This window comes from Paramormyrops kingsleyae, chromosome 7 (genome assembly GCF_048594095.1).
Source record: "Paramormyrops kingsleyae isolate MSU_618 chromosome 7, PKINGS_0.4, whole genome shotgun sequence".
NCBI classification, from domain to species: Eukaryota; Metazoa; Chordata; class Actinopteri; order Osteoglossiformes; family Mormyridae; genus Paramormyrops; species Paramormyrops kingsleyae.
The window spans coordinates 21,524,657-21,585,604 of record NC_132803.1 but is presented as its reverse complement, the minus strand read 5'-3'; the positions used below and the strand labels follow the sequence as shown (position 1 = coordinate 21,585,604).

Sequence of the window (60,948 nt, the reverse complement as noted above, 5' to 3'; positions counted from 1 at the left end):
ACCTGGGGACCGAACCCAGGATATATATACATATATGTGTGTGTGTGTGTGTGTGTGTGTGTGTGTATACACACATACACACACTAGGATTGGGATTGACACCCCCCATCCCCCCCCAGCAGAGAAGCTGATATTTAGCCACATGCTTTCGCACAGTCATCATTTGCACGGCAAACAATTCTTAGATTAATTAAAAAATAATAACAATACTTAATGCCACCAGAGTGCGCCAGAACGCTATTAATATTTTAATATTACACCGCTGTAATTCCAGGCAGCGCTGTTTCAGTGCTGAAAATTTTGAAAAAACTTCAAACTCATGGCTTATGCAACACTTGTGATGATGCAATACGATACATTTATTCATTATTATTTAGAATTTAATTAGCAAAGATCACATCTGAATCTTTTATTTGCTGAGGCATTTATATACTTATTTAAGGGACTTTGTAGTGTCCTCTGAGATTCTACATCCTTTGATGATGAATATTATTTTGCTCTCACTGTTGAGGAAAATGCACAGTAAATGTATTATAAATACCAAGAAAATTCAAGTAAAACATGCACAAAAGAATGCAAGAATAAACTGAAATATTAATATTCAATTAATTAACTACTGACAGCTAAAGCACAAAGCCCAACATCATCACCTGAGTTCTTCATTGGTCCTGCTGGTTTACGCTAAGCTCAGGGTCTCACAGTCCTATTCTTTCTGTTTTGTTCTGATTTTTACCCATGTTGGGCGGTGCTAGGTCACTTACCCGGATCTTGTCCTGTTCTTTCTTTCAGTTCCCTGTTTGGCCAGCTGGGGTCACTGACAAACCTGTTCTGTGCTCCCCTAGTTTGCATCTTTATCAATCCCTTTTGTTTCCACCGGCTCCCCAGGCGCTGCCTGACTGAATGGGCTGAGCAAGCGCCTGAGAATAGTGCCACCTTACCATCGTGAGTTGGAGTCTGGCCAGAAACATCAAATTTGTACACTTTCACATTGCAGGAACTTTTTTCAGGAACCAGAACCATTTTCGGGACTTTTGTCGTGTTCACACTGCAGGAACTTGGTCCTTAGAGGCAGTTTCAGAACCTGTTTTTTAGTCCTGACTCCAGACTAGGTACATTTTGCACCCCAGTTACATTTTATGCATAAATTAATACATTGTTTTGCTTGCATCTCTATATTTCTTCCTAGGAAAATGTGATCGATAACCAACACACTGTAGCGCTTGGCAGACCCAGACATTGCAGTGGCAGTGGTCGAGATGGTTTTAAAGAGGAGTGCACTCTTTTATTTTAGGCTGTAAAAGGACTAACACAGACACCAACGACCACTGGACACCCATAATGGGGAACCACTGAGAGGTCTGATGCCAGACGATAAGACACACGCATGGTGGGTAGTTAAACAATTGGTAGAGACACGCAATGATCGGGCAGGATTCAATCATAACAAAAATATGGGCACACAAAAGGGATATCATACTGGGCCCCCCAGCCCAGACCAATCCAGTTATTTCCCAAATTTTCTAGGCCCCCTGTCACTCAGGGGCCCTTGGAATCATCCTAACTTTCACCCGCCTTACAGCACCCCTGCTCTAGAAATACGTCTAATCTGATTTGTGAAGGTATGATTCAATAGACTAGAAAAAGCTGAATTCATACACCAATAAAATCCCATTAGGTGCAAGTAAGTTAAATAAATAATCATTTGTTTTTCAATTCAGTTTCTATACAGGACAGAAAACCATCCTCAGTACCTCAGACACTGAATGGCCATTCTTGTTCATCTCATCCATTTTATGATTTATGATAATGTTATGTGTATGTTATGTTACATTTATTGTTTAATGTCTGATGTCATGACTCTTCAGACTTATGTTCCCTTTATACGTATGTCCTCTGTTCACATTCTACCTACCTGCTGCGGAGGTTTAGGTCTTTTGGAGTGCAGGGGCCGCTCCTGAGGACCTTTTATGACTCTGTAGTGACATCAGCCATCTTTTATGGTGTGGTCTGCTGGGGCAGCAGCATCTCTGCTGGGGACAGGAAGAGACTGAACAGGCTGATCCGGAGAGTCAGCTCTGTTCTAGGATGCCCTCTGGACCAAGTAGAGGTTGTGAGTGACAGGAGAATGGTGGCTAAGCTCCCATCCCTGTTGGATAACATCTCCCACCCCATGCAGGAGACTCTGGCAGCAGCTCCTTCAGTGGCAGGCTCTAGCATCCAGGATGTGGGAAGGAGAGACTCAGAAGGTCTTTCCTTCCATCCGCTGTCAGACTCTATAACAAAGTCCTTGCAGCTGACCACACACATATAGACTAACAAAACACACTCATCCAGTACACCATAGTGTTTCCTTTCATTTGAGTGCAATTCCACAATGTTGTACAAATATTTATATTTATATATTTCCACTCTGTACATAAATATATATACATATAGTTTTTATCCTACTGTTTTTAATTTTTGCTGCTATATTCTTGTACTGTCCACTTTCTGCCATGACAATGCAAATTTCCCACTTGTGGAACTAATAAAGGGTTATCTTATCTTATCTTATCTTGTCTTGTCTTGTCTTGTCTTGTCTTGTCTTGTCTTGTCTTGTCTTACCTTACCTTATCTTACCTTATCTTACCTTATCTTATCTTATCTTACCGTATCTTATCTTATCTGGAGCCTGGCCGTAACGCATGCCACTGAAGATTGTACTGAGTATAATTCTGTACGTGACAAATAAAACTTTGGACTTGGACTTTGTTTCACTGTTTCTGCTTCCTCTTTTGCTCTTGCATCTGCGTTCAGAATTTCTATAAATGGACAATGGGGATGTTTCTGCCTCTTTTTTGCTCTTGCAATACTATTTCCATATGCGTCCTGAAGTTCTGTTAATGGACAATGGGGACCAACAGTGTGATACTGCTGGATGCGCCTGTAATTGGATGTTTGTCACCATGGTGACTCAGGCATTTCTGCTGTTAGAGAATAATGTATCAGCGCTGTCTGAAAATGATCAGATTCCCAGTGCCCTCATAACCTCTATGAATAATAAATATACTATTCTTGGATGTAAAGTACACCTGGAGATCAGCTGATCTCAAAGAATATTTTGTTTCCAAAGAAATACAGATAACTTTGGACATAGTAGAGGATAGACAACACAGTAAAAATTATACCTAACAGGAACACTGTACTGTACCTGAGCCGGTGAGTCCTGGTTTTAGCAAACTCAAAAAATACAGGCTGCCAAGCACAGTATCAATGACCCCCCACCCCTGTGGTGTCCCTGTCCTGGTTCTGTTATTGTGGGATGTGCTGTTGGTAGTGCTCCCTGTCTAAGCTGTATTTATGTCACATTAAGAGGATTACCTGGAACAGCAGTTAGAGATATTGACCCAACCATTTAACCCTGCCTGATGGGCCAATCAGCAACATTTGACTTTGCTGTTAGGAACTGTGTGAATTAAATATGCAGAGATATTTAAAAAAACACATTTAACTTATTTGTTTAATATTATTATTCTGTATTCTCTCAAACTACCTGTGTTGTGATTTTTGGTATTAACAGAGGACTCGTAATAATTGCAGGCTGTTTGCCATTTACTCCTTGTTTTTTATTCCATTACTCAATTTCAGTAAGAATTCCCGTTCACGAATAACCTTAATGTCCCAAAGTGTATTAGCTGTACAAACCCATTTCCAAAAAGGATGGGATGCTGTCTAAAAAATAAAGACAGAATCCAATCATATAAGCGCATATTTAATTGAAAACAGAACAAAGATAATACATCAAATGTTGAAACTGTGAAATAGTATTGTTGTATGAGAAATATATGTTCAATTTGGATTTGGATAGGGGCATATTTATCGCTGTGTGGCATCAAAATTTCCCTGGGGGGCTCTTTTTATACCCAATCATCTTTCTGAGCTGTTGCCAATTAACCTAATTAGTTATACGATATTCAGTCAGGTGTTTTGTTTTATCATTATGCAACTTTTCCAGACTTTGATTGACTGGGTCCCAACAAGGCTGAAAATAATTTGACATTGGGAACATTATTTAATTGATGATCCTGTACTTTCCTCCTCCAAATAACAGTGCAGCCCATGGCATAATTGTTATTCTTTGGTAGTAGTTTCTTTATCAGTTATCAGGTCTCTTGTATTATGATCTGCTATGATATTAGACTGAAATCCTCTTTGCACACATGCAGGGTAGTTTGCTGGCTAATGGATGATTCTGCCAGAGGATACTGCATCCAGCCCAGACTTACACAAGGGCTGACCGGGGCTGTAGCTGTAGGGGGCCCCAAATTATTTTTCTGGTTGCTACAGCAGCACTTTATGCTGCAGGTTTGCCCCCACAATGACTTTAACCCAGGGTTCCCACCCCCCTAAATTTGGCCCCAGTGCCCAGTAATGGTGTCTGGACTAGGAGTTTGGTTTTAAAAGGGGACACTGTAGGCGCAAACCAACAAGAGGTGAAAAGTAGGGACACATCAAGCAGAATTGCTGAGGCTTCAGGGTCTCTGTTTTCCATAAGAATAAAAACTCCTCAAGCGGAAAGTTCACCTCACTGCCAACAGCCGTGTCACTGCTCATGACAAAGGAGTGACTCATTAATCATCGTCTTGCGGATCAGCTTCAGTGGGTCAGGGGAAAGTTGTTCTTATTTCGACACTGATCACATATTCACAGATCAGCGCCTACCAAATCAGTGGTCACAGGAAATGCAAATCTACTCCACTTAAATCTCTGCCATTTTCTTTATTTCAGATGTTTTGAAATACAGAATGATTTCTCTTTTCAATTACTTGAAAATTACCAACCAACATTTCAAAATGAAAACTACTGTAAACTGCATGTATGAGTTTATTTAGGGACATTATTATTATTATTATTATTATAATGTCATAAAATTGTAAAAGCAAATGCAGTAGGAATATATAGAAACACTGTTCTAAATAATAAATGACATAAAGTTAAACATAAATGGTTTTGAAAACACATTAGGAAAAATGCACTAAATGGATTTTGCTGCACATGAGCAGCTGTGATGTGTTCAGCTTAGTCTGTAACCACTGAGAGTTTGAACAGCCTCATTATGTTACGCTCCAGGTCAGTGAGGTAGGAGAAATTAACATTGTAGTCTGCTCACAGACAGACAGACAGACAGACAGACAGACAGACAGACAGACAGACAGACAGACAGACAGACAGACAGACAGACAGACAGACAGACAGACAGACAGACAGACAGACAGACAGACAGACAGACAGACAGACAGACAGACAGACAGACAGACAGACAGACAGACATTTGTAGCAACAGAATGAGACAGTAGTTAGTGATGAGGGATAAAATTGTATTTCACTCCTTGTTTCAATGAATTGCTCCCAAGGTGAACCTTCAAAGGCGATCACTTAACAAGGGTAAGGCAGAAGGTTAGCTTCCTGTTACCTGTATAATGAAGTCCAGCCGGTTGTGAAAGTTCAGGCTTTGTATTTCTCCTCACAATGAGAGCCTGGATTAGGCAGGGGCATACTGGCAGAAAACAATGGGACCAATTGTACCTTTCAGGGCACAATTACTTGTGACTGAGGCTGTACGTCAAGGGTCTGTCAATTTTACCCTGTCCGTAGGTTAATGTACCTTTTAAGGTACAGATATGGACTCTGAGGAACATTTTAGTACCATTTGGGGTATATTAATTTTGTTTGTACCTTAAGGAACAGTACTGTAGCAGAAGTGTCCCTGATGGTGCAGACAGTTTCAGGGCTTAGCTACCCAGGAATGGACACACCGACACTTCAGAGAGCAGCCTGAGAATGTTCAGAGACAATGACAATCCAATAGAACATTTTGAAAAATCAAGACATGTGGAATAGCTGGTCAGGACAGAATTTCCCAACACCATTACTGTCAATTTCTCTCTGTCGACTACATGGACAGGCATGATGAATCAGTGGACAGCACTGAGCCCTGCAAGATCATGGGTTCAGTTAGTTCAGGTACATTCTTCCTGTCTTTGTGTTGGTATTCGGGCTGGGAAATTCCTTTTAAAAAGGCATTCGAATTTTTATAATGTAACAGACTCTTCATTCGAAGATATAAATTATACAATTATACTACAAACCCAGCCTGTGATTGCATAGTAGCCTTCTGTGTGCAACCTACCCTGCAAGGTAAAACCTGCAATGCTAGTCTGCTCGTGTAAGTGGTGAAAATGACGAGGACACAATAATGTATTATAACATGTCTCATTTATTTAGCTACCCATAGGACAGAAACACGAGCAACAACAGAAGAAGTTGTCTATATTCTGGCGTGAAATTAAACTGTCAAACGATTCACATTAGAACGCTGGCATAGATTTTTGTGCATAAAATACCTTAAAAAAACATTAAACCATCAATGCTGTCTTCATTTTAGGCTATGTCTAGCTATCCCTGGGCAGTATAAAAAATTTTGTACCATCATACTGTCCATGTATTATACTGTGGTATATGCCATATGGTATTTTGATGATATTTTCCAAAACAATGCTATTTATTTACTGAACGGGAAGGAGGTCCCCACAATAAAAACTACTGCCAAAATCCAAGCAGTTTCCAGATTGCACTTTTCAGGTATTCGGAAGTTACTGTACACTCTTCTTCTGATTCTCATTTTATTTCACTAGTTTCCTTACTGACTTGTTTCAGCCATTTTGGCTAGCTCAATTAATTTACAGAAGTCTGCCCCTAGTGGCAGATCTTATATTCTACGTTAAGCAACAAGGGTCTTTAGACAAAGCAAAAATGAGGAAGCGTGAATTTGATAACTTAATGGTAGCCTACATAAATCTTAAAACATGTAAACGTGGATTTCTGCTGTCAAAAATGTAAATAGTTTTAAATGCAAATTGTACTTGAATAATTAAGTTCAGCCTCCCAGTAGGTATTCTCTGGATATTACAAAGACATGCAGTTTAAATGGCATGGCATGTATAAATCGGTATTCTTATCAGCCTGTGATAGACCAGCATCCTGCGAATGGGGTCTCAGACCTGCAGGGGTAAGACCATGTACTGGGTAAATGTTTATGGAGAATGGATGGATGGATGGATGGATGGATAAAAGATCTGTAGCAACCATAATCATATGTGTATACAGTATATATATTTACATACATACACATGCATATATATTATATTATATTATATATATGATTATGGTGCATGTGTGTAGAAGGCATAACACGCAGATACATTTACATTTACTGCCTTTGGCAGACGCCCTTAGCCAGAGCGACTTACATAAGTGCTCAGATACAGGTCAGGAGCTTCAGTTCATCATCACACTAAACACTAAAATGGGGGAGAAAAGTGATTTAAGTGACTTTGAACGTTGCAGGAGTGTTGATGCCAGACAGACTGGTATGAGTATTTCAGAAACTACTGATCTACTGGGATTTTCACACACAATCATCTCTACGGTTTACAGAGAATGGATCAAAAAATAAAAAAAACATCCAGGGACCAGCCGCTCTCTGGGAGAAAATACGTTGCTGAAGGTCAGAGAAGAATGGCCAGACTGGTTCAAGCTGGAAATATCTCAAAATAATTATTTAAATGCATCACTGGACTTCACTGTGGCTCCCCAGCAAACGTGCAGATAAATCACAGCTGGTTTCTGAAATCTTGCCGACACATATAATGTTGGTAAATTCCTACTCATACGCAATTAGTAGAACAGGAGGATTCTTCCGCCGGAATTGCCAAGGGGTTAAATGTCGGTGGACTAAAATCACTTCCCCTTTAATTAAAGATTGCCCCCTTCTCTGAAGCGCAGTCTCTGCATTACCGTGGTTTGTACCATCTCGGTGCTGTGACTATTGTGGTAGCTATATCACTCTATGCCCGGGACCGTACTGTGCATATGCACAGCGCGCCGGAAACATTATCACACATGCTTTAAAAAGCCAGTGAGAACCAGTGTGGTTGCAACATTATTCTCTGCAGAGGCATCTGTTTATATTTCGTAACTCTAAAATAATATTTGCATTTCACTTTCGTTGCTACGAGATAAGGATTTTTTTGTTTCTTTGGGCGTCTATAGTGTATTAATCTTAAATGCGACTTTTGCCAGAGATATAGTGGAGTGCATGCCTTCTTTAGCTGGGTGCCAGGGAATGCTGTCTCCACGACCCGCTGAAGTGTCTGTCTGACGTGATGCTTTTCGTGTTTTTCGCCGGTTCGCAGTAAGTCGAGTTAAGACGACTTTAAATTCGTATTGCTGGCCGCATTTAGGTCAGCGCCTTGAATGAATTGGGTTACAGCAGTAAAAGATGCTGTGCGAGGGCAGCTTGTCGAGGCGTGACTCGTTAGCAACGAGGGCACGATGATGTGCCAGTCATCTGCATCTCCGAGTGCGTCGTGTGTTCAGGACCCCATACAATGAGCAGTTTACGAAGACTAGTGCATCTGGTGCTTTTCTGCCCCTTGTCCAAAGGCGTACAGGTAAGGACCTTTATATTTCCTCCGAATGTAGTCCTTATGTCTATCGTTTTCACATAACTACAACACACCAAGCTATTAGTCATTTAATGTAGTTTAAAAAAAACATTAAATAGCATTGTAACTGCGGATTTTTATGATGACAGACGAAAGTCTGTCACCTTGAGTTTACCCATCTAAACAGATTGGTTTGAGTTGTTCTTTTATCTCTACAGATATGAAATCCCACATAATGAATTAAGTTGTCGTGACTCACTTCACTGTTGCGTCCTTTGCATATGGCAAAATGAATATAATATAATATTTAAATCTATAAACAATAAAATAAGATTTTACTCAGTTGACCCACTGTAAGCTCAGCTATTCCACGGGCACTCATTGTTGGCACTAAACAGAACAGTACGTGCAGCAGAGATGTCTTTTGATCTGTTCTAGTGTCCGATCCTTATGATCAAGGTGCAAGCTGGCAATCTGGATTGCAGTTTTATGGTTTTCGGTAACTGTGATGTTTGAATCACATCAGAAGTTTCAACTCATGTTTGATGCTATACCATGTGCAATGTGAGGAGCCTCATTTTAATGATTTTGTGGTGCTGTTTGGTTAATTTGAATGCCATATTTGAATATGTTTTGCACATGAGCAATTTCATTGTTCATTCTACTTTGATCATGCTAGTTCTAGCAGACAGAATCAGATGCAGTCATCTTTTTTTTATGTGTATCATATTTATTAGGAATGATCTTTGTCCCTGCTTGAAAGGAACCCCGTTTCTAAGCTTTGACAATGTCAACGTTCAGGAAAATCTTTTACCTTCGGAGTTTCAATTTAAAGTTTGAAAAATAACACACATGCACATCAGAACCATCAAGTTTTTGTTTACATTAAAGTAGGGCTGCCAAAACCAGCACGTTAATCCCTGCAATTAGTCAAAAATCCTTAATGTGTTAAACATAATGCAGTTTAATAATAATACATGCTTTATTGATCCCCGTGGTGAAGTTGTCTTTATGCCTCCCTCAACTTGCTCTTTGTAGAGTAAGTTGTCTGCAACGGGCAGCCACCCGTAGCGGCGCCCAGGGAGCTGGGGGTTAAGGGCCTTGCTCAAGGACTTGCAGATGTGCTGAAGCTGTGTTTAAACCGGCGACCTTCTGATTACAGGCACACAGGCTTAGCCCACTGAGCCAATCTTTTGTCCATCAATTGCACATCTTTTTTCCTTCCACAAATACAATGTATGCAGGCATGCATAACTGATAACCTTAAAGTCATGTTTGTGATAAAAATGGGCAAGCAGAAACCTACTTACCTTGATTCAATGGATGCAATATCTTGCCTTAAATGGATCTTTGGATAAAGTTGACTGTAGTTACTAAAGTGATGAACTGTCTTATCACTGCAGCACCACAAGCTTCAGATAACACTGAATGCAAAGCACACATTTGCTACTGATGTCAGCCTGAAGACTGGTCAAACTGGAAAATCCATACTTGAGGAAGACAAGCGAGGAGGATCCATCCGTAAAGCGACTTCGGCTAATGTAACAAATGCCATCACTAATTGGAGAGTAGTAGACTGGTGTCCTATTAACATTGTTGTACCATGGGGAACTCAAATGATTCACATGGCCAGCAAAGACCCATCAACGAACTCTCTGCCGTTAAGATGTACAGAATCAATGACTTGTACAGTGTTGAAAAGACATAAAGCTGAACAGTTAGCACAAGAATCCGCTGTTGCATTGACTGGAGGTCCCTGGACATTAATAAGCAAACACAGCTACCGGAGTCTAAGGGCTCGATTTCATCAACACTAGAACATTCACTAGAACATCATGCATCGCATAGAAAGCAATGTTTGATGTTCCCACTGGTGCACTGTGTTGCAGGTGCATTTTGAAAACACACTGCTGCACGCATTTCTCTGTGCTGCTTTATAAATCCCCCAACTGATGTCAACAAGCTTGGATGCCTCAGCAACGGGCTAACTGAAAAGTAGCCTTGGTGTGCTGGGTGTGACTCAGTAATATGCAACAGGCCCCAAACATGTACAAGCAATGGCTTGAAAGGGAACAGTTTGATTATCCTCATGTTATTTTTCATATTAGAACTGTGCATGTGTTCATATGGTGTAACTGCTTCCAGTCGCAATCGAGAAGCTGGGGATGTACTCAGCAAAGGTCTGCTTCTGTCGACGCCATTTAAGAGAATCACATCAGCCTCTGACATTTTTCAGCTTGTGTTAATGTTTTACTTAAAGTAGCATTTATTAAATGTGCAGTTGATCATGAGTATAAATGCGAATCGATCAGCAGGAGAACTTTACAGTGACATTAAGCACCAAATGGTTGTATCTGCTTCTTGAAGACATTTGAGCTTTGGGTAAGGATTATAAGAAACATGAGGCCATGCTTTATAAATCCCCCAACTGACGGTTTCCAAATCCATATAGAAATTTCTATTTTTACCTCATGTGTTTTTTCTTAGTGATATCCACAGGAGTTCAGTAGTACCTGGTCCAATTAGTATCTGAGATCCTGAGACAGATGATACTGAATTTACTGTAATGCTGATATTCATCATAATCATGTACTCTTATGGGTCTTAATGTAAATATGTGCTAATAAGATAACAGGTCAGAAATATGCCTGATAAAAAGTTTTATATGTTTTATGGGATCAGCACCCGTTGATATTATTCTGAGTAGATATTGTCTACTTCTAGTGTTTTATATACATCTTTGGCCTACCATTACTACTATCAGTACAGTGGCTGCTTATAAATGTTCACTTTCTTCAAAATTAATTACAAGAAAGGTCATGGGACTGTGATTTCTTCAGGATCACATTACGCAGTGCTAGCCGGGAGTCAGGTATCACAAGGTTACCTCTGGGTGGGAAAATGAATGGCTTGTATCAGAGTGTTGGGATCAGTCCACGCTGTCCTGTTTGTCGTTTTCCTGTTTTTTGCCGTCATGTGCCATTTCCTAGAGTCTTTAGTGTTTGTAAATTGTTTACGACCCTCACCTATTCCTTACTGTGCCTTTAATTAATTGTAATGGTTCCCACCTGTACCTGGTTTAGCCCATGTTCTTTATCAAAGTTTTCACACCTCTGAGACTAGGGTTCGAGTCTCCCCCATGGCCCCATGTGCGTGGAATTTGCATGTGTTCACCATGTCGTCATGGGGTTTCCTCTGGGTTCTCCGGTTTCCCCCCACAGTGCCAAAACATGCTGAGGTTAATTTGAGTTACCAAACTGCCCGTAGGTATGCATGTGTATAGTGAATTGTACAGTGAATTGTAGAGTGAATGGTAAGGGTGCCCAGTGATGGGTTGGTGCCCATAGACTCTTGATGCTAAACAGGACAAGCGGTTACAGAAAAATACATGGATGGGCTTCTGAAATATTTGAACTGGATATACAGTCTTATCAGCTGCTAATCAGCTCTATTGAGGATGTCTCAGCATGTAACCCAGAGGAGCATCCCAGCTTCTGCATTACTAAATGTACAGGATATTTCATCAGTTTCACCTTAAGCTCAGAGCTGATATGGAGCCACACAAATAAAGAACATATCCATATGAAAACCTTAGCCTGCACCCCACTTTAATGCTGATTGTGAGCTGAACCGCTGGGCAGAGGACAGCACACCTCCTTTGCATCTAATCACATGAAGTAGCTTCCACAAACATTCTCTATATTATTTCACAGTATGATAATATGAGCAATAAAAATAATATCTGTCCTTTTTTTGAAATGTGCTTATCCAAGTAGCACTGCTGATAAATGAAATTTGAGAATGGTGTCTGATATTAGATTATTAAAATATAAATAATAAACATAAATAAATCCTATATTTGCATAAGTACAGGTACACTGGAATGCTTTTCTTCGCCAAACCCATCTTGCTCTCCATAGCTTGGGGGTCACAGCACAGGGTCAGCTAACATGCAGCGCCCCTGGAGCTGGGGGTCAGGGCTTGGCTTGAGGGCCCATGGACATGTAACTGTTCTGCCAGGGCGGGGCTCGAACCTGCGGTCTAACTATCACAGGCACAGAGACTTTACTTTGCTAAGAAACAATGGAAAATTTTTACTCCCATACTTTGGCAAGGGCAGAAGTGTATATTTTGTATTGTGTTTTAATCAAACTCAACCAGCGTTTTTTCTCTCACGATGCCTCTGTAGCTCAATCTGAACTCTGGCCTCCTGCGTTTTGACTATCCTCTGCAGGGTCGTCTCCCAGTCAAGGTGAAGTACCTGTTCCTGGCCTGGCTGGCCATCCTGGTGGGCAGCTGGGTGGTCTACATGCACTACTCCACTTACTCCGAGCTCTGCCGTGGACACATCTGCCACGCGGTCATCGTGAGTGTCCGCCATCTCCCGCTGCTTTTCCTCATGCTGCCCAAGTTGCAAAGCAACATGTGGCCTTAATGGCTGTTTCCAAAAGAACTAAGGTGTGCGTGTTACATAAATACAGGACTTCAGAGGTAATGCAGCCATTTCTGCTATAATGTGGCAGATTCCTGCAAAGCCACATTATACAAAACGCACAACTAATGAATGTTACATTTATGTAGTGTGGAGCCCCTGAAGTGACCTGTGCTAAAAATAGAATGCTCTTACTTTCGCGTGAAAACAAGTCGCACGAATGCTAAAGTAAGAGCATTTTATTTTTTTGCACAGATCCCTTCAGAGGCTCCATAATGCAACGCTTTTCACACACACAAAGAGTGACTGGGTCCATGCAAAACTTAATCAAACCATTATGTTTAAAACCCTTTATTAGGTAATGTTAAAAAATCTTTTACATCCTGTACCTGAAAATGACATTTTCTTGTAACCTTGTTCACTCTTACTTAGAGAAATGGAGTAGAATTTGTGAATGAATGCAGGTGTGTATCTCTCCCTCTCAGATGATAAAATATGTATCTAGATACATGGTCCATGATGAAATGACGTAAAGCAAACTTTGGGGAAACGGGGGATACCTGTAATAATTCACTGTATATTTCACTGCAAAAACATCTGAGATTCAAGGTCAGCGATATTAATGGTAAGATCTAACCAGCCAGATGATCTCAGCAAACCATGACTGCACTCCTGCATTGTCCTGGTCCACCCTGTATTTGCAGCAACCATCCAGTACACCTGTGTATTCTTTAACTTTAACCCTCGTATAGCTAATCAATATCTCATTGACTTTTTGACTTTTTAAAATTAAGTTTGAGCTGGTGGTGAAATTTAATAATCCCATGGAATGGTTGGCGTGCCCCCTGAGGAGAGCTTCGGGACCTGAAGCAGTGTGCATCTAACCATCCAACTACATTTCAGTAACTTTTTGTAGAGCATAAGCATTTCTTACTAGTTTTTATTGTTACTCTTAATTTGCATATATTCTAATACTAAGCTTTTTTTTGTTCCAAGCAGAAGTGCACTTACTACCCAGATAAACAGCTTTAAGCATTTCTTTTGACTGCCCGAGACCTTTGCACAGTACTGTAGATAATAGCATATCTCATAAAACCTACCAGCTGCACATATTGTAAGTTGACATTCATTATATTATATTTAGAACAATTATTTGATTTGGTTTATTACTTTCACCACATTTGCCTCAATTTATCTATGCATAAGACTAATCTATTAAAATACACCATACTCAGTAAAATCAGTTGTGAATGGGATCAGCTCAAGTTTCATTTTCAAATTTTATTGTCACGTGTGTTCTGAGGAGTACAGCAAAATTGTTCTAGCATTCAGGTTACCCTACATTAATGTTATGGATTAGGATGGAATCGGATGGAGAGGAAGACAGGCCTTAAAACTCCACCTAAGATATGGGTGCAGGAAACAGGACGGCTATGTCTGTTCATTAGACCTCCAGCTATGACAATGCATTTGTCAGCTGGAAATAAAATCCTCAGAGGATGGTTATTTTTGTCTTTTTTTTTGTAGTAGGACAGCTGCAGAACATGGCTTTCATATACTCAGGCTAATGCTACAAGATATCACTAAAGTAAAACAATACTTACAGTCAATGTGGAAAAAGAGATCTTACTTCATAGTAATGATATAATATATAATAATTAAATAATGTATTGTGCTAAAGGAAAAAAGTTCTGAAATATATTCTGTTCTCCATGGGGTCTAGTTAAAAATAGTATGTTGTACATTCATGCTGAAACTGTGTAATTTTTGGCTGATACTTCATACATTTTAGGTTCTCTAAGATTAATTATTAAATCTGGTAGACTGTACTCAGATAAGCTATACTGTGGAAAGGTACTGCACAGTGGCTGCAGCCTCACAGCTTTAGATGTGGGGCTTTGAATGCTTTGACTATGTGCAATTTGCCTGCTATCCCAGTGTTTCTTCAGACACTTTAATTTGCATTCAGTGTGTCAGTGTGGCCCAATCAATAATCAATAATGCATAATCAATAATGCATCTGACATCAGGGTTAAATAGAAGGCATACATTTTCTGCACTGGGCTGGTTCCCAGATTGATTGATACCTCATTGTTATTCAGCCTGTGTTCTGGACTGGTGGCTCTGTACATTGAAAGGCACACACTGGATTTTTATGGAATATGACCACATTACTGAGTTTTTTGTGGCGTCCAAATAACTGTAGGGTGTATACCCAGAGCCTAATAAATTCTTCTATTCTAAATGACTTTTTCTGTTTTCTAAAATGCCATAGGTACCAGACATACTTTTCCTTGTGTGTTTTGGGTGTGCTGTTCTCATATAACACGGCATTCCCTCCAGCGTGATCTCCTGCCCTGTGCCCTATACTGCCTGGAATGGGTTCCCAGCCCCAGTGACCCAGATCAGCATGAATGACGGGAACATGGGTAGCTATTGTAATACACAGTGTACTCACAACCAGCTCCTGAATGGGGGAGGACGCTTATTTAATTGGGTTTAAATGATAGTCATTACGCTCTTCATTACCCAGTGTACAGTTTTGTTGTAGATATAAAATGACAATAAAGATATTCTGTTGTACATGGTTTAATTGAATACATTGAAAAACTAGATTTGGGGGTTTCCCAGAACTAATCCCATTTATAATGCTTTTAGGTTTTGGGCTTCTTACTGAGGATATTGGGGTTGATCTGGCTCTGCTTCCTTTGTTCATTCTCTTTGCTCCAGTGTGATCATTACAAGAGGGGCATTATCTCTGGATCATCCTGCAAGCCTCTGTGTGAAAAGCGCACTCTGAAACTGCAGCACTGCTTGTCCTCCTCGCCTACTCATCAGGTATCCCATGGAAGCACTGCTTTAATCACAGGCTTTACAAAATGCCTCATAGACATTTAAAAGTAAAAATAATTAAAATAGGCATACTAGAAATAACAATAAGCACAGAAAGATGTAATAATAATAATAATAATAATAATAAATAAGACACAGGACATTAACCACCCACATTCTTGGTAGGGAACTTTACCCCCTACCACACCAGGAACTCTAGTCCCTATCTGATAGGGGACTTTACCCCCTACCACACAAGGAACTCTAGTCCCTATCTGATAGGGGACTTTACTCCCTACCACACCAGGAACTCTAGTCCCTATCTGATAGGGGACTTTACCCCCTACCACACAAGGAACTCTAGTCCCTATCTGATAGGGGACTTTACCCCCTACCACACAAGGAACTCTAGTCCCTATCTGATAGGGAACTTTACTCCCTACCACACCAGGAAATCTAGTCCCTATCTGATAGGGGACTTTACCCCCTACCACACAAGGAACTCTAGTCCCTATCTGATAGGGGACTTTACTCCCTACCACATCAGGAACTCTAGTCCCTATCTGATAGGGGACTTTACTCCCTACCACATCAGGAACTCTAGTCCCTATCTGATAGGGGACTTTACCCCCTACCACACCAGGAACTCTAGTCCCTATCTGATAGGGGACTTTACTCCCTACCACATCAGGAACTATAGTCCCTATCTGATAGGGAACTCTAGTCCCTATCTGATAGGGGACTTTACCCCCTACCACACAAGGAACTCTAGTCCCTATCTGATAGGGGACTTTACCCCCTACCACACCAGGAACTCTAGTCCCTATCTGATAGGGGACTTTGCCCCCTACCACACCAGGAACTCTAGCTACTAGTTTTATATCACTAAAGATAATGTCTCCTGGCACAATTTGACATGCCTCTCATGGCTCCTCATGGCTTAATTCAGTTGTACACCATCACATATGGGAAATCTGTTGCATTAACCCTGATGAGTCAAGGATGTTAAATCTACAGTTTGCTTTCCAATCAGCAATTAAGCGAACATGAAAATCACTTCAACAAAAGCACGAGACAAGAATTTCATTATTCTCTTAGTCTGTGGCAACATCATTTGCTGGAATCATATTGTCTTGCAGGTGTACAATGGAGTTTGGAAGGAGAAGTCAGTGGTTATAAAGTGTGGACTTGAAGATGGCTCGAGGCGGGATGGGAGTCCAGACTCCATGCTTCGACAGGAGATGGCCCTCTTCAACAAGCCAAGCAGGGGCACCTCCATGGATGAGTTTCGGGAAATGCTGCAAAATTTCCTCAAGGTTCTCTCTCTTATCATTTCCACAGGAAATGTAAAAACAAATGTCATTGATTTTATTCCTGATCATTCAAAGTTAAACATGCTAAATTTTCGGTAATTTAAAAGTCAAAGGTTTTGCTTTCTGATGCAAGACTGCTATTTAGTTTGGTCAAATTTAGTGCTAACAGTGTAAATACAGGTTTGACTTCTCAATCTTTTCATCAATATTGCAGGGAAATCTCGGGGACCATTCCTCACTTGGAACCTTGGTAAGTCATATCATGGACCTAGCTGATGTCAATCAGGATGGAAAGGTCTCTCTGGCAGAGGCAAAGTCTGTGTGGGCACTGCTGCAAGTCAATGAATTCCTTCTGATGATGGCTTTGCAAGAGAAGGAGCACACCCCAAACCTGCTTGGCTTCTGCGGAGATCTGTATGTCACAGAACAGGTGGGCCACAGTGCCCTCTACAAGTTGGAGATTCCTCCTTACCTGCAGCCACTGGTTCCCACAGTCCTAAGTACTACTATAAACCAATGGCTAGCCCCAGCCTGGCCCCGGCGAGCTCGAATTACAATCGGGCTCCTGGAGTTTGTAGAGGAGATCTTCCATGGCTCTTATGGCAGCTTCTTCATGTGTAACGCGAGTCCGTGGCAGGTGGGCTATAATGGGAAGTATGATTGTAAGATGGCAGACCTGCGTCACGTGGCATCTGAGGTGGCAGTACGGAACTTCCTGAAGGGTCGCCACTGCGAGTCAAACACGGACTGCACCTATGGCAAGGACTGCACTGCCACCTGCGACAAGCTGGTCAAGCAGTGCAACACTGAGGTGGTGCAGCCTAACCTGGCCAAGGTGTGCAGGTTGCTACAGGACTACCTGCTGTTTGGTTCTCCTTCAGATCTGCGTGTGGACCTAGAGAAGCAGCTACGCACCTGTGTGACACTCAGCGGCCTCGCCAGTCAGATGGAGGTCCACCATTCGCTTGTCCTTAACAACCTCAAGACCCTCTTGTGGAAGAAGATCTCTGATACCAAATACTCCTGAGGCTGAAAAAAATAACTACTGGTAAAAGACGACTTATGATGTGGATATATTTGACACCTGCATATTAGCAGCTTTCCTTTATTGAGGAAGCAGGGATTTACTATTAAGATATGGGGCATTGTTTGACTATTAAATTACCAAGTAATACTTCTACGCCAAACTTAAGAGAAATAACTTGCGCTTGAATTCCACATAACATATGGATATGTTTATGTCCTGCATGTTGCAGAGGATGAAAAAAACTGTCAGATCATTTACAAGTTATCATTATTCATAGATAGTTGGTACAACTTTTTCTCAGGTCTGTGAATGACTTGTCGAGATGTAACACAGGCTGTAATTAGCAAAACAAGGCCACTAGAACCTCAAAATAACCAAGGGCAAAGCATTATTTGGTGGATAGGGTGGTGGTGTGGTCTACTGCAAATAGTTGGGGGGAAAAAAACAAAAACATTTGTATGCTATTATGTGCCTTTTGTGCACAATCTAATTTTGATGAGTTAAATGCACTTGATGACAACACTTAAGTAACCAGAAGTCTGAGCTATTGTTTTATGCTACTATAAATAGTGTTTGGTCAAAGTTTCGTAATTATTAGTGTCTGTTAAGCTTTTTAAAGAACTCAAGGTAAAACATCTCTTTTTATAGGAACATTTTTATTCTCAGTCCCTGTATTAATGCAATGTGTGGAAGGAAAATTCATATTGCCACTTGTGATATGAGAAGGTATCACTGCAACTGTTTATGTCTTGTAAAAGACTACCTGTTGGTTTTATTTCTCAATATTTTATTGTGAAATGCATAAGAAAAATATGTAATTGAAATCCAACAAGTCTGCAGTGTTAGTGGATTTATTCAATGTAGGTCATCTGTGAGAATGACTTGTTTCCACATATAAACACTAACAGTTTTTAAATCTAAGCCACAAATTCAACTTTAAACACCATCTCAAAGGAAGAACACTGCAAACTGTATACTGGTTCACCTAGTTTTAGGAGCAAGTTTTAAAAATGGTCCAGCATCTTGAACACCAAATCGCAAAATCATTTCTGATCCTCTGTGTTCAACTGCACCATGGTACAATAGCAAATATGCAAATAGATTTAACACAAAATAGGACCTATCTTTTTAAAGACTGCCAAAAACTAAATAAGTAAGTATAGGATGTGGATTGGTCACACATTGGCCGATACCCGATCCGTCAAATAGGTCTGGATCGGCACCGATACCGATCCGAAATTCTGATACAATCTTTGTTATAATCAGGGCTGCATATAACTGGTATGCATTCACCTTTAAAAGCGATACGTGCGGCAATCCATTGCTGTGACGTATTTTATGTGCATTTACGTTGATATAACAAGAAATTATCGTGCATTTTAACCTGTATATGCTAATTCATACTTCATTTGCGGTATAGTTAAAATGCACGGTAATTTCTTGTCATAGCAGCTATTTATATAGCCTATGTTTATAAATAAAAACTCATTTTAAAGCAGGCTGAAAAATCCCACGATCCCGACCCAAAATACGGGAAATTTAGAGCAGCTTCCCATTGCCATTCCTATGTTAACAGCAAGAAAACGGACTACAAAACTGCTGTTATTTATTTTTAACGGAGCATAAGCTCTTGCAGCACTTGCGACATCGGAGCCACGGTCCTGAATCTTGAGCTTCAGAGTTTTGGCTTCTTTATCTATTTAAGCAATGGGTTTTCTCCACTGTTTTCAGACCTTTTTTAGCTACTATTAGTGAATGAGACACTTCATGACACACCACTGACTTCCAAACATAAATACGTTCTATTCCGATCTTTTTTGAAAATGTAAAATATACTACAGCCTATTATTAAGCCCAATTATTAATAAAATATCATTATTGTTACTATTATTATTATTGGATACGCCAGGCAACAGGAAGCCGGTGCCATTCACCCTTTTGCAGATCTTGTCTTTGTTTTGGGACATTAAAAGCCTTTGAGACTGATGTGAGACTAAATGCTGGGGAATTATTTTCTCCTTACTATGAAGTCTGGCATCTTAAACACACGTCGGGAAATAGCTTGCAGGCTGTAGGCTACTCCGCAGCCGTCAATGTTTAAGCGAACTGCCGAAACCATAATGTTTATTTTTAGGAAGAATAATTATTTTGTTTAATTACGATTTAAATACAGCCTTTCCAGTCCACCCATTTTTTTCCTTTGGATTTACATAAATCTCATTAACCTTTAGTGCACTCAGTTGACGGAAATCCGTCATAGCGACCGAAAACTTTAATCCATGTGTCCCAGATTTTAGAGCGTTTAATACACAATGATGCTCGATTTGTGGCCGCCGTTATTCTACCTGTCGCTGAATGCTATTGCGCAAGAGCGAATCTCACCAGTGTGGTGTATTGGTGCAGTCTATTGGAAAGCGGTAGCATTATACAGGTAGAAAGGAAGGAAAACGTCTCACTCCGTTTAAAAATACGTCAACAATCGACAATAAGATTTGGCGACTATTTTTATTGTCGATTTTTGTCAACAATGTTGAATAATCATTGCACCCCTAGTACGGAGAAATTTTAATATGTTTTGTCCTTGTAGGTACTAAATGCACTCATTATTAAAGCCATAAAGTTGTCAGCCTGCCACCTTAGAATCTCTATTGAATAAGTGTTTGAGAACATGTTTAGGCTGAAATCTAGGCTTATTCTACGTGGACTGACGATGCCAGTGTGTTTGTGCACATTGGGCTTGTTGGGACCAGTGTTACTATCGTAAACTAAAACTGGAAGGAAAATGGACACTACATAAGAAAATTTGTGAAATAAAAACTATTTACCAAAAAAAAAGTCGGATTTTAAATCAGCAAAAAGTTGTGCCACACCAGCTTATTTATTCCAATTTCTCATCTTTTAAAAGATATTGTGGTTGCTAAGCCAACCGAATTTAATAAACATGATATGCCGAATTTATACAGATTACCAAGTTTTGGGCATCACAATAAGCACCTCATTAATATTTTAAGCATACTACCAAATTGCTTATTGAATTGTTGGCGAAAATAATATCTGTATAGTGCCGAAAATCTGTCATCCATTATGTGAAGCCCTGTAATAATTTTATTACAAATTAAATGGTCTATTTCCTGGAAGAAAATATAGATTGGTCGATTTAATCTATAAAATAGTCGATAAAGCCACTGAAAAGTTGTTTGTGGCAGCCCTACAAATTTGCATTGCAATGCAAATTTCACAGATGTGTGCAACTGACAGATTCAATAGGAACACTAGCAAAATGACTTAACTGAAATGCAAACATGAGTGATAATTGTACAATTAAGCGGTAGTAATCTAAAAGCATAGGGTACTGCATAATATTGAAATTGTGTTCCCAAATGAAGTTCAAGGCACTGTTAGCTTTACAGGATATTTGTACGTTAAATGTCTTAGTCTTGTATTTACATTTCCATATACAGTCGAACCCATTTATCTCGTCCTCGGTTAACTCGCCAACCCTATTAAGTCAACGTTTTTGAAGTGGAACCGCCAAATTCCCTTTGTCTTAGCATTTTCTCATTGGTTATGTCGATTCTTTTTTGTCGCCGAACCCTAATATCTCGAGCACAAAAGAGGGCCAAAATCGCCACTTAACATCGGTTATCTCGATCCCCGTGACTATTCACCGGCTTTTAAAAATGTATCACAAGTGCTAAACAGCGCGTATTCAAATCGCATTCGCATGGTAATTTGCTGAACGCAGCAGCGGTGAAATGCGATCCAGGTAAAACTTTTTTTAGACAGCATAAATAATATGGAAGCATTTGTTTTCAAGCAGACTGTTAAAGGCAAAAGCAACAAAGCATTTTAGACTTTGTAAAGAAACCATAGTAACCACGTGTATGATACTTTTCAGAGCTATCAGAGCGAAATGACTTGTGAATTTAATTTTGACACTGGTTAGCTTTTTGTAAAAACGAACTACAGTACACCCCGCAGGTTTTTTGTGAGCGCTCTTTGTGTTTGCAATGTTGGAGAATATAATTAAAGGTTTGTATCGAGAAACGACGGTGGTTTTTATTGTATACTGGTAAATCTCTGCTGTTAGTTGGTGCACATATGCCTTTTGTTAGCCAACATGTATGTACATATTTATAGCATGTCGATCGCGTCAAACAAATCGTGGCAATGCCAACACCAACATAAATAAATTTCAAGCACATGTTAATATATTGCTGCCATATTGGTTTTCGGTTATCTCGACGCTTTTTGCCAACCCCCAGGCCGGCGACATAACCGGGTTCGACTGTAACAAGTTAAGAGACAAGGCTAATGCAAATACAACACTACACTGTTTTAATGCAACAATAAATACCAAACTTATAACTTAGTTTACATGGGGGGGGGGGGGGGGGGGGGTACTTATTTCCTTGGAAAATGTACACAAGATCTAAAGGCATTGGTCAACATTGTTAGAACAATACATACACAAACCTGTCCCCCAGTGCTGTCGCATGCTTCTGTAAGAGGCCGCAAAGCCTTCATCGATTGTGTGCAAAAATGACGCTGGAAACAGCTTTGATTTACACTTTATTATAACACAGGTCAGAATTACAGAATGATTATATAATACACATTCATCTAGAACAGAAAAATAACCCAAGTTAACCAGCATCCTACCAAAGATTCTGAAGTGCTCATCACCCCATATTTAAACTACACAAGAAACATGGCTGTTAGTACTATCTTCAAAGCGGACATCAGTTCACATCATACAGATAAGTTACTTGGGGTGAATGAACCGTTAGTCTAATCATCCATGAATTTAGTTTTACAGTGTTCTTAAATGGGATTTAACTACAGCATGATTGGAAGGGTCTTCGATTCAAATACCCCTCCCAATAAGAAAATACTGGTGGATTTACAGGGAGTTCTTACCTCAAGTCCTAGAAAAAGACAGCAGACTTCAGACATCAAGCCTCATCCCTGCACCAGATAAATAATTTCAGATTAATAGAGGCCTCCAATGAACATTTAATACATCGATTCAATTATGCCACCCATTGGGGAAAAACGGCATTGTGCAAGAGTGCAGCATTTTGCGCTCAAGGATAACATTCAAAAACTTATTTGCACACAGCCTGACCGTCATGTCTTAAGCAGAAATCCAGTGACTAGCTGTATGGCTGCAAGTCATTCTGAGCACCCATAAAATCCTGAGCGCTGTCTGTAGTGGCAGCCCCTCGCTCTGCGCCACCTACTGACACAGACATGACACCTAGTCACACTGCACAGCCTCTAGGGGGCAGTCTAACTGTAGGGTGTGGAAAAAAGCAACAAACTCACCATAGCACTTTAGCAAGGGGGAGGGGTCCAAAAACCAGACTCATGGCTGACTGAACATGACATCTAGTGGAAAAGCCAATGCATGAACAGGACACACTGAAACAGTCAACATGAAGACTCGCAGGGCGCCTGGAAACAGACAGTAAAAGGTTACAGCCCTGATTTTAATAGATTCCATAACATAACATGCATCTACCACAGGTACAACCCCACCTCACTGAAAAAGTGATGTTCTGCAGCCCAACCAAAATTCACTCCGAGTTTTTGTTTACACATCTTATAGTGTAAAGATTTATCCTTATGAGCAGGTAATTAAGTTAAAATTTAGTAGTCCTGCTTAATCTTTATGTACCCAGCTACACAAAAATACATCAGGAGGGAAAAAAAAAAAACAATTGAAGAAACAGAAACTGCAGAAATAAAGCAGAGACAACATCTGTTACTAGAGGTGAACCAATCAAATATTCAGATTGGTATTGGCACAGATCCAGACTATTTGACTGATCAGGTTTTGGCCATATGTGACATTCACATCTGATACTTTAGTTTTTCTTCGGCAGTCTGTATGAAGATACCTCGCATTTAAGTCAATTTGTACAATCAATCGCACAACAGTTATGTGGCATTGAAGTTGAACACTAACGCTGGAACCCGCCTGCTGGCATCATGCACATACCATTGGCAGTAGGGGGAGTGCAAGATCAGCGGAAGAGGGGGACAATCTGAAAGTATTTTCAGCTTTTAACAAATAGTAACAGTGAAATGTAGTCTTTGCAAAATCAAAGTTCTGAGAGAGGGAAGAAGTGTTTAGTGGAAAATCCCATGTGATTGTGAGAGACATGAATAATACGAAAAACAGCAATGGATGATTTGGGACTTGCTAGCTTGGACTGATTTGTGCAGTCGCTACAGCTTGTGATACACGAGGGGCTCCGATTGCACTGAAGTGTAAGTGATGCTGTTTGCCAGTGGGAGAAAAATTGTGGGGCATTTTAAGCATTCGGCACTTGCATATCCTCACTTGGAAGATATTCGGATTGAACTCCAAATGCCTCAGAAATGCTTAAAAAGATGTACGAATGAGGCGACGTTTCCAGATGCCGAAAGATTTTTTGGCATACATTTTTTTATCTGTATTTATTAGTTTAAAAAAACATATGGAGAACACAGAGTTTATATTTATTATATTAAAATATTAAAGAAAAAAAACTCTAATTGTAATCTGTATAGGTATTGGCAGTCGTGTATTGGATCAGAACTGAAAATGTGGATTGGCCCAAAACCATAATACTGTAATTTGGAAACGGAATCGTTTGGATATGTACAATGGGGGGGAAACGACCACAATTAAAACAAGGGCACAGAACTAATGGTGCGTTCGATTATTTCTCTCCAAGTCGGAACTCGGATGAAAACGTCACGATACGTCACGAAAAACATCACTTCCCGTCGGAAACACGCCCCTTTTATGACGTTAAAGTCGGAGAAGATTTTGTGGTCCGAGTTGCTCCTGTGACGTAATTTCAACATGGCGACTTGGTTTGTTTGTAGTTTCTTTACCGTTCGAAAAATGAATACCGCTATGAATGTACTAAAATATTTTATAAAGCTTTTAATGTGGTTCATGTGGTTTGACTAATTCGTGTTTCTTGTTTGTCTCTCGGAAAAATCTCCATTTTCTTCATTTGGAAAACTCCAAATCTGCTAAAATATAAAGCAACAACACACAGCAACGTGTTCATGGAGGCAGCCATGTTTGTTCCGAGATGTGGGTAGCTCGAACGGGAGATTGTCGGACGTGATGTCACTCAACTCGGAATTTCCGAGTTCCGAGAGAAAAACGAACGCACCATTATTCAAATGGCTGTCACTATGCATGAAAGATGACTTAAATTTCAATAAATGACAAACAGGACATTCTCATGTTGATTCACTAAGGTAATTTCACAAAACAGGATACGCTGCAAAAAATACCAATGAAATACAATTCCAAAACCCCACCTAAATCTCAAATTAGCAGTAATTTGACCTTTAATAAGAGTATACTTCCATTGGCTGCCATCATGCAGAGATAATCATGTGCAATCCACATGAGAATACTGTAAAAATGTATTTCCAGTTACTACTTGATCTCTAAGAAAATGTGGGAGAATTGTTCCTTAATCCCCTTGTAATTAAAGTTTCCCTTATGGGCAACACGGACGCAAGTCAATGCCGCTACTCAAAGATCTATTACTAAAGCATACGAACATGGTATAGTTACAACAGCATCATTCACTCCTCCCAAAAGGACAAGTCACTCATTTGGTACCTTTGTCCTATGTTAGCTTTCTGTTCCTATCTCTTATGTTAAATGCGTCGGTGCTGACCCGTGTCTTAAATAAGCCATATAAATACCCTCAAAACAATTTATCATCCAATTAGTTTCTTATCTCTTGGTTACCTTGTTAGGCTTCCTTATCCATTAAAAGATTGGTTTTAATATTTTTGGTGTGGCTTTCTGGACCTCTCTTTTGACAGCATACTTCTCGTTTTCAATTTAAAAAAATTGTAAAATAAACCTCAAGAGAATTCTTAAACTGAATTGGTCTCATCTTGCTTTACATGTCTGGGCATGCCTTGCTGGTGGGAAAAAAAATTGTTTACAGAGAAGTTCTTGACAAAGTCAAAAAGCCTTGATACAGTACACAAACTTATGTGGTGCTTTCATGATTTTTAAACTTACAAAATGAGTCGGTACCGACCCTAACACGACAGCATGGTTAATACGAACACAAAACAGAAGAAACTTAATAATACAAAAAGGAGGATTTGCAAGGTCAAACAATCACTAAAGCAAATGAAACCAATAGAAATCAAGTGATACTTTCAAAAAAAAAAAAAAAAAAAAAAACCTGTGCAAGAACATGCATGTGAGTGTGTGTTTAGATGCACGTCGGGCAAAAAGAGACACTTTCAGTGTGTTCTTTACAAAGATATTTTCTGCAGTGGAAGCACGATGTGTTTGTCTTTCTGTCCTTATTGCTAGGGCAGACCTGACACCTCTTCCTTTTAGAATCTGGTGGCCTCAGTGAGGCTGTGGCTTCGGCTGTGCTGGTTGACTCTGAGGCAGGGCTGGCTGAGGAGGATACTGCCGCTGACACTCTTCGTCTTGCTGACGGCGCGCTGGGTGAGCTCTGCAGCTGTCTGACCAGGGCTGCGGCAGCCGGGTCTCGGGGGACCCGTTCCCTTCGCTGTATGTGCGCCTTGACCAGACAATTTCCTAGCTCCTCAAGAAACAGTCTCCGCTTGTGTTTTTTGGTTGAGTTCCACCCTAGGTGGATGTGGGTCCACAACACAAATGCATTGTATGCAGACACATCCAGGATATTATAAAACACAACCATTGGCCATCTCCTGGTCATTCGCTGGCAAGTGTAGGTGGCAGTCAGCTTGTCCAGGTTGTCCACTCCTCCTTTGTTTTTATTATAGTCCAGGATAATTATGGGCTTTTTGTCACTTCCTGATGACACAGCTGTGCCTTTGTGAAAAGTGGACATAAGTATCACATTCTGGTTTTTTTTTGGACAATATGAAACAATAGTGGTGGTGTCTGTAAAAGCAAATTTTGAAGAAAGTGGAGCCCTGTCCTTCACCTGCAAAATTTCAATGGGCAGCTCAGGTTTATTTTTTCTTATTGTGCCCACCATGGTAAGTTTCCTCCTGAGAAGCTCTTGTCCAAGGTCATAGCTGGTAAAAAAATTGGCACACGTGATATTATGACCCCGCAGTCCAAAAGTCATATCGAGGACTACACGTTTTCCTTGGTTCTTCTCAGGGATGCCACTCGCAGGTTTGCCTGTGTAAATCTGTAGATTCCATGCAAAGCTGGTTTTTGCATCACAGACTGCCCAGATTTTTATACCATATTTGCCTGGTTTACTGGGCATGTATTGCCGGAAGGGGCATCTTCCACGGAAAGGGACAAAACGTTCATCTACTGTTACCTCTGGCCCAGGGTTGAACATCAGTGAAAGGCGCTTCACCCATCCCTCCCAGACATCCCTTATGGGAGCAAGCTTGTCAGATTTTGCTTTAGTGTCTCTGTTGTGAAATCTGAGGACTCTCGTTATCATTTGAAAGGTCTGAAGTGACATTGTTGCCCTGAAAATATTTCTGCCTGTCGACGTGTCCCAGAGACTTTCAGTGGCCTCATTGCTGGACCTGTACACTCCAAGAAGAAGAAGAACACCAAAATAAGCATCCAGGTGTTCCTCATCAATGTCATGCCACATGTCGCCATAGACTTTTTTCCCTTCCAGGTTTGTCATAGCCATGATTACTTTTTTTAGCGACAATGGCATAAACAGATCAAAACAAGTCTTGATGTCACTTACTCTCGTCAAAGCAAACCTTGTGATCCCGGGGATCTTCTTGATTTTTTCAGCAGCTGTCCTGCCATGTACATCAGGAGGTACTGAGCTCCAACAGATGTTGCCAATTTCGGATTTGACTGCGGGAGCAGCTTCGGCACCGGTGATGACCTCCTCAGACTGATCAGGCGCATCTGTGTCTTCTGATTGATACTCCACAACGTCTTCCTCCTCAGAAACCTGCTCATCCATATCACTGTACTGCTCTGTGTCCTCTGCCACATTTTCAGCCAAGACATGATCCATTTTCATAGGCTGCAAACTGGAGATGGGTACTCTGTAAGTCACCAGCTCTAAACTGAATTGGTCTTGTGTTGCCTTACATGTCTGGGCACACCTTGCCTTTGGGTGTTTGTTTTGCTTGCTTGCCCAGGGAGAGACAGTGTGCTTATGATTTCAGTTTGGGCACTAATTGTCGATTTATAATCTTATTTTATAACTGAGACATGACCCAAACACCATAGCAGTTATAATATTAACCAGAGTATTTATAATTTAGTGAAAAAAAAATGTTTAAACAGGGCTTGTCCTTTAAGGTGCGCAATTGCGCGTGCACGCCATCACGCGCCTAAAATGGTGAAGAGCTGCACAAAGAAATGCGCGCCTATCAATAAAAAGACATGATGTTTTTATATTTCATCTTGACTTGCTGCCACGTACGCTTTCCACTACTATTGCATTTGAAATCAGATCAGTTATTGTTAATATTGTATAGGTTTACTTTATGAGTAACATTACAGTAATGGAACTTCAGGAAGCATTACATTACTTAGCAGCATATAATAGGTGACTTCTGAATTGTGGCGCATCTGTTAGCCTCTAATTATTAACAGTATTTCGATTCTTTTCAGAAAACACTTCATTGTCTAATACTCGGTCGTGAGATATTTTAGACCACATTTTATGACCGTGAAAATGTATGCATGCATTTTCTCCGTCGTCAATACGTTGCCAATAAGCCTGCCTGCTTTTGTTGGCTGCAGTGGTATTGGACTTTCTTTACAGCGTTGATTTAAACTCCTCATAACTTTGCGTAATTAGCATGCAGTCTTCCGCCGTGAAACATATAGATATCGCGCTATGAGTCAAACGGCGCCTTGTGTTGCCGAACATGCTCTACATATGTGAATGTGCACAAACTCTAATGCAGTTAACACCGATTTAACTAACCAACTTAACTGGCGTCGTAGAACTGCATTTATTATGTCCGTAGATAGATCGATTAGAATGTACACACACACACACACACACACACACACACCACGCATATGACCTGTACAAAATGCATGCATGAGAAATCATGGTAATGTATTCATGTACATGTATGTCAGGGTTACCCAATGCCACATTTGATTTGCTCAGTTGTGTATGATGTGTATTGTGGCCCATATAATCTTAATATTATGGTGCTTTTCCCTTCTGAGCCTTCTGCAGCAAGTGTTATGCAAATTGAGGACAATCTCCAAAGTATTGATGCAAAAGAGACTGAATTCTGAATTGCAAATTTTATTCACCAGTAAAAAATGATTCACTTTAAATGGGTTTCTACAAAATATGTTAAAGCATTAAAACTAGGACAAAATTCTCAACTAACACTAGAACTACAAAAAACAGAAATATGCACAAATACAAGTACTTTCAGTACATTGCACAAAAGTCCGACCACATTTTAGGCGCACAAAAAAGGTACAATTGTGCACCTAGCACTTTTAGGGTGCACAAATTTGTGTGCGCCTGCATTTTTCAAAGGACAAGCCCTGTTTAAAGAGGTTCCTGACAAAGTAAAAAAAGCCTTGATGCAGAACACAAATTTATGTGGAGCGTTTATGCATTTCAAAAACTTAAAAACGGGTCGATGCCAACCCTAACACCACCTACTTATGGGTCAAAGCCTCGGCAGATTTCAGCGTCCTGGCTGGTAAAACTCCGTCTACAATCACAAGCAGAAAATATATTTACTACCATTTACAAGGGTTGAAAACATTTGGATCGAGGATTTACATGCATCACGTAACTTGGATGTCGAGCTAACAGTCATGCGGAGTCCCCATTCATTTAGGAACTGAGCGTAGACATAGCTCTGGTTTACTTTCCGCCAACTAATGAAGCAAATGCGACATCGAAAACCGCACTGCAACGCCTCTAGTGGCGGATTTCGTATTTGAGTGCAAAAAACAATAATCCAGTTTATCAATCTTTAGCCATCCATCTTGTAAACCAAACGTTAATACATTAGTATTTACGATATATAATAAACTGCACCCAATGCCTGAGAATTTTAACTATATGGGTAAATTTCGTTCAGACACAGCCCAAGTTAGTGAACCGGCAGGAGGGCTAACATGAGTCAGCCAAGATTTAAAGTCTGATTGCGCGCAGAATTAAGTGTAGAATACGTATGTTTAACATCGCGTTTTGCAGAACTGCAATAACAAAAGAGTAAAGGAACCGTACATGACAGCAACCCCGCACATTTAGTGGATAAGGAAAATTCAAACTAACCTCCACCCGCAGTCTCCGCCGGAAAGAGGACGGCAGCTTCTTTACGTCACATTTTATAGTACACGAACTACGGCAAGCGTGCAGGACAAACCGTACAAAGCGATTAACCCTTCGGCGACCGTAACTTGTATGAAATGCTGTCCCGCCAAATTTGACGTGCTAAGAAAATGTTAGCAAGACAAATACCCGGCATCGAAATGCAAAATAATACTCTATACATCTATGTATTTCAGAACTATCTTATCACAACAACATGTATTTACCTGGTTTTTATACGGGATGCTGTGTAATCACACACCAGTTGCTAAAACCATAGCACCACCTGTTGTTTTACTTCAGGGGTGCCCAACTCCAGTCCTGGGGGGGCGGAGCCCTGTGTAGCATAGTTCTTTCCCTGTTCCACCATAAATGATTCAGTTCAAGAGCGGTGTGGTAATTAGTACAAGGAGTTGAATCAGGTGTGTTAAATGAGGGGAAACCCAAAAATGCGCAGGGCTCCGGCCCCCCAGGACTGGAGTTGGACAACCCTGGTTTACTTGTTAATACATTTTTAATGTTATTTTTAATAACATATTTCCTGCAAAATTGCATCCTTTTCACAAAACAGCAAACATAAAACCAAATCTTCAAATGGCATTCAAAAAACTTTTGACTTGTCTATCAAAATCAAATCATTCTCTCAAAACTATTTCACCTTTGTCTGAAAAGTTAACACTACTTTCAGGTCACACACAAAGCCAGTTAATACATACACTACTGAGCAGTCATTACACAATAATAAAAATAATAATAATAAAGTGTTCATGACATGGCAGGAAAAAATCTTTGCTTGGGTCTTTTGAATCTTTACATATATAGTTGATTGTAAAGTATCAGTACTGGAAAAAAGATAGCTGTTCATTAAGCAATGTATGATCAAAGCATATAACATACTTTTTAGTAAACATACAGTTTACTGCAGGGATCCTCAACTATTTTTCCCCGAGGGCCAGATTTTGTAAGCAACATGACAAAGTTTACAGAGCGGGGGTGGGGGGTTGATCCAGTGGTCCAGATTAAATGATATTTTCTTGTAGATGCCTGTAGGCGACCCCTGGTGTACAGTATGGTACATGTATGATCGTCTGCATTGATCATACTGTAACACTTTAGCAAGAATAAGGATGTGTTTTAGCAATTCAGAAAAATTGCAACAACAATAATCGCAAAGTCATACAGGAGATGTGGCTAGGGTCACTTTCTTGTTTATTCTTTGAAATGGCTGTCAATAGCGTTCTTTACTTGAAGCTTCAGACCTGTGGGTTTGAATAATTCCAGCTACCTACTGATTCTTCATAGTGTTCATCTGTATAATACACATGCCCTTTGAATGACAGTTATCTGTTTCTGTACCATTTAAATTGCTATAGAAGAAAATACCAGAATGAAGCCTTTATCTGCATATACTAAAATTTTCCATTAAAAGTAACCTAAATGAATTACAATGGTTCACATAAAGGTCAACATCATCGTTTTGTGTATACATTATGGAATATTTTTGCAAGCTCTGACAATTGTGTGACATGAGAATATTACCAAAAAAAACAGAACTGTATTAGTCTCCTATGATCAGCTAATTTGCAAATCTCCTGAACTGGACCTCTAACAGCAAAAAGTTCTAGTGAGTTTCTTGCAACGGTGTTGGTACCATTGCCCAAATAACTTTTACTTTGAATTGCAAAAAGAAGTTTGTCTTAGTCACACCAATCTACATGTAGTAGTAATTGTCAACAGCATTACCAGTGCCCACAGATTTGTAAACTGTGCCTATGGATTCACCATTCACACCCATACTTTTGTAATACTTACATATGGTTTTATAAACTGTGTGCATGGACTTGTAACTGGATTTTTTTTCTTCAGAGAACATGGACTAGTACAGAGCCCCCTAGTGCAAATCTAATTAAAAATCAGGAGCACAGACTTATACACTGCTCTTTTTTCCACATCTGACACTAGGGGGCTCCATACAACAGGATAGAATTGTAGGGTTGTGGTACATTTTCCCCAGTGCATCATGTTGTACTTCAAGTAGACCGAGCCCTACTGTGCAAAATTCAACAGTTTTAGTTCAACCAGATGTATTTATTGTTCTACACACAAGTGTACATAAACTTTTTCATTCAGGACATTACATCAGCATGCAGGTCACTAATAATTTTTTGAAGATATATACTCTAAATGGGTAATAAAACAAGCCCACATTATGTGCAGTATGTCAAAGTTGCCAATAAAATGCAAAACACATGTAATTTAACGGGGCATGAAAGACAAAAGGTATTCGTTATAGGCATTTTAGGAACCTTGAAATTTAGAAGCAAACGTTCTGGCTTACACAAATATAAGCACACCCTTTTTGTAACTACATAAAATAAGATGAGGATGTTGTTTTACATCCTGGTTATTTGCAAATATTCCTTCCCTGATGACAGAGTAGCTGTTGATAAACGTGATAAAATGTTTTACTTGTTCTAGGAACGTGGTTCTTCAGAGCCTGGGCTTACGAAACCATGTAGCAGATTCATCTGCCTCCTTTTGTCCTTGGCGCGGTTGATGGTCATCTTGAAGAGCTTGCAGTAGAGCTCCACTGCACAAGGAGTGTCATCATTGCCAGGGATAGGGAAGGTCACTAGGCTGGGGTTACAATTGGAGTCCACCACCCCAACAGTGGGGATATTCATCTTAGCTGCATCGCGAATAGCTACATGCTGCTGGAAGACATTATTTAGGGTGGAGAGGAAGACGATGAGGTCAGGAAGACGCACGCCTGGGCCGTACTGGATGGGTGCGTTAGTGAGCAGTCCGCCGCGCCAGAAGCGTGTGTGAGCATACTCCCCACAGTCTCTCGCCATGCTCTCAACCAGGTGACAAAACTGCCGGCGTCGACTGACAAAGAGGATCACTCCCCCCCGGTACGCCACGTGCGCTGTGAAATTCAGTGCTTGCTGCAGCAGCTCCAAAGTCTGATCCAGGTCAATAATGTCCTGATCCAGCCGGCAGCCAAACAGATAAGGCTCCATTAGCCTGCAAAGTTAGCAAGAAAAATTTCAGACTTATGTCTGCCAATAAAGTATCGTATCATATCATATCACATCATGTCAACATCATATCTGAAGATGAGCAAATTAACACCCAATGGTAGTAAACTGGTTTTTAAGCAATCACTTTCCCAAAACAACAGCTTACAATATCTTGGCTATTCTAGAAATTCAACAAAAATTCAAGCAAATTCCTTTACAATATATGTTAAACACTACATATTGCCCAATGTATCATTTTGAATTTGCAATGTTTAAAATACATTAAATCTTAAGGCTTCATTTTCAGAGTGACAGTGTACTAGATAATTGGTTATGGAAGATGGATGAAAGGATGAACTGAAAAAGATACAAAAAGAATGCATAAAGTATTACTATACCTATGTCTGCAGCCTTTTTTATGGCCGAGGTGAACCCTGGCCTCAAATAAATCCTTCAGGGAAATTAGTTCGGACAGGCGGAAGAAGTCCGGGTGACTGAGGGGTTGAGTGAGAACTCGATTTTCACCTAAAGGCAGGAATAGGAATAATAGGAATGTTACATAAATAAGTGGAAACTGTAGCGTATTAGTTCTTGCCTACAGGTATTTGCAACATATTTCAAATTTTATGAGATGAACACAAGAACATGAGCTTATGTGCACCTGGGATGTCATTGTGAACAGTCTGAGCGGCCGCCGCACTCGCGTATAGTCGACCATAAGCGTGGATGTCGGACAGTCTTGCCGATAGCTGTGCTGGACGGCCGAACCTCCAAAACACTGAATTAAACACAGACCACAGGCATAATCGTTTTATATATGTAACCATTTTTATGTCACAAAACCCAAATGAATGTCACCGCTAACTGGCGTTAAAGCACCCTGATCATGACTAAATCAGTCGTCACTTAAACGCAAATACACGCAAATAAAAGTACCTTACCAATCTATACGATGTGTTAATACAATACAGAAAAACATAGTAAAATTAAAATCGAACAGTTCCATCTCACCTTTAACAAGCTTTCCAGTCGCCATGCTTTCTCGAGTCGCCGGCCCAAGCGGATCTAAGTGCAAGGCTTGTCGGGAGTTGATGTCATTGGTGGGCCAACAGGGACGCAGAACGGGCAGTAGTATACGAGTTCTATTTGTCATATAAACTCAGCTTCCCACAATTCTCTGCATCGTCTAGGTTAAAGTGCACGCTCCAAAGCTTTATTTCTTTACCTCAAATGCAAACGAAAATGATGTTTATAATACAAATGCATATATTTGTTTATATACAGACAAAAATATTGCAGTTCCACAATAACAGAAACAAGGCTATAATATTTAATATAAAATATTTAAGAGAGGAAGACTGGAGTACCTTTCCATATTCTGTGAAATATCTTATTTTTTATTCTAAATGCATGATGCATTCTTCTACAATGTACTAAGTTTTAAACCTTATGTATTCTGAAAATGGGAGGAGTCATGGTTTCTTTCAGGCTCTTTCCAATGAGCTCATTCACCTCTTTACTATTTCCTGTTGACTTTACATAACTTTATATTAACCTGTTGCACAAGTACACAATTCTGTTTTTCACAAACTAAAAGAAGGTCATGAAAGTCTTTTTACTGTTAGGATGAACTTGATTTGATGTTGATGTTAGAAGCATCACGGAGTTATTGAGTGGGCATACTGGCTGTCCATACTTTCTGCCCACACATTACACATTGAAAAACAACTCACTCTCTTGTCCCTTTAAAAATGGACTTATTTGAAATATTGAATTAATAATCTATTATTTACTGAGGCATGGGGCAAATTGGTTACGTTTAAATTAATAATGAAGTTTGATAATAAATTCACTACATGATGGACACCTACAGGATTATGCTGGATCAGAGAAGGCTCTTTGATACTTAGCCTTTATGGATGATGTCCAGACGAGTCATCGTCATACATGTTGTTGACTCCAGATGCTGTGGGAGCTAATCTTAATATAAAGCACATTGCATCTTAAAGTTAGTGTCATGGTTCCCTAAACATAAAGACATCAGGGGTAGGCTGAGTTTTCAGTTGCAGTTCCAAGTTTTCCTGGTCCCTGATCCCAGAGATCCCAAAGAAATGAACCACCCTGGTACACTCAGAGCCAGGGATAACTGTCAGGACTACCATTTGCCCACATGAGGGCAGTTGTAAAAAGAAAATGGACGTATTGAACTGTTTATAAGTGTGCAAAAATGGCCTTATTTTATCTGTGAAGTGAGGAATTTTTTCAAGAGTTTTGAAAGCTTTTTTTTAAAGCAGTTGATTTATTCTGATCTGAAAAATGTAACTGTGTTATATTTTTAAGCAGCATTGTATTTTTTTTATCAGTTCTGGTTCCACTGACCCATTGTATATAGCATACTTGATTGTTTTGATTAAGCTATGGTTTTGAATCATGTTAAAATCAATGCATAATTAAGGAAATTTCATAACTGTTTCACTTACTCCAATTCACTTGCCCAGTAAAAGGTAGCCTGTATCTCATCTTAAGTAGCACAGCCTGAAGGAAATACCAGTCCATCCCAAGAAACATACAGTCTTATTAGGCACTTATTCACTCATACAAGTGTAGGGAGTACATGCAACAACTATACACACTGGGACTCAGACTGTGCTGCCTCTTTTTTATTTGTTTGGGAATATAAAGTATGAACTAGAGCCTGATTTGATATTACCATGAAAAAAAAGCAAACTAAGGCAAATTAATCCATATAAAGGACAATTTTATTTGATAAATTCTGGAGGTAATTTTAAGTGCCACCTAAGCTCCACTTGCATGTGATAATTTATTCTGAATCTGACCTTTGACCTTTTTTGGCAGCTGAATTTTCAATCCATTTTGAGCAGGATTAGCCAACTCAAAATTATGAGGATTTCTCCAATATATGCAACCCATGCACAGCTGTTTAATCTTCGGTGAAGTCATTATCAACATTTTATTATAATTTCACTCTTTATTTGACAGCTGCTCTTTAAAGATACATACATTTTTTTTATCCTCAAACAGGGAAAAGGGGAAAACTTTTTTTGCAAAATATTTATGAAAACTGGCAATGCACAGCATGGTCAGTAAAGTCTCTTCTTTTGTATAAACAAAAATAAATAACATTTTTTTCACATTAGGAATTCAAAAAAAGGTTTTGCCATACACATAGCACAACAAAAGAATGATTAAAAACTGTTAATGAAAATCAGTGGGACAGAGAGAAGGTCAATTAATTCAATGCACATAGGATTTGCTACCCATCAGCTGATCTTATTGCTGTTCTGTAAAAACAGCAATAAATTACAGTACTTTTTACATACAAATAGGAGGCGCAAGCACTGCCAGACATTACTCAACATAAAATGATGAAACAATGGAAAAGACAGCCCTGCTGATTTTGCATACCATTACCAGTTTAGACCAGTAACAAGGATACTTTTTACAGCTAGTTGTATATCACTCAATAGCAGATGGATTTAGTTATGGAGGAAGAAATAAATTCATTGTGTATAGTCTGGTAAGAAAGTGAATGGATGTCAATTACTGTTCTAACCCATCCAGATTAATATACAATTAAATGAGAAAAAGTAACATCGAGAAAACAGAATAGTTAATATGGAAAATCCAAAGGACAGCTGAAGAGGTCCATGCCTGACTCCTTTGGAGAGGCTAATGGAACACACAAATACAGACATATACCTGTACCCCCAGACTGACTGTCCAATTTTGTTTAATGATCTCTAAAAGGCTTAAATGACTGGAGATGTTTGGAAAAAATAAGATCAAAACGAGTACTGAAACACTTCTACTAAAGAACCAATCAGATGTCTTCTTCCAGGGAGTTTCCTGGATGTTCCAGGCCATGATAAAGATGATCTTAACACAAATCTGTCCACAAACTTTTAGTGTACCACAGAAAGAGAATTTCACAGTGGTTATTCTCATTGGAGTGGCCTCTTGTTCCCAGAAGACCAGGTCTCTACAGAATTCATTCTCCATTTCACTACTCATTTATAAATGCTGTTGTCAGCCCCAACCCATATGTCTTCAGGCTGTGTTGTTCTTCTGCTCGGGCATCAGTGAATTCACCATTTTCCCAACAACAGCTGGGTAGTGGTTTACTTGCATACAAAACAGAAAAAGCAACCTCAGACAAGATTAATTGAAGTCACTGCAAGTAGAATTCTTTTTAAAAGCATAAGTAGGTAAGAAATGTGATAACAGCACAAGAAATTGTAATATTGTTTCAGAATTTGTATCGGGATGGCAATCATTCTATTTAATCAGACCAATATTCAACTACAATTTCTAGGTACCAGTTCCATTTTTGTAGCACCCTTTTCATTATTAAATCTTAGTTTGTACTGTGGCTATTTTTTCCCCTCTGTTATATATTGTACATAAGGAAACCTTCATTTCACCAGCCAAGTATAACATAAATGTACATTATTGGTCCTTTGATAAGTTCAAGCATACAATTATAACATATGCAAAAAACACATGTAAGCTTTTTACAAACATATACCGGACTACCAACCAAAGCATGATTGTTATACATAACACAAGATGTATAAAAAGAAACCTGTCTCATGAGAATATGCTTGTTTAAACAAAAACTAGACAGTGAATCAGTATCAAAATCTTATTTATATTAGAGTGACAGTGGCATCCAATCTAGATTCCACCCTTTACAAGGTTCAGCATGACAAAAAATGTTTGTATCTGCTTTGACAACACTATAGTTAGTATGCTATACTACTTTGGCAATACATACATTGGTAACTATACAGCAAAAACCTGTGTGGATTATAAATTATTGTACTACATAGAACATAGTTTTGCACAAAAGCTCTCACAGTTTGTACACTGAAAATATCAACTGTTATTTGGTCTGCGATACTGTGGAGTGAGAGTGTCTCAAACTCCTGGTGAGCCACGAGTACACAAGTTTTCATAGTTTCAGATTGCTGCATTTCACCGTTTAATGAAATTTCTCTGTATTTTTTTCATTTGGGGCATGGACAGAACAAATGGGTATTAGCAATTATCAATTACAGTGGAATGGATTGTACTGAAATCTAGTATGGAAGTAGCCCTCTAGTACATTACACATAAGCCCATTTTACACATAGACATGGGACAGTATGTATAGTCAATGTGCCATCTGTTTTTGGAAAGAAAAAAAAGCATGAATAGAATGAGAGGGGTTACTGACTAATGGGGTCTTTTTGAGTTCTGAATACTAAAAAAAACCCTGAATATTTACAATATCACCTTAATATGTGTGAACATGTTTAAATAACCCTTGAAATGTAAAAATGTACAAAAAAACCTGTACGACACTTATTTTCTAATATTTCTTGCAATATAAGTATGAAAGTGCTGGAATAAATGAACATCTCAAAAGGAAGGCATTCCAAAGGTTTACCGTAACAGAAAAACCCAAAATAATATGTTACAAAATGCACTCACAATCCAGGATGCTGATTCTGACTCTGATCTGACCTCTGATCAGCACTTATTCTCTCCTCACATGATTCAAAACTGTTCTCCACACAGTCCTTCCTTTCCTCTCTCACCTGCTCTCCTTCCACTTGTTTCCCATCTACAGTTTCTCCATAGCAATTCCTCCCATCTTCTGCCCCAATGAGATCCCTATTCCTGACCTGAACACAGAAGAACTCATGGGGTTCTTCTTTGGAGAACGTCACAGGGTCTTTCTTGACTTGCACCATGTTCTCCAACAGAGAGGTGCCTTCCGGATGGCCCTGGTCTGAAACAGTGTCCTGCTTGAATAGCCTGTCAGGCAAACAGGAGGAATATGGAAGGCTGGCAGGTGAAGCGGTTTCAGGGGAACGCTTGAAAGGGTTCATTAATGTATTCTTGCACATGTTCTCAGTGTCACATGTTAATGGGCACGTGTTACACACTTCCTTTGCAGACTCGCTACCTTTATCTTGATGCTTGATGACTGCATTTTGCAAATTGGTTGCACTGGTCATATTGACACTCCTATCGCTATGTGGGCTGAGTTCGCTATAGCAGAACAGGTTCTGACTCTGTGACTGAAAAGCCGTCGTTTCTGCAGAGGGCATTACCTGATTTATCGGTCCGGCTTCTGTAATACAGTTAGAGGTGAAATTCTGTTCTGATTTGCACCTTTCCATCTCTGGCCTACTACTCTGAGTCCTACTGTCCTCCAAAGTCATTATGCTTCTCTTTTGCATTTTCAGAGCATCCATTTCCCTACTTGCTGCCTGATCACTTTTACTGGATTGAGAATAATAAAAATCAGGAGATGTACTTTGTAGCATCTGTCCATCTTGACTTCTGTCCTGTTCAGATCCAGATCTCTCAGAGAGTTCAAAATACGGAGCCTTTAACGTAGGAGAAATCTCAGCCTGCTGAGCTTCCAACGACATACTCCTTTCCAGCGGGAAATCGGTAGTGCTGATACTCTTCTTTCTGAACTCCTCGGTACTTATGCTCATTGTGGACACCTTCGCCTTCTCCGCCAAGAACTTCCTGATCTCTTGCTCAATGCTGTCATCGCTGTCTACAGAACTACTGTCTTCCACTATTTGAGATGCACAACCTGTAAATGTCTCCACACCAGCTAGTTCTTGTGCATCACCACTTTTATCTAAATTAATGCAGGGTTTCACCTTCTTATTTGTGAGTTTCGAGCTCATATTGCTCAATTTGCGTTTGGTACCTACAGTATGTTTAGATGTTTCATCACAGTTCTTGGGGATGGTACCGATTTTACTTTCAAGAAGAATTTTCTTTTTCTCAGACTCCTCATGGGATAATTCCATAATACCAGAATGAAACTTTTTCCTTGACTTTACCTTCTTGTCCTTTGTCTTCTTTCTCAGTCTTCTTTTGGTCTTTAGCAGATCTTTAATTGCAGCATCTAAATCTTCATCACTATCTAATGAGCTGCTCTTGTCTCCACTCTCTCCCAATCTATCTGCCAATATTGGTGATCCCGATACTTCATTTTTTACAGTTGCTAAAGGCGAATCTCCTTCATTAAGTGCTGAACCCTTAGCATTATTTGGATTCTCAGGATAGCACTTCTGGTCAGGATCTTTCATAGTTTCTGCACTTTTTGTTGTCACATCAATTACAACAGAAGCATCTATAATACTTCCAGAAGCTTGAACACCAATGATTCCATCACACCGTGTCTGAGAGACTGGTTCTTTAATCTCTTGTTCTGGACCCTCTCCTTTGCCAGCTTTAAAGTTGTCCTCCTTGCGTTTTCTTTTATGGGATAAAGTAGGCTTTAGCTTTTTGCTCTGTGGCGAGTCAGCGTTCTTCTGCCAGATGTCATCTTGATTCCTCTCATATTTTGTGTCAACAAGCTGCTGCTTATGCATTTGTGCCTTTGATTCTAGGAACTTCCTTATTTCCTGCTCAATGCCATCATCGCTGTCAACAGAGCTATCATTACTTTTGTTATCAGACCAGTTAGGGCAGTCCTCAGTGGGTAAAGATGGAGACTCAATACAAGGGTTTGAAGGAGATGAAGTCTCTTCAAAGGACCTAGGCATAACAGTTTTAGAAATGTCCAGTATAGCCTCGGCACACATAAGTTCAGCTGTTGTGTTTACCTTCAGTGGAAGTGGAGTTTCAAGAGGCAAAATTGGGTTATTCTTAAATAAAGCCACCTTGTTGTCAAATGGTGTGTTCACTTGATCCGGAACCACAGCTGATGGAATTGTACTTTTAGGCAGCTTCTCAGAAATCTTTCTTTTGGATGACATTTTCTGTTTTTTGAAAGCTTGATTACTAGGTTTTTCTGAACTCAGTGCAGCAGTTTTACCTACTTGGGTAGGCTTAGGATGAGAAGGTTTAAAGGCTTTTGTGGTATGTTCATGCTTTTCCTTTTGCTTTTCCAGCTGGTAGTGCCGAATGGCTTCTTCAATGCCATCATCGCTACTGGAATCAGACTCTTCTTTGGCTTGAAAGACTTTGGATGTTGTTCGGGAGCCTTCGTGTTTCTTTTTCTTCTCCAGCTGGTAGTGCCAAATAGCCTCTTCGATGCCATCATCACTGCTAGATTCTGGTGTCTTTTCCTCTTTCACTACTGAAGGAGGCTGAACTGTTTTGGACAGGGAAATCACATCAGCTGCATTTTTGATGACTTGAGCCTTGTTGACATCGGTTATGTTAATAGACAGACTATTCCCATCATGCTTTTCCTTGTGGAAAGGGATTCTTTCCATAGCCATTGAGTAGCTTGCTTTCAGATTTTTTGGAGCATAGTTACTGGCAGTTAGGATTTTACTCCTATCTAAATATTTCTGTGTTTCTGATGAGGAAAAGTTTCTTTTCAGCTGCTTGGACATCTGCAGTGGATTTGTGTTTAACTTCATGCTCTGTTTGGGGTCACCCTTTTCCTTCAGATACTCTTGAATTGCTTCCTCAATTCCTCTGTCCACAGAGTCATCGCTATCAGAATCCTGGCTCTGGGATTCCAACTTTAAGGCCTCTGTATTTTGTTTCTGTGTTCTGCCAACGCTCATTGCCCCCCTCTGTCTTGCCTTCTGTACAACATGGCTTGTCTTTCCATTGTAACCAGGGGCCCGGGGTTCACCTGTCTGGAGAGTTCCACCATTCTCCTCATTCATGTTGAGAGAGGACTGGGTGCTTCTTAGGCTGTCAATAATCATCTGGACTTTCCCAGGGATCAGACTGCTAGTGGTAGATGTGACACTGCTAGAGTCATCAAAGCACGAGGGCATGCTAAAGCTGCTAGCAGGACCGTAGGATCTCCATTCTGTATGCATTGCAAATGCAGGCAGAACATTCTTCAGGAACATTCTAATGTGCTTGGGTTGGATGTTGTCATTCCACTGATCTTTTAAGCCATATCTGCACCCTGAAAAACATTTAAAAAGTACAGAATTATGTCAGTATTAATTTACTTACAAACACATATACACACATGTACACACATATACAAACATAACAAAATATGATCATGCTATGTAAACAAGTAATTTTTGACCCCTTTTTTTCAAAATGCAAACAAGAAGGCAATACATACAATTCAGGTAATGTATCAATTAAATTTAATTATATATGTAATAACCAGTGAAACTGTTACAACTTAAAGTTTGCAGGCAAAACTAATAACCATTCACTGGTAATTTAATTACTACCACCTGTAGAGTCTAGGAAAGACAATATTTCAGTTAAGAAACCTAATTAAATGTCAACAGCACATATTTGTTAAGGGACTGACATGTATGTGCTTGGCTCACTGCAATTATGAATGAGAAGGTGTGTGTCCTTGAATATCTCTATACCTCTTCCTGGAATATACCATATACTATACCACTAAGAACATTTTCTAAACAAACTGATTTGTGCCACTGTGTTTGTTTCGGATTATGTCAAAAATGACTTAGTATGTCGTATGTATTCCTAGAAAAACATTGGAGTTTGGTATAACAAAGCAAACAGACATTCTTAGTCTGTCAGTCGATCAGTCTTACTCACTCACTCACTCACTCTCTCGTCATTTATTATGAAGCCAAAATGTTCCCAAACTACTGATTTAAGTGATGTGGGAGGGGCTTTGAGTTCTCTAGCACTAGCTGTAACCAACTCAAAGCCACAATTGGCATAATGTTTACCATGTTGAACATCTACTTGTGATATTAGGTTTCACCCATGTCAAGAAATGTGTTAATTAATTTCATTACTTGTTCCAAACTGAAAATGCTGTAACTGAAAGGCACACAACGAATGTTTGTACTGTTACAGCCCTTGTCTTTACTTTAAATGTACACCTGAAATGCTCTTCAGCAAAATCTGTTTAAAAATTGCAATACATATCAAATCGGCAATATAATATTGATTTGGACGGTCACTGCCGATTCCCACCCATAAGCAACATCTTTTAATTTGATCTCACAATAGTATATACTTTACATATTATATTTCATGTTGTGAAACAGCAATAAAGCAATAAGAAACACTGCATGGAATCACTGTTTGAATGAAATTTTAGAAAAAATGTTAACTTAGTTTCTATAGGTATGGATTGACTAGTGGCAGACCAGAGCTGCTTTATACATCTTTAAAAAAAAAGCATCTTTTGTATCGCACTGGGATAGTTATGAGTGAACACTCACATAATACTGTTATTTACTTCATGTACTGCAAGTACTGTACGTAGCTAATTGCCCAGCAGGTGTAGGCGAGTCACGTGGTCCGCGCTGCTCAGCGAATCACAATTCCGATTCGAATCCGAATCAATAAAAACACGCAAAAGCGCCATAAAATTCCACATAACCTAATCCGAAGTAGACCCAAAAATCCTGGGCAGGGCGGTGAACTTGCGCCGTAGCAAACTTCAACATTGCGACCTGCTCAACAAATAAACTAAGGGCTTAGAATATGCCTAATATGCACGTTGCTTACTATCTGGCAGACAGCAACCAAAAATACCGAAAATAAATACAAGCTTCTTGTGCTTTAAGCAGTTTGGGTATAAATATTATGCACCGTGTCAGCAGCACTGCCGTCCAGGTGTCATTTATTGCCACTTTCCGGCTATAATAACATATAATGGCACGGTTTTCAGCATCAGCCGTGAGCCATTTTGACGCCAGCTTCGGAAGCAATTTTGCAGACAGCGAGCCCGGCTGTCGCATTGCCGCACAAGGATGTCCCGTATCCCTCTAGCGGCTTACACTGCACCGATGCCCGGTGAGAATGACTAAGAGACACCGCTGAGAAACCAGCTCTCGCCGTCAGGCGGCCACCATATTTTCCGCTAATCATTTGCAACAAAAATCGTCCGGTCCGATACCGTATTGCCGCACACGTTCACCAACAGTGATATTTCCAAACAGTAACTCGTTAATTAATGACAAAAGTTGTCGTCTGCTCCATTTCATTGTCTTGAGAAATCTAACGCTAGCTAGCTCCGGGCCTCTGCACTTCGATGCCGGTGTTTCTGCAAAGGGATTCTTCATTTCTAGTCCTCACCCACCTCCAGACATTACTCCTAATGTGAATATATTAACGAAAAAACGGGGTAACTACCTGATCAGAGTCCACTCGCCCCAAGCATACGCCCTTTTGCAAGTGTTTCCTTCGTAAATTTAAGTCCACAGATTTTGAAGTGTTCCCACACGGCTCGGGTGCGCGCATGTCGTGCACGGCTCTGCACAGCCCAGCGTGCCCACTCACCTTAGGAGGCTCCGTTAAAGGCGCCGTTTGCTTCGCTTCCAGTCGGGCTGCACTTTTCCTGCCGCCTGTCATGCCGCGCCTTCGCGTTGGGAGACTTATGGTGGCCTCCGTTTTGGAAATTGCACTGGGGTATATATCGAAGATCTCTTCACCGCATTCGTTTGGAAAAACAGCCGTTCATGCAGCAGCGTTTTACGCCCATTAGATTGATTTTTTCCCCTTTTGTTACTTTCTTGTAATATTTTCCCCAATTAATTTAATATGGCTTTGATATTTCGAAGAGTGTATTTGCTTCTTAAGAATTATTAAACGTTTTCAAATCTACAACAAAGTGAACAATGCTTTGGAGTAAAAAAGAACGATTGCAGCTTAATTGTAAAATGAGTATTTATATTAAAATACGTTGAAACATGCTTTTAAAATATGTAGCTTGCCATCCTCTGTTTAAAAAGTAGCTGCCATAATGGTTTAGTGTATTAATGTTTCATTAATGTGAAAATGTACTGTATAGTATATAGTGATATACCACGGGCCATATGAATTTACATGAAAAGTTCTGCGAAGTGTTGATGTTCATCCAGGAGACCCACAGTGCATATGAAGTGCATACATAGCTTTATTTATATACCTTTGCTTACGCAATCAAACACTATGCATGTATAGACTTAATTCCAGCCCCCATGTCTGTCCTGTATTTTTGCACTTTTTTGGTCCACTGTGAATCCCTCATATTGTATCCCTTGCTGTAGGCCTACAGTATGTTAGGATTTCTACACAAGCAGATACCTCGAGAAGGCCAGGTCCATCCTCAAGGACCATATCCATCCTCATCTACAAACTCACCCCTGCCATCAGGGAAACAGTACCGGAGCACTGGAGCACAGATAAACAGGCTCAAGAACAGTTTCTATGCTCTAGCAGTGAAGCTGCTCAGTAGCTGTTAATGCCACTGGCATGGACAGTTTGCACATTTCCTTTTTACTTATTTAGTTTTTTCTTAAATATTTTGACTGTTTTACTTTTTATGTCTAATTTATTTCTCTTATAGCACTTACTGTAGGAAGCTTTTGAGGAAACCCATTTCATTGCCAGCATGGCTGTTTGTTGCATTGTTGTGCATTTGATAAATAAACTGTGATTTGATTTGATCTTGGTTCTAGGGAGCCACTCTCTTTGTATTACTGTTTAATGAAGCTTACATCATATATATAAAATAACTCAAATATTCAACTCCTTTGGACTTTACCACATTTTATAGTTTTACAACATGGAATTGAATCCTGGGGGTGCTGTGTGACACTGTGGCTGTGTCTGTAATCAAAAGTTCAGCAGTTCAGATCCAGTGGCCGGTAGAGTGATGTACTGTTACGGGATGTAATATACATTAATAATATACATAAATAATATACATTAATAATACACATTAATAATATACATTAATAATACACATTAATAATATACATCAATAAACATAATATTCAAATGTTTGTTATTATCATATAATGTTTGTTATTAATGTATATGAAAGCTGAGAAGTTAGGATGTTAAGGTATGGTTACATGTGGCTTTTTAATGTTCTAGGCATTATGAAGGTACGAATGCATCATAAAGGCATTATGAAGGTGCAGTCTATGTAAAGAGTTACCACATATCTTTGCTGACAGAGTAAGGCAAACATATTGAAATGGCATAAAATCAGCTGTGCGATTTTACATTTAGTCATTGATCAAAGATACTGTAATACTATGCTCTGCTCAAAAAATAAGATGTGCTTCATTAATTTTATTTTAAAAATCACCTTATTTGAGCTTCGTCGCATTTTCAGTTTCACGTTTATTTAGAAACTTCCCAATCTATAAAACACCACAAAGCCACTCCAGCATTTTAAGACTTCTTTCTTAGTATGTAGCCTATATATTTTTTTGTTATGTATTTTGCTAATAATAAGTATGACATATTTTGTTTTGCATCTTGGCAATTACTGAATAGACCACAAGGTGTTGCTGTATACAAAGGCAAAAAGAATTGATAGCTTTTAGTGGATGTCTGTAGTGCAATTGCATTACACCATGGAATGTTTACGGTCGTGTGTACTACTAAAAGTTTAGTAGCTTTTAATTCTAGATGGAAAATAACAATACACTTTAAAATAAAATGTATTTAGATAGATTTCTGTTATTTTAAGTATTAATCTTTTAAATATGCACTGCAACTCAATAGTTATATTTCAATAAAGGCAACTCTATTAAGGTCTTAGAATTAGCAAAACATGTAATAATAATATTGTATATTTTTAAAATGTAACTTTATGTAACGTATGACTTTAATTTTTTACATTTAAATATTAAGTTATCTACAATATTAGTCATTTTATTAAACTTATGACAAATATGAATTAAAAGGCAAACCTCCATTATTGTAGGTAATTCAGGGAACCAACCACTTAACCTCATGGCCAGTGCTTACATATTTTGGCACTCGTCACTTTATACAGTTACAATCCCAGGTCTTAGATTATGGCTGATATATGGTGCTGCAACACTGAAATTTCCCTTCATGGGATTAATAAAACTAACCAGTGGCAAACCTTTCAAGCTTATTAAAACAACAAGAGCAGCAACAACAAAATTGCCCAGGAAAGTAAAATGTCCTCAGACTATACCCATACACTGTCAGGAAAAAAGTACCAATTTGTACTTTTGAAGGTACAATTACTTGTCACTGGGGCTGTACCCTCAAGGGTTTGTCAATTGTACCCTAGCTGAAGGTAATTGTACATTTTAAGGTACAGAAATGGACTCTGAGGAACAGTTTTGTACCATTGGGGGACATTAATGTTGTTTGTACCTTGGGTTACAAAACTGTAGCCTTGTTTCTGACAGCCTGAGTATAGTCATATGACTAAAAAGTATGTGAAAAGTATAGGACTGCATGCTGTTTTAGCAAATTAATGAAGTGAATGAAGTTAATTCTGAAGCACATATTACAATGGCATTTTTGTAAGAGCCAGGTAATATTGTCAAGATTTTCTCAATACATTTCTGTGCTGATTCTTAATTTTTTTGAAGATGTTTGACAAAGCAAATGCCATCTTCAGACTAGGTTAAGCTCATGGTGTGCCATGCCAACACAATGCTTACAGTAGCTTCTTCTTGAGGTAATGGTACAGTATGGTTCCCCCAGAGCACCGTGCTGAACCAATTCAGTTTTTCCTATGCAGTGTGTGTGTGGGTCAGATATGCATTACAAAAACCTGTTATTTATATACAGTATGTTGTGGGGACTATTTTTTCTTTGTAAAATCTGTGACTGCAGTAAAAAAAATAAAGATGTCAAAAGATTTGTATTTTGTTTGGTAACTTATGATTAAGGTTAGGGCTGGGTAGGCGTTAAGGTAGTCTGTGTGTATGTGTGTGTGTGTGTGTGTGTGTGTGTGTGTGCATGCGTTTGCTCCTCATTAATACTGTCAATGTGTGATGGAGGATGAGATCACCTGTGTGAATCCCTGTAGGTAGAATAGTAATTTGCTTTCCTCTAAATCACAGAAAAATCATATAAAAGCCTGAAGTTCATTTTTCCTAACAAATAACATATGCAACAATTAATAGTATATATTATACCAGTGTCAGTCCATTATTTGCTTATGAAAAACATCATTTCTAGAAACAAATTGAGCCATTTAAAATGTTTTGCCCTTTATAGACATTGAACATGGGAATCTCTTTATATCTGATCATGGCATTTAAACCTACTTTATACTGTACCTACCTCTGATATATAAAAGAATATAGCAATGTACTTTCTAAATAGACATATATGCATTTATTGGAAGTATGGAAGTAAATGCTAAAGATTGAACATTGCCTTGTCAGGTCTTTTTGGAAGTGCAGAGGGAAATGTCAGCCTTGTCAATAGCTTACCCAGACTGGGCCCCACAGGCTTCAGAGAGAGCTACAGGGAAAGGTGACCTACAAAATGTGCATGTCATCATGGAAACCGGCAAGGGAAGCGTTCGGATGCAGCTTGTGGCTTAAAAGGCCTTAAGTACGTTTAGCAAGGCTTGGGCTGCCAAGCTCTGTTACTGGCATCTGCTGCAGTACGTGCAGCTGCTCATTACTGCCACCACACAGCTGTTATGACAGTTAGTCTCAGACCAACCACAATTCTGACAGCCGCTGTCACAACAGAGCGTCATTATTTCTCCCAAAAACACCCCACCCCACTCTATTACCCATGATCTACAGAAAGAGTCACAATGTCTGTTTCTCCTACAAGGTGCCAAAATTCGCATGTTGCTGCTGACTACAAAGGGCAAATTAAATTAAGTGAAAACGCGTGCAGGTAAAATGTGATGCGACAGATGAATCTATAGTATCCCTGGGCCACCATCTTCCTCTGGGTTTTTTGCACCAATAGGCGACTTGAAAAGTGGTTCCTTGACTTGACCTGCAGCACTTTGCAGAGGCCTTTCATCATCCATGACGATGGAGTGTCATCACCTGTCACCGTTCCATACAGCAGTCTCACCTGCCGGAAGACCTGGTTGAAGAACATGTTTTTAGCATTGTTCTGATAGCTATATCTTTCAATGTCTTTAGATCTTGCGGTATAACACAGCCAAGCTGCTGTTCCTCAGAGTTGAATTCGAGGTAGAGAATTTCACGTTTTGTCCCGTAGTGAAGTTGTTGAATTTGTTGTTGCATAAACAGTCAGCTACCTTGTCTCATTCAGCTTCTCTGGTGGGTGACGCTACGCTGTTCCATTGTCACTAGCCGAGCATGCGTACCGGGACTAAAAGGAGTACAGGGTGGGAAGCTGTCTCTGTTAGAGATGGCAGACAGAACCGTAACATGGGGCGTGGTGGGGAACAGGATCTTTACCTTGGGGAAACGGTGTCATTTTTTGCGGGAACGCCGTAGGATAGAAAAGGAGCTGACAGCTAAAACTAAGGACTAACTTTGGTTTTGTAGGACAGACTCCTGCAGTTTTGTATTAGACTGTGTGGCTTCCTGCAGTTACTAGGGCCAAAAAAAAAATAAGGTGCCTATTTATACCTATCACAGGGAACGCGGGACAGGTGGAATTACATCAGCACAGCGACCCTGAGCACCTGATTTTCCCTCTGAAGGCCGCTATGCCTCCACCCAGGAATCTGTGCACATCTCCAAGTAGCAGCTGGAGGAACGATTGCACACCTACCTTTGTGTTTTCCCATCTCAGAGTAAAATCCTCCATCAAGGAGGGCTGGTGGTTTTTTTTCTACAGCAAGATTATTCCCCTTTAGCTCAACAATTGCTCCATCACCCCAAACCATTCGCCCAAAAAAATGCTATAAATAATCAATCAGGTGTGAAAAAAAATACAGAAAAATAAGCACTCACAATGTCAAAACGTATTCTGTTTTGTTGCAATAGTTGAAACACAATAGTTGAAAAACAAAAGTCTCTCATACTTAAATGTGAACATAATTCTATATTTTACCATCTGCCACCGTGGATGGCTTTGGTTTTCATGTGACTACACTCCCTGAAAGATACATCGTCATTTGGTTGGCTAGAAAATGTATTAAATGTTAAATTATTGATGCTCTAACTTCAAAGAAACAACTGTTCCTCTATCTTGGTACGGTCAACAAGGACAAGCATTTCCAGGCAGCAGTCTCCTTGAATTTGAAAAGATTTCAAGATCAATTTCTGTTGGTGCTTTGATGCTCTTTTTTTTTTACAGTAGAAAATACTGTTTTACTTACTGAAAGACAGTCTAGCTGACTTGGAAGGTCCCATTTGCTGCTGCGGTGACACGGCATTGCTGTTGACAATGTGCATTACATAGTCTCCTCTTTCATTTCATGAGCCCAGGGTTACCCTAAAATGCATTATTTGGGATACCTGCGATAAACACTGAAATGATCTATAAAGACAAATGACATATACTGTTTATGGTTCAGTAATAAGACCAATTCACCAGTACCTCCTCCCCAAAATGGCGAATTTGCAGGTAACTTGAAGGTACAAAGTACAGGTACAGAAGGACCTGTGTGAACATATTTATGACCATTGACTAAAGGGAGAGCCGAATAACATCCTGCCGGGAACTCTGTTGTGAATATTATTGGTTTTCATTGTCATATTCTTATTTATTTAGCAGATGCTTTTGTCCAGAGCAGCATACCATTGAGGATCAGAGAGCAGGGTTAGGCAGTCTCCCCTGTAGCAGTGTGAGTTAAGAGCCTCGCTCAAGGGCCCACCGTTGGAATAACTCTACCAGCATACCATTGAGGATCAGAGAGCAGGGTTAGGCAGTCTCCCCTGTAGCAGTGGAGGTTAAGGGCCTCGCTCAAGGGCCCACCGTTGGAATAACTCTACCAGCATACCATTGAGGATCAGAGAGCAGGGTTAGGCAGTTTCCCCTGTAGCAGTGGGAGTTAAGGGCCTCGCTCAAGGGCCCACCGTTGGAATAACTCTACCAGCATACCATTGAGGATCAGAGAGCAGGGTTAGGCAGTCTCCCCTGTAGCAGTGGAGGTTAAGGGCCTCGCTCAAGGGCCCACCGTTGGAATAACTCTACCAGCCATAGGGTTTGAACTGCCAACCTTCCAATCACAGAGTCCTAATTCAGGGAGCCACACACTGCCTTGTTTGCTGGGTATAAATGATTCTCCTTTCTGCTAAAGATTGCCTAAGAGAGACTGTGGATTATTAATACTGGAATCGTGCATGTGCCAAATGGCCTGTTTGAAAGACAGGGATCCCTTATCATATGAACTTAATTCTTTATAATGAAAACGTCTTGTGGAGTGAACTCAAAAAATGCAATTTAATTCCCTATTACATTCCAATTATAGAATGTTTAATTGCTTCCTGAGGTAAAATACATAAACACCCATGATACAGCATAATACAGCACAGAATGGTACCTTACGGAAAAAAAATATCATTCCTATTTCTTTCTAATATTAATTTTCAGTGTGGCTTCTCATTGGCACTAAAAGCAGGATGACGGTTCACGTTAATGGTGCCTAAAAATGTCTTACAATTTAATGGTCAAAAATTGCAGCTGTATGCAAAAGTTTGGGCACCCCTGGGCAAATTACGAATTAGTTAATTATGCTGCTGGAAAAAGGGACACATCTGCAAATGTTAATGCACAATTACTTTCTATTCCATGAAGGACAAAACATTTTCTGGGTCCCTGACTCTAATTCGGCTTAATAAATTCCCTGCCACCTCAAACATTGTGCTGTCACTCGATAAACATGGACTCCTTTAAGCTGCATGAGGAACTGAAAATAAAACTAATTGAGGCCAAGTTTGTAAAATGCTTCCAACACACAATTTCTACTGTCCATAATGTAATTAAGAAATGGCATTTAAGGGGAACTGGAAAGCCAAGACAACATCTGTGAGAACAGGAAGGCATATAACTGCTAATTAGCTGCAGGAAGGTAATGCTGACATGGGATTGGTGGTGGACCATCCTACGGTACATGTTCCACATGGGAGAATCGTCGGGTAGAAGCCTTACCTGCGACCTCGTTACAAAATTCAACATCTGAGGTATGCAAAGCAGCATCTAGACAAGCATTTGATGAAAAAAAGACACCTAGCCAACTGCTAATCATGGGGTGGGTCCCTTACGCTTTGGGGTAGTGTGACAGCCAGTGGCACAGGAAACATTGAGCTGTAATATCAGCAAATCCGGAATGGCAGTGTTACACAGTCACCCAAGAAGCTGAATCATGATCACAAACATACTTCAAAATCCACCATGAACTACTTGAAGGGAAGCAAGTTGAAGATTTTGGAAGAGTCCTTACAGTCCCCTGACTTGAACATCATTGGAAATCTGTGGGCAGATTATAAACATGCTGTGCATGTAAGACAGCCAACTATATCTCAGAATTAGAAGTGATCTACAAGGATAAGTGGGAAAAAATCCCTACAACTGAATTTAAAGACTCTTAGCTGGATACAAAAGGTGTTTACAGCAGCGGTGTGCAGTGTTATCCGCAAAGGGCCGGTGTGGATGCAGGCTTTTTGGATAACCTTTAAGTCAGCTGTTAAAACTCAGGTGTGAGGAGTCTTCAGCCAATCAGTCCTCTAATCAGTAATCTAATTAGGGAGTTGCAGTGAAAACCTGCACACAGAACGGCCCTTTCTGGATAAGCCTGGCTACCCCTGGCCACCCCAGTTCTACAGGCTGTGACATCTGCCAAAGGGGGGTGTCACTAAATACTGACTTACTGTGGCGTCCAAAACTTTGCACATGCCGCAATTACTATATTATTTGTTCCTCTGTTTTGACATTCATGTAATAAGAAATAACCGTGCATTAACGAATTCAAAAAGAGACACTCCTCATTTAACGACCTACCTGGACTTATGACCAGCTCTCCGACCAGTCGGTATTGTACGCTGCACAAGAACTCTGATCTTGGACACAGTAGAGCGGTGTCTCAGCGCCAAGCATCTCATCTCACATCACCCTTTCACAGTCTCGGTGTCGTTCCTGCAGTCGCTCAGCATTCACTACACTAGTGTGAACTACATATTTTGGTCTACAAGCTTGTACTTTATTGTGCACCCCATAGTACGAGATTGACAAAAAGGAAGAGCAGTACAGTATGCTTGAAATATCGTCATGGGGGCGGCTCCTCACTTATCGACCAATTTGCTTAATGACCTTGTCGCAGTAACAGAACATGCTCATTAAGCGAGGAGTGTCTGTATGTTTTTTGACATGCTGTTTCCTGCAGCACTTATTTTACTTAAATAATTGACTAAATATGTAATTTGGCCAGGGATGCCTGAAATTGTGCATTCAACTTTATGACCTAGATGAATGTGATTTATAAAAAAGCTTCAGTAGCAATCATATGTATTCTGAGACACATCACACCCTAGATCCCTGCAACACTGCATGTATTCTGAGTAAAAACAACATGCTGACTAGTCATAGCCCATATTTGTAAATGTGAAAATCGTCATGTTTTAAACATGTATATCGTTTGCTTAGTATGTTATGTATTCAGTCTTTTACGTCACTGTGGAAGAATGTTAGCCTGTTCTTATTTGCAGAACTGCTTCAGTTCAGACACTTTGGTAGGTTTTCCAGCACCAGCTGCTCATTCCACATCCGTCCTCATAGGGTTGGGCAATCAGACGGCAATCAGTCTTGAAGATGTCCACAATCTACTTCTCACGTGAATAGTAGAGATTGTGATCTTTTATGTCCTCCTACTTAAACTTCCATACTTCACATAAAACTTTGATGGCCAGTAATAATGTGTCACTACCCGACCCATACCACACTTCCTCATCCGCCATGCCGATAGCTCACATTAGCTATGATGTTCGATCCCATGATCCAATTCTTTTAAACGACTGTTCAGTATGAATGAAAGGAACTGAGTCGTACTTGAGTGCTGTTCTTTTTATCGGTGTGTGCAAATTTCACTGCTTGCCCTAAATCCACACTGTTCCCCATTACGTGAACAGTGACAACCAGCCAGCCACAAGAGGTAGACGTTGTCGCAATGGATTCCTTAAAGACAGAATGAGCAGGATTTGTCAGTTGCAGTTTGTAAGCATTCAAGGCAACACTTAATATCTGTGTTTTTCAAATACGTCACTCATAAGAGACCCTGTGAAAGAGGCACATGATATAGCTTATAGCTTAGCCAGACAGCACAGCCAGATATTTTGTTAGTTTGTGAACATAGCACAGATCAAAGGTGTAACTACCCAATCCGTACCACCTGCCTGATTTGTACCTTGCACGTCTTCACCGCATTACATTTTTGTAGCACTACCCGATCCGTTCATTCTGCCATTTTACAACAAATAATATTGCCTATATTTACAGCAGACTACAGGTATCGCTTTATTGTTGAACGAGAATTGGTGTTAATGACTTCAGTGACTGAAAAGAAATCTGCTTTCTTTGCTTGTCATTTTAAGTGTTCACTCTGGCCGTCTATTTCCAGTGATTGGATCAACACTATTACCTAAATATCCCATATCTAAAATATTAGTTTATTTTTCCATAATTTGAATTTGTTGCTATCCAGTGACATAGTATTTTGGTATAATTATAGCTTTGGTACCCCGAACTGTAGAGACACATCCGGACATCCCACTGTGGCTGGGGAGTCTAATGAGACCCATAAACAGGCACTTAGACACAAGTGCACTTAGACACAAGTGCACTATGCAGAACTTTTACTAAAAAGACAGAGAACACAATGAATCCAAAATCGGCATATTGGGTTTAACATCCCAATCCGGGCTGGCGGAGATTGCTCGCAATCAGTCTGTAAAACGAACTCAGTGTAGTGAAAAGAAAGATTAATGGGATCAGGTTGGATACTGAGAATGTCATGAAAAGAAATGGTACAAATCAGGCACCATCGGAAAATATGCCGTCAAGTGTAATCCTGCGCAAGTGCAGACATGCGAGGTGCAAATCGGGCAAGCACAGTCAGGCTGTGTTGGGAATGGCCACTCACCCGCTATATAGTCTCCACTACATAAGGAAACAGCCATTTATTAGTGCAGTTTGAATTCTCACCTGTAAATTTCATCCACTATACAGTGCACTGTAAATTATAATTATAATGCACTGTGAAATCGGGGCGAGGCACACCCAAACGTATTGTATAGAAGCTGTACCCGACATCGGTTGACCATCATGCATTGCAGCCTGTCACGTGAGTGCCGGAACCATATTTGTCTGGGCTGATGAAATACTTGCACGTAAGCTATAATAACATTAGCAGGGCTACTGCTACTTTTAAAACACACCCTTATTTTAATGTGTTTGATTGCTTTGCATGGATTTTTGAGACTTCCTAGGTAAGTTTTCCTTGTGCCCTTGAAATTTTGGCAGGCTGGCCACTCCTGGGAAGATTCACTCTTCAAAGTGTTTGCCATTTGAAGATAATGGCTCTCAAAGTGGTTTTCATGGAGTGCTGTAATATTTGAAATGGCTTTGTAGCCCTTTCCAGATATATTTCAACAAATGCTTTCCCCCCATATCTTCTGGAACTTTCTTTGACCATGGTACATTGTGTTTGTATTGACTGTACTGTATGCAGTGACTGCTTTACTCATGTGTTAAGGTCCAACATGAGTCACATGTCGATACAACAGTCTTGGCTACAATCGGATCTAGCTGTGTTCAGTCAGTTGAATCTAATTATTAGCTAAATTTGGTTAACTTTTATTAATTATTAATTTCAATTACTAAGGGGCAATTAATTTTTCACATGGGTGTTATGGGTGTTGGATAGTGTTGTTGATAAATGAAATAATATTTCACAGTAATGATATTGTGTTATGGTTTTGGAGATGGTTATATTACATTTTGTATCTGAAATCTAAAATCATTCAGTGTGATAGATATGGAGTAGTACAGGAAATCAAGATATCAAGATAGGATGAATGTTTTTTTCATTTTTTCTGTATTACAGGGATTATTTAATGTGGTAACTGAGACCCCCCCCCCCCCGCCCCAACAGGGAAAGCAAGGTTGTGCAACTAGATAAAGCTGGGGCCTGCGTCACAAGCCACCACGGGAATGGCGGAGGTGGCTGAGGGCTGGGAAAACGGCAGCACGGATACCGGGGTGGAGCAGAAGCTGGAAGGGATCCGGGAAGGTGCTGTGAACCCAGTAGGAGCTGGGTCCCAGGCAGGAAAACAGGAGCCCACACGAAGCAGTAAGAGAGGGGCATCTGTCAGAGCAAGCAGCAGGGGAAAAGCCGGGGGAAGGAGGACAGCAGGTCAGAAGTTATAGAAGAATAACGTTTGCAAAGGGGAAAAAAAATCCCGTAAATTTTTACAGTGGAAACTACTGAGAACCTTTTACAGCTAGACTTCCTGGGAAAATTTGGAACTAGCTACTTTCTCCTTAAACTGAAACGATTCTGACCATCAGCAAACCGCACTTGACCCCACAATAGCTTGTACACAGAGTCCTTTCATCGAATCACCTCAACAAGGGGTTCAATGCAGGTTCAATTTCCTGGGAGATAACATGAACCTACAAACCCCACTTAAGAAGGCCAAAAGGGTCAAGGAGACTCAGTAGTCTCAGCTACTTTTAGATGAAAACAGAATGAAAAACATAAAATAGCTCTTACATGGCCCATCACTAGCAGATTGGATAGTGTGTACAAGTGTTCTTGGGAAGGTATTCCTGCAAGAGATGGCTATCCGGACAGCCCTGGAAATGGACACTCTGCAGAGAATTCTGCTTGATGGTGTGTTTTGGGAACACACTGAGAGCAGTCTTACCTTCCTTACTCTAGGTTCATCAGCTGTAAATTAAGTGAAGGGAAATGTTCTATCTAATGTTTTGAGGGTCCTTACTAGCACTATCTCTGCTTCTTCAGTCGCTGGGGCAACACTGAAAAAAGCTGAGTGTTTTGCATGAAGCCAATCCATGTAGCTTCAAAATGCTGACAAATGGAATATTGCAGAAAAAGCAATTTCTTCAAAACTCAATATGTTTGACTACATTAAAAGTGCGTTAACCCCACTTGAAAGTAATTCACAAAATCACTTCAGAGGTAAGGAGTATGCACTGATTACAGCGTGTTGCTGCACCCACCACCCGACAAACCAGCTCAGGGATGAGAACCTGAGTGCAGCCATGTGGTGGGTGTCACCTCAGCACCACACAGTCTGAACCGACCAAAAATCACTTGATCACCAAATAAACAAGTGTTGTCTCTGTCTTTTCAAAAGGCAGTTGCACATCGAGGCATAAACCTGAAGGGCCAGATTGTTATTTATTTAAAGGAGCTGCAAGATACCAATGTTTTTGATTAGGTTAAATTTGTACTATAACAAGGGCATGTTTAAAGTTTGTACATGTTAATAATAAATACTTTCATATCAATTTCTTTAACATGCTGTTTTTTCCCTCTTTATTAGTAAATAGCCGAAAACTAACTGACTAACATATATAACATAGAAGAAATATGTTGGTTAGAAGCCATTATCAATGGGGAGTGAAGTGATGAGAATGAGGCCTAGTGAGACACACAGGAAATGCTAATGCGATAATGCTTATCTCTGGGGCTGCATGCCTTATTTATTAACATTGATTGGGGTGGCCATTTAAAAATGTCCCTCTTGATTCTTAGTAAACATCATTAACAACGATCAAAGGTCAGTCTCTCACAGGAACAGCGTACTACAGCTAAATTAAGCACTATAATAAGGGCTATTTATCTAATGTCAGTTGGTTGAATGCCATACTTAAAACGTGAAATCTGTCATTTGCAGCTGTTTTATTAAGTGTATCCCAGAGGAATTTGTTATACATTTACTAATGGTTGTCTAGGCTGTGATTATTTTGGATTTAATCTTTTTTTTTAGGAATAAAGTTTTTTTGGAGGTTATTCATTGCTGTGATTGCACAGACAGAAAATGTTTTTGCCAATGGTCCTCTGATTATGTATCCAACACATCAACTTAAAAATACAAAAAAAAAAATGGCTTCTTTGGCTAATACTCTCACAGACTTTTGTTCTGGAAAAAAAGAGAACCCCACAGTGAGTAGTGGATTGGCTGTCAAACATGATCAAGTCAAATTCAATATGCAAAACAAGAATTGCTTTTGCTTTTGGTGCCCAATTTGCCAGAATTTACGGTTTTTGCAGACGCTTGCATTTGAGGATGAAAAAGCCATGTGGAATTGAGAAATGTATTTTGTTTATCACTTTCTCTCCAATGCACCAGGACATGACAATAGAAATGCTATATATACAGTTGGCTACACTAGTGTGGCATGCTGGCTTGTACTTTTAGGCAAATGCTTTGCAAAGGCTGGAATGTGAACTGTAGATGACATTTTTTTGGTCTTGAGGTGATTAGCAAGACCTGAGTCGCACTTCCTGGGTCTGGTTGGCTCATCTCTATTTTTTGTTACAAGTCATGGCTGGGAAAAAAGCACCTGATCATCCGCTGTTACAAGACGGTAGCCCAATGGTTTATTCCTTTATAGTATCTGAGTAGGTAGAACAAAAAGTGTTGATTATTAAGACACAGGAAAAGAAGAACAGATGGAACAAATCAATGTAAACAAAGACAATCACCACATATGTACATGCACCCCAAGTCATGACAGAAATTATGTCATATAAAAATTACCCACCGCGTTTCCTGCTCTACAAAAAACATGCTGATCTATCATAGTGCACTTGTCTGTTTTTTTGATGAATAGTATATAAATAAGGAAACTTTGTGGAACCAATTCATTCTAGGTAGATTTAGTCTGTGATTAAATTCTTTAATCAGCTTGAATGTTCTACTGAACTTCTGTCTAAACTGTTAATTTAGTCAGTTAAACATCTACATAATATTGAATTCAAAATTCTGATGAAGAGATGGAGAGACGAATACTGGACTCCTTCGGTACTGTGTCTCTTCAGAGAATCCTTGGGTACTGCTGGTTTGACTTTGTGTCGAACAAGAGGTTGCTAGGTGAGTCCCGAATGAGGATCATTACCTGCATTGTGAGGGAGCGTCAGTCACATCTCTACGACCATGTGGTGTGTTTCCCTGAGGGTGATCCGGCTCGCAGGATCCTCATTGCTGAGGACTCGAGCGGCTGGACCAGACCGAGGGGACGCCCACATGACACCTGGCTGCAGCAGATGGACGGCCATTTCCGGAGGGTGGGTCTGGACTGTGTACCTGCCTGGGGGGTCGCCAGCCGGGATCCCAAGGAGTTTCGCCATGTGGTGGGTGCGGCAATGCGCTGCATCCGTGCATGCTCCCCAACCTGACCTGACCTGATCATCATCATCTGCTCTCACTGGATGTGCAGGGTGAAATTATTCAAGCTGAATATTTCAAGAACCACAAATGACTCTTTACCAAATGCTGGCAAACATTTACAAGCAGCTCAGTGATCTTCAGGACAGGATTTTAAAGCTGGACAGGCCTAAATTACTGTAAAGACTGATGCAAAGTGGAAGGGACACATGAATTCGGAGAGGATTTGAAGAGCTCTCAGGACCGGAGAGTTAGATACACACATAGACTGAACAACGTATGAGACACACATTGTCTTTTAAAGGGTTGTGAGAAAATAAGCCGTAAGAGATGACATCATAATGTATGCAAAAGGTATGCAATGACAGTTTACTTCTGGGCAGCATTTTCAAGAAAATGTGCGACTTGCTCAGTTAATTTAGTAGTTTTTGGATAAAGAATTTGGAGTTTTAACATTCACTGTATTTTGTAATATTTTCCACCTTAGGTGGCATGGTGTCTCAGTGGGTTGTCCTGTTAGGTCACACTGTCAGGATTAGGGGGGCTTGTGTATGGAGTCTGGATGTCTTCCCTGTGGTGGGCGGGTTCCCTCTGAGATCTCTGATTCCTTTCTGCAGTCCAAAGACGGTGCACTTGGGTGAAGTGATGACTGTAACTTGCGTGTGTGTGCACCCCGCAATGATCTGGCAGCTCGTCCAGCTCGTATCCTTCCCTTAAAACCCCATGACTCATCGGTCACCCCCATGACTCATGTCCTGGATAAGAAGTTTGAAGATGGATGGTTTTTTTTTTTGAAAACTCTAAACAGCTAAATGTTTTATTTGCTTGAATCATGATAAAAAGGTAACCACTTCTTTTGTTAAGCCATCTAATGCTATGAAAATGTGTTGGTTCCAATGAATTCTATAAAAATGCTTAAATCACATGCTTATAGACTTTGGTGATATAGTGTCAATGGACTGGAATCTGTAATTTCATCTCTTTTGGTTTATATTGCAGGCCTGCTTTGCTGTAAGGCTCTTCAATGAGAATGTAAATCAGTGTATTAAAATGTTCAACTGGATCCTGTAAAACTGTTTTTGATAAGAGCTTCAGTTAAGTTCAGACTTGGCTGGACCTACACGCATGTGTTTTTTTGAATATGTATGAGCCTAAAATATGATACATTTTAAAAGAAATTATATATTGCTCTGAGGAATGCAGCTGTATTAATAAAATGTTGTATGAAGACCACTGTGAGCTGGTGGGAACCAGGGCCGTTATGCAAGGCTAAAGTTACATGTAAGTGCCCTCCTGTGTTGTCAAGAGTGATGACTGGTCTTGCAGGTCACCCAGTTAATAAAAGCCAGCTGGCATTTGCTAACTTAAATACACTGGTAAGGCTATACAGGCCAATTGGGTGGGTTGTGGGTGGTCTATGGTATCTGGTTACTTTACTTATAGGATCTTGTCTGGATTTGAAATTGAATGTCCATCTGTCTGCCCATCCGTCCATACATCCATCCGCCCATCCATCTGTCCGTCCGTCCGTCATCCAAA

The 60,948-nt window shown here is 40.0% G+C and overlaps 3 protein-coding genes, 1 long non-coding RNA gene and 2 other non-coding genes across 8 annotated transcripts; 2 read left to right on the top strand and 4 right to left on the bottom strand.

The window, feature by feature from the left end:
- The first annotated feature begins 7,809 nt into the window (after positions 1-7,809).
- LOC111847066 (divergent protein kinase domain 1B-like) lies at positions 7,810-22,137 on the top strand. 2 transcript variants are annotated; one of them, XM_023817926.2, is made up of 5 exons: positions 7,810-8,492; positions 12,721-12,852; positions 15,649-15,756; positions 16,890-17,066; positions 17,278-22,137. In XM_023817926.2, exons 1-5 carry the CDS (start codon positions 8,430-8,432, stop codon positions 18,088-18,090), a joined length of 1,293 nt encoding a protein of 430 aa, XP_023673694.1. In that variant the 5' UTR covers positions 7,810-8,429; the 3' UTR covers positions 18,091-22,137. The 2 variants fall into 2 exon arrangements, with proteins under 2 accessions (XP_023673694.1, XP_023673695.1); XM_023817927.2 differs by lacking the exons at positions 7,810-8,492; positions 12,721-12,852 and adding an exon at positions 14,801-15,347.
- Positions 22,138-23,249: 1,112 nt separating this feature from the next.
- On the bottom strand, positions 23,250-23,382 carry LOC111847103 (small nucleolar RNA SNORA17). Its single transcript, XR_002839019.1, has one exon. It is a non-coding gene; the product is annotated as a small nucleolar RNA SNORA17 (small nucleolar RNA).
- A 6,466-nt stretch (positions 23,383-29,848) lies between these two features.
- LOC111847102 (small nucleolar RNA SNORA17) lies at positions 29,849-29,983 on the bottom strand. The gene has a single exon (XR_002839018.1). It is a non-coding gene; the product is annotated as a small nucleolar RNA SNORA17 (small nucleolar RNA).
- Positions 29,984-32,435: 2,452 nt separating this feature from the next.
- On the bottom strand, positions 32,436-34,495 carry mrps2 (mitochondrial ribosomal protein S2). Its single transcript, XM_023817975.2, has 4 exons — positions 34,403-34,495; positions 34,053-34,169; positions 33,790-33,916; positions 32,436-33,395 (listed from the first exon to the last, which is right to left on the bottom strand). The coding sequence occupies exons 1-4, from the start codon at positions 34,425-34,427 to the stop codon at positions 32,843-32,845; spliced, it is 822 nt and encodes a 273-aa protein (XP_023673743.2). The 5' UTR covers positions 34,428-34,495; the 3' UTR covers positions 32,436-32,842.
- Positions 34,496-37,574: 3,079 nt separating this feature from the next.
- Positions 37,575-44,737, bottom strand: ppp1r26 (protein phosphatase 1, regulatory subunit 26). Of its 2 annotated transcripts, none has more exons than XM_023817977.2 (2): positions 44,627-44,737; positions 37,575-42,302 (listed from the first exon to the last, which is right to left on the bottom strand). In XM_023817977.2, the coding sequence occupies exon 2, from the start codon at positions 42,241-42,243 to the stop codon at positions 38,881-38,883; it is 3,363 nt and encodes a 1,120-aa protein (XP_023673745.2). In that variant the 5' UTR covers positions 42,244-42,302; positions 44,627-44,737; the 3' UTR covers positions 37,575-38,880. The 2 variants fall into 2 exon arrangements, with proteins under 2 accessions (XP_023673745.2, XP_023673744.2); XM_023817976.2 differs by lacking the exon at positions 44,627-44,737 and adding an exon at positions 44,480-44,608.
- Positions 43,736-45,774, top strand: LOC111847081 (uncharacterized). Its single transcript, XR_002839015.1, has 2 exons — positions 43,736-44,140; positions 45,376-45,774. It is a non-coding gene; the product is annotated as an uncharacterized lncRNA (long non-coding RNA).
- The last annotated feature ends 15,174 nt before the right edge of the window (positions 45,775-60,948 follow it).

Coding starts and splice junctions, on each gene's coding strand:
- LOC111847066 (XM_023817926.2), top strand. CDS start 8,430: ATGAGCAGTTTACGAAGACTAGTGCATCTGGTGCTTTTCTGCCCCTTG. Junction 8,493..12,720: donor CCTTGTCCAAAGGCGTACAG/GTAAGGACCTTT, acceptor TATCCTCTGCAG/GGTCGTCTCCCAGTCAAGGT. Junction 17,067..17,277: donor TGCTGCAAAATTTCCTCAAG/GTTCTCTCTCTT, acceptor TCAATATTGCAG/GGAAATCTCGGGGACCATTC.
- mrps2 (XM_023817975.2), bottom strand. CDS start 34,427: ATGGCGACTGGAAAGCTTGTTAAAG. Junction 33,917..34,052: donor TGTTCACAATGACATCCCAG/GTGCACATAAGC, acceptor TCCTGCCTTTAG/GTGAAAATCGAGTTCTCACT. Junction 33,396..33,789: donor AAAAAAGGCTGCAGACATAG/GTATAGTAATAC, acceptor CTAACTTTGCAG/GCTAATGGAGCCTTATCTGT.
- ppp1r26 (XM_023817977.2), bottom strand. CDS start 42,243: ATGTTCCTGAAGAATGTTCTGCCTGCATTTGCAATGCATACAGAATGG.